Source organism: Panthera tigris, chromosome A2 (assembly GCF_018350195.1).
Source record: "Panthera tigris isolate Pti1 chromosome A2, P.tigris_Pti1_mat1.1, whole genome shotgun sequence".
Classification (NCBI taxonomy): Eukaryota; Metazoa; Chordata; class Mammalia; order Carnivora; family Felidae; genus Panthera; species Panthera tigris.
In genome coordinates this window covers 10,778,234-10,849,891 of record NC_056661.1, presented here as the reverse complement: position 1 = coordinate 10,849,891, position 71,658 = coordinate 10,778,234, and the positions used below count along the sequence as shown (strand labels likewise).

The window sequence follows — 71,658 nt, the reverse complement described above, 5'->3', positions numbered from 1 at the left end:
GACAGGAGACTAGGAGGTATTTTCGGCACCCTGTATCTGCTCGTTAGGTACATGTCTCTCTTCTTACTCCAGCATGGCTCCCAAGTGGACAACCCTTTGGCACACAAAGGACATTTCTCTAATGACTCTCTGATCCCCAGAGACCAGTTTGGAAGTAGTAACTCCAGTTAGGTTTTTTGTTCTTCCTTTTCCATGAATGTGACCCCTTCCTGATGAGTCAACTCACAGCACCACTGTGAGTTACAGTTTCCTCCAGGTCTATGTATATGGGATCAATTCCTTGATTTCTCTTTCTGTTGCTTCATTATTGCTGTATAGAAATGCAACCGATTTCTGTACATTGATTTTCTATCCTGCAAAAATTCTTAACAAGATACTAGCAAATTGAATTCAACAGTATATCCAAAGAATTATTCACCATGATCACATGGGATTCATTCCTGAGCTGCAAGTCTGGTTCAATGTTTGCAAATCGATGTGATACATCACATTAATAGAAGAAAGGACAAGAACCATATGATCCTGTCAGTGGATGCAGAAAAAGCATTCACCAGAATACAGAATCTTTCTTGATAAAAATCCACAAGAAAGTCGGGATAGAAGGAACATACCTTAACACCATAAAAGCTGTACAAAAAAAGGCCCACAGCTACTATCACCCTCCATGGGAAAAGACTGAGAGCTTTCCCCCGAAGATCAAGAGCATGACGGGGATGTCCACTCTCACCGCTGCTGTGTAACATAGTGTTGGGAGTCCTAGCCTCAGCAATCAGACAACAAAATGAAATAAAGGCATCCAAATTGGCAAAGATACTCTACATGGAAAACTCAAAAGACTCCACCAAAAAACTGCTAGAGCTGATACATGAACTCAGCAAAGTCTCAGGATGCTTGAATGTTTAGAAGTTACCTAACATCACGGCACTGAGCCCTGCATCAGGGCTGACACTGTGGAGCCTGCTTCGGATTCTCCCTGTCTCTGCCCCTCCCCATCTCTCTCTCTCTCCTCTCTCTCTCTCAAAATAAATAAATAAACTTAGAAAAGAAACTCTCCAACAAAGCAGCTAAAGCTTATGTGACAGCATTAAAATATACACAAATAGAAACTTGAAACATCTACCGTTCATTTGTGTGCGGCTCCTTTAATTCACCAAAGCGCACACTTTACATATGCAGGTTATAGTGTGTAATTACACTCCGAAGATTTAATTCAGTGGAAAAAAAATCGAATGGGGCATGGCTAAGGTTAGGATCTAGAGAACGGGTAGCTGATTCTCACTTAAGAGAGCTGGGAGATCGCACTTCTAATGGGGAAGGACGCCAAATGTTAATATGGATGTATGAACGATGGAATTACATTTAAGTAATTCACATGATAAAGCAGTTTATTTCCATAAAGAAAAAAGATTAACCTCCATACGGGAACAGTATCTGACCATAAATTGGTTGAAGACAGAAGAGCACTACAGCCAAGCTCAACACCACGCATGAGCCTGAGAAACACAATGTAGAGATTCACACCTGACCCCAGACCCACGAGGAGCCCAGCAGAGACCAGAAACGCTCCCACGCACATGATTCCATTTGATTGTAAAGGTATTATGATACCTCATTTGACAAGGACCGCCTGTTATACAGCAGTAGCTGACTGACACAATAACCCAAGCGAGCGGACCTTAGACACTTAGAAGATGTGCTGATTTTTATTTGTGGCAAATGATCTGACGTTGAGGAGAGCACTCATGATCGTTCTGTGATTCAAGTTTATTTCCCACGACGTTACGGACAAGTGGGCTCCCTTCTGGGTAACTGGGAGAGTTTCAAGGACATGCACGTTTGTGCAGAAGAACTGGGGACCCTGAGCCACATGCCAGCAGGACACCCAGCTCTCGTGTGAAGCATCCTCTGGTTGTGCAGGTGAGAGAGATTTCAGAGAGGGACGGAGGCACGAAATGGGTGGGGCTTATACTGTTCATTTGCCATCATTTGTGACAAATACAGGGAAAAGGAACCTATTTCATGCGACCGTAGGAAGACTCATGTAGTAGGTAGCATTGCAAAGCTTTCAGAAGAAACGGGAAGCGAATTCGGAGATAAAACAGAAGACACTAAGCAACCCCGTACCGCAGTGAACAAACCACCTCAGCTGCGGACAAAAGCCTCCATGCTTCAATAAATAGAGGCAGCGCATGAAAAAGAAATATTTTGCATAGGAACACAATGGGTGCTTTTCCTCCTCGGGTTTATGGTCTCCTCTGACACCAAGAACATATTAGATCAATCTGTTTATTTATTCCAATTTGTCTTTCCATGTTGACTCCACGGGGAGGTACATATTTGCTCATCAGTTTTTGCCAGAGGCTATGATAGGCCCCTGGACGCCGGGCTGAATAACAGAAAAACAACAACAACAACAACAACAGAGTCCAGTTATGAGACACAGAAGCCTGTTTGTACAGTAATTGCCTGACATTAGGCTTTTGATTTCTGAGGCATCCATTTCAAAGACCACCATTCATATTAACACATTGGCAGGCGTATGATTCAGTTACTATACAATCATGCAGGCCCCCCCTCCCACAAATCCCCCCATTAGAAAGCCCTGGTAATCTAGGTAACAACTGTGAGTGACCCCGCTTTTCCCGTTTGGTGCCCACATTCCGTTACTGGGCTTTTTGTCTGGTCTTTGCTGTTGCTATTTTTGAGTACTGGGGGATAATATTCTATTATTCCTTTTCTTTAACTGTTTACATGAGTGTAGTTGACACACGATGTTACCTTAGTTTCAGGTCTGCAATACAGTGATTCAACTTCTCTGTACTTATGCGGGGCTCACACAGGTGTACTGACACCTGTCCTATTATACCCCTAGTACATCATCGATGACTATATTCCACACACTGTGTCTTCCATTCTCATTATTTATCATTCCATACCTCCATTCCCCCTCTCCTTGGCCCATTCGGCCCATCCTCCAACTCCACTCATGTTTTAAATTCATCCATAAAAAATGAGCCCAGAAAAATATAGTCACTCCCCCCATGGACCCCCCAAGAGACAGATCCTTCATAGTGCTCTCTTTCCTTCTGTGTTAAAGTCTCTCCCTCTCTGAGACCTCCTTGAATGGCCTTTGGGAATCCCATGTGCCCTCAGCGTTTGTGAGTAATGATCCTTGTGTTTTTAGAGTTCCCAGATGGGTGTTGTGGAGGTGTGCCTTGCAATCACAGTAGGTACCGCAAGGGCCAGTGCAGTCACAGCATAGGCTCTGGTCAGGGAAATATCTGTGGGAATGTTCATGGGCATAGGTGAGTGCCTGGGCTTTCCTACCTTAGACATCGATGTCAATAGCCTGACATTTAGCCTGTTCATTTTAAGGAACACTGTTAGAGTCCACATTCTCAGGAAGAGTAGTTAAGGTAATGATATAAAAAGATTGACAGACTCAAGGTGAACACTGTGGTTTTGTATTCTCCTGGACAACAGAATTATGTAAAGAGCTTAGTGGCCAAGTGTAGTTTCCTCCCATATGAGGAATGATTATTCTTTAGGGAAATCTTGGGGAAATCTACTTGGCATGATAGAAGTCATTTGAAATGAAAATATTTTTAAGAAATCCAACTTCTGAAAAATAAAATAGAAACGAGAGGGAGGCAAACCATAAGAGACTCTTAATGATAGGGAAGAAAGTGAAGGTTGCTGGAGGGAGGTGAGTGGGGGGATGGGTTAAATGTGTGATGGGCATGAACGAGGGCACTTGTAATGAGTGGTAGGTGTTGCATGTAAATGATGAATCACTAAGTTCTACTCCTGAAACCAATACTACACTATATGTTAACTAACATGAATTTAAATAAAATCTTGAAAAGAAAAAGAAAAAGAAATCCAACTTTCCCATTGTAAGATACAGAAATTTCTAGGCCTTTGTGACCCAAGGATGGGGAAAACATTGGGAACGTATGAAAATGGACAAAGGATAAACTGTACATCAGACAGAGCAGAAGCTTAATAAAATGATTTACTTAAATGTATAGAGAAGTTGAAATCAAACAAATGGAAATTCCAGGAAAGAATTAGAAAGATCAGATTCTACTTCCACAGTCTGATAAAGGGATAGCAGCTCCTGTCTCTGAGGCTCTGAGCCCTGCAATCATGGGCACATCTTCAGCCCCAGGACAATTGGCCCTTACATCCCTGGAACCCCAACGATTCTTTTCAGAGCCCTCTTTATGCCTTTGTTCCTCAGGCTGTAGATGAAGGGGTTCAGCATGGGCGTGACCACCGTGTACATCACCGAGGCTGTGGCACTTGAGTGGGAGCTCTGGGTAGCAGCAGAGCTGAGGTACACTCCTAGGACTGTACAGTAAAATAAGGAGACAACTGACAGGTGAGATGCACAGGTGGAAAATGCTTTATACTTGCCCTGAGCAGATGAGATCCCACGTATGGAGGAAAGTATCTTGGAGTAAGAGTAAAGGATCCCGGCCAGGGAAGCACCACCCAGCAGCACAGCTGCAAGATACATCACCAAGTTATTAATAGAAGTGTCAGAACAGGCAAGTTGGATCATCTGATTGAGTTCACAGAAAAAGTGGGAGATTTCCAAGGTTGTACAGAAGGACAGCCCCAACACCATTAAGGTTTGTAACAAGGAGTTCAGGACACACATGATCCAGGACACCAGAACCAGCAGTCCACAGAGCCGGGGATTCATCATGACCATGTAGTGTAGGGGGTGACAGATGGCCACAAAGCGGTCATAGGCCATCACTGTCAGAAGAAAGATGTCTAATCCTGCAAAGAGCAGGAAAAAATACATCTGTGTGATGCAGTTCTCATAGGTTATGACTTTGCTCTGGGTCTGGATGTTCCAGAGCATCTTTGGGACGGTGGTGGAGGTGACACAGATGTCACCAAAGGACAGGTTGGCCAGGAAGAAGTACATGGGCGTGTGGAGGTGGGAGTCAGAGCTGACGGCCCAGAGGATGAGCAGGTTCCCAAACACAGTGATCAGGTACATGGAGAGGAAAAGCCCAAATATGAGGGGCTGCAGTTCTGGTCGCTCTGAAAATCCCAGAAGAAAAAATTCTGAAATTTGTGTATCATTTCCTGGATTCATGTGCTGGAGGTGACTACCAGGGAACAAAAAAAAAAAAAAAAAAAAATAACATGACTGATTTTCTCAATAATGAACATTGCAAATATCATTGAAATTCTACGATTCTTATTTTGCATTCAAAAGTGAATATCCATCATTTTTGTATGGAACTTGTCCCCGCTCAGCATCTCCATGCCAGCTCTGAATAGGTATTCACTTCCCACACTTAACATTTTCCCCAAGTGCTCATATTTTCTATACTTTTAATGAGGAATTCTGTCACCCGTTTGAGGAATAACCTTGAGCACTGACTAACCTTCACGCAAAGTGTATAAGTGTCTAGAAACAAAAGCCTGGAGGGTTCAGTGATGGAGAAAGGGGATAAGCAAAGGAGACCAGATAAAATATCAGGGGTGACAGGTGCTGTGAAGAAAAACAAAGCCTGTGTAAAGGGAAGCGTGGATGGAGGGATGGCTCTTCATGGTTGTTTGGGCACACAGGCACACATGTAAACAGAGCCCTCGAGGAGACAGGAGACACAAGGTCCTCTGGGGAAGAGCGTGCCCGTCGGAGGGAACTATGAGTGCGACGGCTCTGAGGAAAGACGTGGGTTTTTCTAAATTAATTTTTTAAAGCATGAGGGTGCTCGACACACCAGGTCACGTTAGTTTCGGGGGCGCCACACAGTGATTCAACAAGTGTCAACATCACGCCCTGCTCACCAGGCTTGGAGCTGCCATCTGTCACCACACAGCCTGTGCAGCATCACTGACAGTATTCCCTCCGCTGGGCCTTTTACTCCTGTGAGTCTCCCCTTCCTGAACATGGAAGGAATTCCTCAACCGGAAGCCAGTGTCTCCCACTCCCCTTCACCATCCTGCCTTTTGTTGTTTGCGTATTGTGTTAAAGACCCAGGCTCAAAAGAAAGCCAGTGTGTCCAGGGGAAGGAGCGAGAGGAAGACTGATGAGAGGTGGTGGCAGGGAATGTGGAGGAATGAGGTGGCCTCCCTGACACTGATGAAACTTCCCGGCACAAGGAACACCTCCTTCACATGGTGTTCCTTGCACTTTATTAATTTCGTTTCCAAGGAATCTTTGAATAGAAATAGGTCCCCTTCTTATATTCGTTGTCAGTAGTAATCTGGCACCTGTATTTTAAGGGTCACGTATTGGAGGTATGGGTTCCAGGACCTCTGTCTTGAGAACTGCTCATCACACACACACACACACACACACACACACACACACACACACACACACACGCATGCTCTATAGCCTCCTTGGACCATGTCACAACCAGACTATTCTCACCTCCAGTCGCAATAATTAGGCAAACAATGATACAAGGCAAGCTGTGCAATATCAGACTGTCTTTCGTATAAGTTGCAAAAACATCCAAATTCTAGTAGATAAGTCTCCAGTGAGCATGTAGATATGGGTCTCGATTTTAAGGTGATCATTTTGTGTCCAGTATTTATAGAAACAAAAATCAAATTCAAAAACTGAGAGCAAGAAAAGTGGGGAGAAGGATCTAATGAGCTCAGGTGGCCTCTGGTGATGATGATGAGAAAGTGTCCCTGGTTCTGGTGACACCCCAACCCCAGGCACATCTCCTTGATGCCCAGAATAATAAAGTGGCAAAAAGCAATCTTTCCAAAAGAAAAAGTAGGAATGTCTTCATGTTACCAAGACATCCCACCAGAATAACAAGGGAAGACACCCACAATTCACAAAAGGAAATACACAGGGTACAAGAAAAGTGGGGGGTTTTAGAAAATTATTTGCTAAAGAACAACTTTTCTAAATGATATAAAATGCTAAACTTTTACAATCAGAAACCGGTTTTGAATTGGGGATCTCCACACGTTTGCTATTTGGACTTGGAGAACCAACCAAACTATTCTTTTTCTCCCCCCTGTAAATTCGAGTCAGGTAACATACAGCTTAATATTGGTCTCAGGAGCAGAATTCAATGATTCATCACTTACCACACCCAGTGCTCATGGCAGCAATTGCCCTCCTTAATCCCACCACCCATCTAGCCCATCCCCACCCACCTGCCTCCATCAACCCTCAATTTGTTCTCTATCGTCATGAGTCTCTTCTGGTTTGTTTCCCTCCCTTCTTTTCCCCCACCACCCAACCAAACTATTGTCAATGCTAATATCCTTCCCCAAATGGTAGGGCTAGAGGTATCTATCCCGCTCAGGTGGTTGGCAGATTTAGTGAATATGTCATACAGAGCTTAGCACGGCTCCCTATGTTGACAATGAGTGCTTCTCACTGGCGAGGAGATTTGGCTGATTTTTTTTCTTCTCTCAAAGTCCCCATCGCTTCCCCACCTCTGGGGTCCCAAATCCACCGGCTTATTTCAGTTCCTTGTCCTGTCTCCACCTATCATGGGCTGGCGCCTCTCTAGCCGATAGTCACAATTACCCAAGAGGTCTTTCTAATATTGCAATTACACGACTGTCCACCTTGACCCCTTCCCAGTGACTCCCCCCTGGAGAATGAACCCCCAATTCCATACCTTGCAACACTTGGCTTGCCTCCCCTGACCGACCCACCTGCTTTACACTCACACCGCCTCACCCCTTCGATTTCACACACACCGAGCCTGAGTTGTAGCATCCCCGGAAGGCCCGGCTCAGGTCTCAGAGCCTCTAGACCCCTGCTTCCCTCTGCTTGGAGTCACCCCCTGGTCCGTTTGGAGTTTTTCACCTCTTCTCTATCCTGAAAATCCCATCTCCTCTTTCTGAAGCAAGGAGTCCTCTCCCTCATGAGTCTTCGTGGGTGTAGTTCCTTTTAATATTCTCACAGGCTATTAAATAGTCTATTAAATAGTCTATTAAATAGCTTTCAGCTACCAATCTCTCTGAACCTTTCCTGAAATACCTGCTGAGCTCTGAGCCTCACCTGGATGGGGTCTGTGAGAGGAACGTCTCCAGGTGGAAGTCGGAATTCCTTCCTGTTGGTTGATGATGGAGAGTGAAGCTGTATTCCCAGAACAGGAAGGAGTGAAGCATTCAAGCCAGGCTTAAGAATCCAAATGCAAAAACCACGTCTCCTCCAGCTTCGGGTTAAACATGTCTGGATCTGCAGCAGAGGAAATATTTATGGCTCCTTATGTTTGCTGTATCTGTTCTCTGCACCAACTCCTTAGACACGTTTCCCATTATTACTCCAACCCCTGAGCCCGTCTCCCCATGGGAACATATCTGGGCAGCATGGAATTTTTTCCTGTAGATTCTCTGTTCCCAAGATACAGGTTAGAATTCAGGCATACCCGATTTTTATTACTCCTCCTCAAACTTTCCTGGCTTCCAGAGCTCTAACATTGAAACTTTTCACAGACCTGAGTGAAAGTTTTTTTCCAAATCTATGGCTCAGGAACCTGTGTTGACTATGACCCTTGGTTCTTTAAAACATGGGTTGTGGTGGGAACACAACTCCTGATAGTCTAGAAAATACCTATTCCCTCTCCACCAAGCAAAGATGTGTTCATTTGCTGTAAAACCATGGGTACAATAATCCTTGGATTCATAATTCTTTTGACAAATCAACTAGGAGTTTTGTATTTTTAATACAGGTTAAAAGTTGACCTTTATAAAACATTTGGTAATTCTAGGTGTGTTACAAGGCTGTAGTCATCAAGACAGTATGGTACTGGCACAAAAACAGACACACAGATCAATGAAACACAATAGAGAACCCAGAAATGGACCCACAATGATACGGGCAATCTTCACCAAAGCAGGAAAGAATAGCCAATGGAAAAAAGGCTGTCTCTTCAAAAATGATGCTGGAAAATTGGGTAGCAACATGCAAAGTCTACTGGATCACTTGCTTGCACCATAGACAAAGATGAATTCAAAATGGACAAAGGACCTAAACGTGAGGCAGGAAACCATCAAAATCCCGGAGGAGAACACAGGTAGCCATTTCTTTGGCCTTGGATTTAGCAACTTCTTATTAGACGTGTTGCAGGAGGCAAGGGAAGCAAAAGCAAACATGAACTATTGGACCTTCACCAAAGTAAAAAGCTTCTGCACAGTGAAGAAAACAAGCAAGAGAATTAAAAGGCTGCCCAAAGAATGGGAGAAGATGTTTGTGAATGACACATCAGATAATTATTCGTGTGCGTGCGTGTGTGTGTGTGTTTGTGTGCCACATTTTCCTTATCCGTTCATTTATTGATAGACACTTAGGTCGCTTCTATATCCTGTCTATTGTAAAGAATGCTGCAATAAACATAGGGGTGCGTATATCTTTTCAATTTAGCATTTTTGTTTTCTTTGGAAACAGTAGTGGAATTCTTGGATCGTAAGGTAGTCCTATTTTTAAATTTTGAGGCCCCTCCACACCGTTTTCCACAGCGGCTGCACCAGTTTGCATTCCGACCCAAAGTGTGCAAGGTACCTTTTTCTCCACATTGTCGCCGGCATTTGTTGTTTGTTGTGTTTTTGATTTTAGCCTTTCCGACATGTGTGAGTTGGTATCTCAATTGTGGTTTTGATTTACATTTCCTTGATGATGAGAAGTGCTGAGCATATTTTCATTTGTCTGTTGGCCATCTGGATGTCTCCTTTAGAGAAATGTCTATTCAGATTCTCTGCCCATTGTTTTTTGTGGCTGTTTAGTTGTATGAGTTATTTACATATTTTTTTAACTTTTATTTATTTATTTTTTTATTCAACCAAGTTAGTTAACATATAGGGTGATAATGATTTCAGGAATAGAATTTAATGATTCATCACTTACATATAACACCCAGTGCCTATCACCAGTCGCCTCCTTAATACCCATCACCCATCTAGCCCATTCCTGCATCCACCTCCCCTCCAGTAACCATCAGTTGTTTACTGTCTTTAAGAGTCTTCTATGGTTTGTCTCCATCTCTGTATCTTAATTTGCTTACATTCTCCTATGATCATCTGTTTTGTTTCTTAAATTCCACGTAGGAGTGAAATTATATGATATTTGCCTTTTTCTGACTGACCAGATTTGCTTAGCATAATACACTCTAGTTCCATCCATGTTGCAAATGGCAAGATTTGATTCTTAGGGATCACTGAGTAATATTCCAGTGTGTGTGTATATATATATATATATATATATATATATATATATATATATATATTTACATGTATATATATATTTACATGTATATGTATATATTTACATATATATATTTACATATATATGTATATATATATACCACTTCTTCCTTATCAGTTCATTAGTCAATGGACATTTGGGCTCTTTCCATTCTTTGTGGATTGATGATAGTGCTGCTATAAATATTGGAGTACACGTGACCCTTTGATCACCACTCCTGTGTCCCTTGGATAAATAGCTAGTAGTGCAATTGCTGCCCCGTAGGGTAGCTCCATTTTTATTTTTTGGTGGAACCTCCATACTGTTTTCAGAGTGGCTACACCGGTTTGCATTCCCGAATGGGGTGCAAAAGGATTCCACTTTTCTGCATCCTTGCCAACATCTGTTGTTTCCTGAGTTGTTAAATTTTAGCCCTTCTGACAGGTGTGAGGTGGTAACTCATTGTGGTTTTCATTTATATTTTCCTTATGAGAGATGTAGAGCATCTTTTCATGTGTCTATTAGCCATCTGAATGTTTTTCTTGGAAAAATGTCTACTCATTTCTTTTGCCAATGCTTCGCTGGATTGTTTGGCTTTTTTTTGAGTGTTGAATTTGATAAGTTATTTGTAGATTTTTGATATTAACCTTTTATCTGATATGTTATTTACAAATATCTTCTCCCATTCCTTCAGTTGCCTTGTAGTTTTACTGATTATTTCCTTCACCGTGCAGAAGCTTTTTATCTTGATGAGATCCCAAAAGTTCATTTTTGCTTTTATTTCCCTTGCCTCTGGAGACATGTCAAGTAAGAAGTTGCTGTGGCTGAGGTCAAAGAAGTTGTTGCTTGTTTTCTCCTCCAGGATTTAGATGGAGTTTAGGTCTTTCATCCATTTGAGTTTATTCTTGTGTATGAATAAGTTTATTCATGAGTTTATTCTTGTGTATTCTTGTGTAAGAAAGTGGTCCAGGTTCATTCTTCTGTATGTTGAGGTCCAGTTTTCCCAACACCATTTGCTGAAGAGACTGTCTTTTTTCCATTGGGTATTATTTCTTGTTTTGTCAAAGATTAGTTGGCCATACGTTTGTGGGTCCATTTCGTGTATTTTATTCTGTTCCATTGGTCGATTTGTCTGTTCTTGTGCCAATACCATACCGTCTTGATGATTACAGCTTTGAAATACATCTTGAAGTCCAGAATTGTGATGCATCCAGCTTTGGTTTTCTTTTCAGAATTGTTTTGGCTTTTCTGGGTCCATACAGATTTTAGGATTGTCTGTTCTAGATCTGTGAAGAATCCTGGGGTATTTTGATGGAGATTGCATTAAATATGTAGATTGCTTTGGGTAGGATCAATATTTTAACAATATTTGCTCTTCCAATCCATGAACGTGGAATGTTTTTCCATTTCTTTTGTTCTTCTTCAATTTCTTTCATAAGCTTTCCATAGTTTTCAGTGTATAAATTTTTTACCTCTTTGGTTAGGTTTATCCTAGGTATCTTGGGGTGTTTTGGTGCAACTGTAAATGGGATGAATTCTTTGATATCTCTTTATGCTGCTTCATTATTGGTGTATAGAAATGCAACCTATTTCTGTACATGGATTTTATAACCTGTGACTTGATCGAATTCATGTATCAGCTCTAGCCATTTTTTTGGTGGAGTCACGTTTTCTATGTAGAGTATCATGTGATCTGCAAAGAGTGAAAGTTTGACTTCTTCCTTGCCAAATTGGATGCCTTTTATTTCTTTTTGTTGTCTGTATCCTGAGGCTAGGACTTCAAGTACTATTGAACTATAGTGGTGAGAGTGGCATGCCTGTCATGTTCATGATCTTAGGAGAGCACTCCATTTTTCCTCATTGAGGATGATATTATCTCTGGGACTTTCATATACGGCTTTTATGATGTTAAGGCATGTTCCTTCTATCCCTACATCCTTGAGTGTTTTTATCATAAAGAGACTCTTAACAATAGAGAACAAACTGAGGGTTGCTGGAAGGGAGGTGGGTGAGGGGATGGACTAAATGGGTGAGAGGCATTAAGAAGGGTGCTTGTGATGGGAACTGGGTAAGTGAAGAATCGCTAAACTATACTACTGAAACCAATTCTACACTCTATGCTAACTATGTAAATTTAAATAAAATCTTGGAAAGAAATAAAATAAAATCCAACTTGCCCATTGTAAGATACAGAAATACAGGCATTTGTGATCCAACATTTGGGAAAACATTGGGAACGATTGAGAGTGGGCAAAGGAGAAACCATATATCAGACAGATCAGAAGCTTAATAAAGTGAGTTATTGAAATGTATGGAGAAGTTGAAATCAAACAAATGGGAATTCCAAGAAATAAAGAGAAGGGGCAGATTCTACTTCCACAGTCTGATCAAAGAATAGCAGTTCCTGGCTCTGATGCCTTGAGCCCTGCAATCATGGCATGTCTTCAGCCCCAGGACAATTGGCCTTTACATCACTGGAACCCCAACGATTCTTTTCAGAGCCCTCTTTATGTCTCTGTTCCTCAGGCTGTAAATGAAGGGGTTCAGCATGGGCGTGACCACTGTGTACATCACCGAGGCTGTGGCACTTGAGTGGGAGCTCTGGGTAGCAGCAGAGCTAAGGTACACTCCCAGGCCAGTACAATAAAATAGGGAGACAACCGAGAGGTGAGACGCACAGGTGGAAAATGCCTTATACTTGCCCTGAGCTGATGAGATTCCACATACAAAAGAAACTATCTTAGAATAAGAGTAAAGGATCCCAGCTAGGGAAGCACCGCCCAACAATCCAGCTGCAAAATACATCAGCATGTCATTAAGAAAGGTATCAGAACAGGCAAGCAGGACCACCTGATTGATTTCACAGAAAAAGTGGGAGATTTCCACCTCTGTACAGAAGGACAGCCACAACATCATTAAGGTTTGTAATAAGGAGTTCAGGGTGCTCATCATCCAGGACACCAGAACAAGCAGCCCACAGTAGGTGGGTTTCATGATCAGCATGTAGTGCAAGGGTTGACAGATGGCCACGAACCGGTCATAGGCCATCACAGACAGTAGAAAATTGTCCAATCCAACAAAGAGTAGGAAAAAATACATCTGTGTGATGCAGCCTGCATAAGTTATGACTTTGCTCTGGGTCTGGATGTTCCAGAGCATCTTCGGGACGGTGGTGGAGGTGAAGCAGATGTCTACAAAGGACAGGTTGGCCAGGAAGAAGTACATGGGCGTGTGGAGGTGGGAGTCAGAGCTGACGGCCAGGAGGATGAGCAGGTTGCCAAACACAGTGATCAGGTACATGGAGAGGAAAAGCCCAAAAATCAGGAGCTGCAGCTCTGGTTCCTTTGATAGTCCCAGAAGAAAAAATTCTGAAATTTGTGAATCATTTCCTGGTTCCATGGGCTAGAGGGGACTATCAGGGAACAAGAAATAGCATGACCGAGTTTCTCAACAATGAACATTGCAAATATCATTGACATTCTATAATTTTTATTTTTCTTTCAAAAATTCAGTATCCATAGTTTTTTGGATAGAACTTGCCCCCTCTGGGGACTCCCTCATGCCAGCTCTGAATAGGAATTCACCTCCCACACTTAGCTCTTTCCCCTAATGCTCATGGATTCTATAGTTTTAATGAGAAATTCTGTCACCCGTTTGAGGAATAACCTTGAGCACTGACTAATCTCCAGGCAAAGAGTACAGGTGTCAAAAAAAATAAAAGTCTATAAGGTTCAGTGATGGAGACAGAGGATAAGCAAATGAAAGAGTGGATAAAATATGAGAAGGTGACAGGTGCTATGAAGAAAAACAAAGCCTGTGTAAAGGGAAGAGCGGGTGGAGACGTTACTTTTTACTGGTTATTCGGGCATACCAAAACACATCTAAACAGAGGCCTCAAGGAGACAGAGGGAGACACAAAGTCCTCTGGGGAAAAGGACACCAATCAGAGGGAACGACCAGTGCAGAGGCTCTGAGAAAAGTCATTTTTTTTAAATCAATTTTTAAAACCTGAGGGTGGTTGATGCACCATGTTACAGCAGTTTGGGGTGTACAATCCAACAGTTTTACACATCACACCACGCTCACCACACGTGGAGCCGCCGTTTGTCACCACACAATGCTGTGATAGCATCACTGACTATATTCCCTTTGCCGTGCCTTTAGTCCTGGGCGTCATTCGTTCCTTAACTGGAAGCCAGTATCTCCCACTCCCTGTCACCATCTTTCTTTTTGTTGGTTTGCTTGTTGTTTCAAAAACCAATATTCATTGGTCATTCAATGGTCAACCAAAGCCATTGCGTTGAGGGGAATGAGCAAGAGGAAGCGTGGTGACAGATGGTGGCAGGGAGTGTTGAGGAACAAGGTGGCCTCCCCGGTACTGATGAAACTTCACGGCAAAGGAATCCCTCCTTCACATAGCGTCTCTTGCACTTTACTAATTTTGTTTCCAAAGAATCTTTGGATAGAAATGGGCCCCCTCCTTATCTTCATGTGTTGGGTAATAATCTGGCATCTGTATATTAAGGGTCACATTATGGAGCTATGGGTTCCAGGACCTCGGCTTTGAAAACCGCTCATGGCACACACACACACACACACACACACACACGTGCGTGCCCACTAGTCTCCTAGGACCATGTCACAACCAGACTATTCTCACCTCGAGGCACATTAATTAGGTAAACGCTGATACAAGGCAAGCTGTTGACAAGAGATTTTCTTTCCTCTAAAGATGTGAAAATACATCCAAGTTCCAGTAGTTAAGTCTTCTATGAGCATGTAAACATGGGTCTCTGCATTAATATGAACTTTTCGTAGCCAGTGTTTAAAGAAATTAAAACATCATTTTCAAAAACTGAGAGCAAGAAAAGTGGGGAGAAAGATCTATGAGTTTAGGCGGCCCCTAGCAGCGGGATGAGAATGTGTCTTTTGTTCTGGCAACACCCCAACCCCAGGTACATCTCCTTCAAGCCCACAATAATGAAGCAGCAAAAAGCAATTTATCTAAAAGGAAAAGTTAAGATGTCTAAGTTATCAAGACATCCCGCTAAATAACAAGCAAGGGAAAACCCCCACAATTCTCTAAGGGTAATGTACAGAGTACAACAAAAGTGGCGGATTTTAAAAGATTATTTGCTAACAAAACCCCACCTCTTATAAATGATATAAAATGCAAAACCATCATCATCATCAGAGACTCGTGTTTTGAATTTTGGATCTACATATGTTTGCTTTTTGAATTTGGAGAACCAAGATAACTACTCTTTTTTTCATTTAAATTCTACTCAGGTAACATACAGTGCAACATATTGTTTTCAGGAGTAGAAATCAGTGATTCATCACTTACAACACCCAGAGCTTATCCCAGCAATTACCCTCCTTAATCCCCATGACCCATCTAGCCCATCCCCACCCACCTGCTCCATCAACCCTGAGTTTGCTCTCTACCCCTATGAATCTCCTGTGGTTTGTTTCCCTCTCTTGTCTTCCCCCACCTTCCCAACCAAACTATTGTAAATGCTAATATCCTTCCCCAAATAGTAGGGCTAGAGGTATCTATCCTGCTCAGGTGGTTGGCAGATTTAGTGAACGCGCCATAAAGAACTTAGCATAGTTCCCTCAATGGATAATGAGTGCTTCTTACTGGTGAGGAGATTTGACCGACTTTTTCTTCTCTCAAAGTCCCCATCACTTCCCCACTTCTGGGGCCCCAATTCCACAGCCTTATTTCAGTTTTCTTCCTCTCTCCACCCATCACAGGCTAGCACCCCTCTAGCTAATATACACATTTACCCCCGAGAGATCTGTCTATATTACAATTACATTACTGTCCACCTTCCTGATTTAATGCTTTCATCTGACTCCCCCCTGGAGAATGAACCCCAAGTCCATATTTCCAACACTTGGCTTGCCTCCCCTGACTGACCCAACAGCTTTGCACTCATGCTGCCTCACCCACATCAATTCTACCAACACTGAACTTGAGTTGTAGCTTCATCTCAAGCCCCAGTCTCAAGACTCCGAGCCCCTACACACCTGCTTCCCCTCTGGTTGGAATCATCCACTGGTCTATTTGGAAGTTCTCACCTCTTCTGTCTTGAAACTCCCATCTCCTCTTTCAGACAGCAAGGAGTCATCTCCTTCATGAATCTGTGTGTGTGTGTGTGTGTGTTTGTGTGTGTGTGTGTTTTGACAATCCCACAAGAAAAAAAAAAGACTTTCTTTTGTGATAATTTAGATGTGGTGTTATCACTGTAATTTTTATTTAATTCCATATATGTTTCCCTGCTAGACTGTGGGTGCCCTGGGCATTTTATACTTACTCCCACCCTTTACCCCCAGACATAGTTTGGTTGGGGACAGTGGTAATAAATACATATTGCATGAACGAATGAGAGATCATGCTCACAGGAGTTGTCAATGAAAGGAGAGAGAACACAAAAAGGGAGCTACCAGCACAGGAACAGAGAACCAGGGAGAGGAATGTTTTTCATATTTGGAGACGTTTGTGGGGTCAGGGTGTGGTTTTCAAGAATAAACTAGAATAGAAAAACTAAGGCACAATAGATAATATCAGAGCACGTCGTACGTGGTCAGGGTGCAGACCCTGACCTGCAGACTCGTGGTTCTCCTTGTTGAGTTATATGTGTTTGCACGTGAGTGTGCAAAAACGTGTTTCCTTTCTTCATATGTCTATCCCTGAGAACATTGTGTCATATACACATTTATTTCCCCCACTCTGCTTTCTTCATTTAATGTAAGATCCAAATGAGCAGGACTTCACTTCTTTCATTCATTTTTTTGCTGTTTCATAAAGGCGTGCATTTATATAGTAACACATTTTTAGAAAATGGAATTTATAAAATACAAGGAATAGCAGGGAGAAGAAAATCAGGATACATAGTGAATTCAAAATAAACTTATTAATTAAAATTGAGTTAAAAAGACTCTTCTGTAGGAGAAGATATAAAATATAATTTCATCACATTAACACACGTCTCAAAATCAAAACGGAATAGGCAAAAACCTCAAAAAAGAATAGGAAAACAAGAATTATGATTATAACTGACTTTAAAAATAATGCAGGGAGCAGACTATAAAATTATAATTTCATCCTATACAAACACAGGTGGGATCTCACACACTTGTGAGAAAGATATAAGTTGAATGCAAGAGAAATTCACGTTTCCACAGGACGCAGAAGGACGATTGCTAGTTTAGAAAATAGATCCAATCACAAAACAAAAGGTAGCAGTGAGGAAGCACAGATGGGAGGGAGGTGGCAATACATACAAAAGGCACTTTATTACTACAAGGCACATAGAAAGCAAGGGGTGGGGAGAAAGTATGGCCGACTGGTAGATTTCACCACTCAAAGTTTATACTCTCTCACACCACCCAGAAAATATATCTGTACATACATACAAGAATTAAACAGCAAATAGTAAACTTGGCTTAAAATTTGCAATTTTTTTTTGTTTTTTTAAGTTTTTATTTACATTCTAGTTGGTTAAAATATAGTGTAATATTGGTTTCAGGAGTAGAATTATTTGTGTGAAAAAATGCAATCAAGAGGAAGGAAGAAAACGATTCAGCAGGAGCATCAAACAAAGAAAAGAAAACTCAGACTCAATGTAAAAGGCAAAGAAATTACACTGATAATTTACGACAGGGAAAGTAAATGGCCAATAAACCCCAACATAAATTCGTCCTCCAGGTAATGAAATAAGTGCAAAATAAAACCCTCTAGCATATGCCTGTTCGAGTTTTAAATAAACTTTTTAAGTGACCTAATGGAGAGAAGATTCTGTGAAATGTATGTCTCCAGAACTGCAGTTGCCAGGTCGTGGCTCCCTCCGTTGGTCTGGACCTTTCTAAAAGATACAGAATATGCTCCAAAATACCCCATCTTAAAAATATTGTTTAAATTCCCTCACTGCACCTCCTTCCATGCCTAATAGTGTATTTTCATATTTCCTTTAACTGCAAAACTCTTTGGAAATGTTCAGATTATCCTGGAAGACAGTACCCGGCGTTCCCTCGTTAGTCGCACCCAACTGATCTTTTATTCCCACCACTTAACTTTCAACAATAATCCTTATATTGCTAATTTCAACAGACATTTCCTTTTTTTCACATCTTAAATAAATTGATTATAAATGAGTGGGTTGGGCACCTGGGTGTCTCAGTCGGTTAAGCGTCCGACTTCAGCTCAGGTCATGATCTCGCAGTTGGTTAGTTCCAACCCCACATAAGGCTCTGTGCTGACGGCTCAGAGCCAGGAACCTACCTCAGATCTATGTCTCCCTCTCTTTCTGGTCCTCCCCCACTCACACTCTGCCTCTCTCTCTCTTTCTCTCAAAAGTAAATAAACATAAAAAAATAAATGGGGGAGACTGGGTGGCTCAGTAAGTTAAGCATCTGACTTTGGCTCAGGTCATGATCTCGCAGTTCGTGAATTCGAGTCCCACGTCAGGTCTGTGCTGACAGCTCAGAGCCTGGAGTCTGCTTCAGATTCTGTGTCCCCCTCTCTCTGTGCCCCTCCCGCACTCTTACTCTGTCTCCGTCTCTCTCGCTCAAATATAAGTAAACATTAAAAAAATGAAAGAGTTCACCGTGCCATCAAACACAATGCACTTTTGGCTCCGAGACCAGGATGGTTAGGCTGTCAGGTGACCTCAGAGGAAAGCTTTCAGATTCCATTCTCTCGGAACCTTCCCTGGAATACCTGCTGAGCTCTGAGACTCACCTAGATGGGGTCTCTGAGAGGAAGGTCTCCAGGTGGAAGTCAGAATTCCTCCCTGTTTGTTGATGATGGAAAGCAAGCTCTATTCCCAGAACAGGAAGGAGTGAAGCATTGGTCCCCAAAGCAGACTTAAGAATCCAAATGCAAAAACCATGTCTCCTCCGGCTTCGGATTAAACATGTTCTGGATCTGCAGCCGAGGAGATATTTACAGCTCCTTATGTTGGCTGCATCTGACACAGCAAAATGTGTCTGAAACGTTAGACACATTTCCCATTGTTACTCCAACCCCTGAGCCCATCTCCCCATGGGAACTTATCTGGGCAGAATGGAATTTTTTCCTGTAGATTCCCTGTTCCCAAGAGATCAGATTAGAATTCAGGCATATCCAATTTTTATTACTCCTCCTCGAACTTCCCTGGCTTGTCTAACATTGAAACTTTTCACAGACCTGAGTGAAAGTTTCTTTTTCCAAATCTAGGACTCAGGAACCTGTCTTGACTATGCCCCTTGGCTCTCCGAACATTGAGTTGTGGTGGGAACACAACTCCTGATAGTCTAGAAAATACCTATTCTTTCTTCAACAAGAAAAAGTGTGTTCCTTTGCTGTACAACCATGGGTTTAATAAACCTTGGATTTGATATTCTTTTGACAAATCATCTAGGAGTTTCATATGTTTAATACAGGTTAAAAGTTGACGTTTATAAAACATTTGGTAATTCTAGGTGTATTACAAAGCTGTAGTCATCAAGACAGTATGGTACTGACACAAAAACGGACCCATAGAACAATGGAATAGAATAGAAAACCCAGAAATGGACCCAAAACAATATGGTCCATCTTCGACAAAGAAGGAAAAAGTGTCCAATGGAAAAAAGGCAGTTTCTTAAACAATGGTATTGGCAAAATGGAGAGCAACATGCCAGTGAGACTGGACCACTCTCTTACACCATACACCATTCACAGAAATGAATTCAAAATGGATGAAAGACCTACATGTGAGATAGGAAACCACCCAAATCCTAGAGGAGAACACAGGCAGCTATCTCTTTGACCTCAAATATGGCAACTTCTTGTTACCCATGTTGCCGTAGGCAAGAGAAACAAAAGCAAACATGAACTATTGGGACCTCACCAATGTAAAAAGCTTCTGCACGGTGAAGAAAACAAAAGAATTAAAAGGCTTCCTACAGAATGGGAGAAGATGTTTGTGAATGACACATCAGATAAATATTCGTGTGTGTGTGTGTGTGTGTGTGTGTGCCACATTTTCCTTATGCATTCCTCTATCGATAGACACTTAGTTTGCTTCCATATCTTGTCTGTTGTAGAGAATACTGCAATAAACATAGGGGTGCGTATATCTTTTCAATTTAGCATTTTTGTTTTCTTTGGAAACAGTAATGGACTTATTGGATCATGTTGTCGTTCTATTTCCAAGTTTTGAGGGCCCTCCATACTGCTTTCCACGGTGGCTGCATTCCCACCAGCAGTGTGTGAGGTGCCTTTTTCCCCACTTCATCACCAGCACTTGTTTGTTGTGTTTCTGATTTTAGCCCTTCTGACCTGTGTGAGGTGGTATTTCATCGTGGTTTTGATTTACATTTCCCTCATGATGAGTGATGATGAACATCTTTGCATTTGTCTGTTGGCCATCTGGATGTCTTCTTTAGAGACGTCAATTCAGAACCTCTGCCCAATTTTTAAGTGGATTGTTTGGGTTTTTTTGTTGTTTAGTTGTATGAATTCTTTGTGTATTTTAGATATGAACCCCTTATCAGATATATCATTTGCAAACATCTTCTCCCATTCAATAGATCAGGTTTGTTTTGTTTTGTTTTGTTTTGTTTTCTTGTTTCCTTTGCTGTGTAAAAGCTTTTAATTTTGATGGAATCCCAATAGTATATCTTTACTTTTGTTTCCCTAGCCTTAGGAGACTGGTCGAGAAAAATGTTCCTATAGCTGATGTCAGAGAAATTACTGCCTGTGTTCTTTTCAGGCAGTTTCATGTCTCACATTTAGGTTTTTAATCCATTTTTGGTTTTGTGTATGGTGTAAGAAAGTGGTCCTGTTTCATTGTTTTACATGTATCTGCCCAGTTTTCCCAGCACCATTTATTGAAAAGACTGTCTTCACAGATAGCATATGGTTTCACTCTTATGTGGATCCTGAGAAACTTAACAGAAACCCATGGGGGAAGGGAAGGAAAAAAAAGAGGTTAGAGTGGAAGAGAGCCAAAGCATAAGAGACTCTTAAAAACTGAGAACAAACTGAGGGTTGATGTGGGGTGGGAGCGAGGGGAGGGTGGGTGATGGGTATTGAGGAGGGCACTTTTTGGGATGAGCACTTGGTGTTGTATGGAAACCAATTTGACAATGAACTTCATATATTGAAAAGAAAGAAAGAAAGAAAAGACTGTCTTTTCCCCTTAGTCTCACCTCTTAAATTTTTTTAAAAGATTTACAGCCAAGTAACAGATTAAACCCATTTAGTCATGTTTTATTTCTGGGGTCTTTATTCTGTCCCACTGACCTATGTGTCTATTTCTGTGCCAAAAGCATACTGTCTTGATTACTACAGCTTTGGAGTATATCTTGAAACCTGGTAGGTCTGTTCTTTTTTCTCAGGATTGCTTTGGCTATGCAGGATCCTCTATAGTTCCATACAAGTTTTAGTATTATTTGCTCTAGTTTTGTGAAAACTGCTGTTGGTATTTTGATAGAGATTGCAATGAATCTGTCGATTGCTTTGCTTTGGGTAACATGGACATTTTCACAAGAATATTTCTTCCAATCCATGAGCATGGAATATCTTTCCATTTATTTATGTTACCTTCAGTTTCTTTCACCAGTGTATTATAGTTTTTGGAACATAGGTCTTTCACTTTTTGGCTAAGTTGATTCCTAAATATTTTATTCTTTTTGGTGCAATTGTAAATGGTGTTTTTAAATGTTTTTCTTTCAGCTGCTTCGTTGTTAAGGTACAGAAACGTTGCTGATTACTGGGTATTTATTTTGTGTCTTGTACTTTACTGAATTAATGTAATACATCTAGTAATTTCATATGTACGTATGTATGTAAAATGAAGTTAGTTAACATGCACTGTAGAATTAGTTTCATGAGTAGAACCCAGTGATTCATCACTCCTATAGAACACTCAGTGCTCATTCCAATAAGTGCCCTCCTTAGATAAATGCCCATCACCCATTTAGCTAACCCTGAATCTACCTCCCCTCCAGGAACCCCCAGCCTATTCTCTGTATTCAAGAGTCTCTTATGGTTTTACTCCTTCTGTTATTAACTTATTTTCCTTCACTTCCCCTATGTTCTTCTGTTTTGTTTCTTAAATTCCACATATGAGTGAAATGATATATTTGTCTTTCTCTGACTGACTTATTTCGCTTAGCATAATACACTCTAGTTCCATCCACATTCTTTCAAATGGCAAGATTTCATTCTTTTTGATCACTGAATATTATTCCATTGTATGTATATATACCACATCTTCTTTATCCATACTTCTAGGAATGTTTTGGTAGATTCTTTTGGATTTACCATTTATAGTATCATGTCATCTGCAAATAGTGACAGTTTAACTTCTTTACCAATATGGATATCCCTTATTTCTTTTTCTTGTCTGATTGCTGTGGCTAGGACCTCCAGTACTATGTTGAATAAGTGTGAGTGGACATATTTTCTTCTTCCTGACATTGGGGGAAAAGCTCTCCACTTTTCACCATTGAGTATGATGCTACCTATGGGATTTTCATAGGTGGCCTTTATTATGTGGAGGTATGTTGCCTCTAACCCCACTTTACTGAGGTTTTATCATGAATGAATGTTGAATTTTGTCAAATGATTTTTCTTCATCTATTGAGATGATCATATGATTTTTATCCTTCATTTTGTTGATGTGTATAACATTGATTTTCAAAATATTGAAACACCCTTGTATCCCTGAAATAAATCCTACCTGATCATGGTGAATGATCTTTTTAATATACTGTCATGTGTGGTTTGCTAGGATTTTCCTGAGGATTTTTGCATCTATCTTCATCAAGGATACTGGTCTATAGTTTTCTCTTTTGGGGGTGTCGTTGTCTGGTTCCAGCATCAGGGTAATGTTGGCCTGATTGATGTATTTTGAAGCTTTCCTTCCTATTCAATATTTTGGAGTAGGTTGAAGAGAATAGATACTAACTCTTTGTTAAATGCCTTGGAGATGGGGCATTTGGGTGGCTCAGTTTGTTGGGTGTCCAACTTCAGCTCAGGTCATAATCTCATGGTTCATGAGTTTGAGCCCCACATTGGGGTCTGTGTATTGGGCTCTGTGTTGACATCTTGGAGCCTGGAGCCTGCTTCAGATTCTGTGTCTCTATCTCCAAAGGCAAGGAGATTAAAAGCAAAAATTAACTATCGGGAGCTCATGAAGATAAAAAGCTTCTGTGCTGCAAAGGGAACAATCAACAAAACTAAAAGGCAACTGACAGAATGGGAAAAGATACTTGCAAATGATTTATCGGACAGAGGGCTAGTATCCAAAATCTATAAAGAACTCTCCAAACTCCACACCCGAAAAACAAATAATCCAGTGAGGCCAGATCAGCGACCTTTTACCTGCAATGTATAGAAATGGTTCCCAGAAATGCCAGTTCTTAAGCCTCCCATGGACAAATGAATTTGAGGCTCCATATTGGAATGGCAAGTTTCTGCTGTGATTTACACAAACATAAAAACGTCTGTTCAACAGACAGCGAGGCAGAGAGTGGGGTGGTGGTGAATGAAACGGATGAGGCAGAGCAATTATCTAAGAAACTTGAGAAGATCCTGATACACCAGGTGGTAAAATAAACTGCCATTGCCTTAATAGTAGTTAAAGGAATAGAATATGGAAGATCAACAAAAGTGTGAGCATCCACTCTGTGAAACTGACACAGCCACTGAATAAATACATCACTTAATCAAACAAATGAACACGGTGATCACCCCTCCTGCACTAAGTTGAATTGGATCTCAGGCGAAGACAGGTTAATGAACTTGGCTTCCATTCTTCTGACCCTCTCATCCACGGCGCACCGGGCCATTGGGCTCACCTGGCTAGGGTGTCTGACAAGGTCTCCTTGTGACAAGTCTGAATGCCTCCCTGGACTGCAGATGGTAGGGACTAAAGCTCTGTTCTCAGCTGAGACAGCAGGATGGAGTAAAGCATGGGCCCCCAGCCATAATTAGGGCCTGGAAGAACAAGGGAGACCTTGTCCCTTCCCATCGAAGTTCGCACAGGCTGACAGGCGACGAGAGAGTATTTACAGCTCCCTGTATCTGCTCATTTCCCTCTTGGTACCCCAGCCTCTGATCTCATATTCCCAAGTGGAAAACTGCTCTGGACACAAGTACTTTTTCCTAATGAATCTCGGTTCCCAAAAGACTAGGTCAGAGACCAAGTGAATGCAGTTCTTTTTTTCCTCCCCTTTTCCCTGAACTTGTCCCCTTCCTGATGTGTAAATCTTGTGGCACCTTATCTCAGCCGAGACACACTTTCCAAGTCTAAGACCAAGGAACCCTCCGGGATTAGTCCTCTTTGCCTTCCAAGCATTGCCTGTCCTAGGGACCCAGCTGTAGCATTTCTAGTGCTGTGTGTCTGTCTGTCTCTTTGTTTGTTTTTGAGAGAGAGGGAAAGAGAGAGCATGAGTGGGGGAGAGGAAGGGACGGAGAGAGGGACATAGAGAAGCTTTTTAAATATTTATTTATTTAGTTTAAGAGAGAGAAAATCAGAGAAAGAGGGAGAGAGAGAATCCCAAGCAGTCTCTATGCTCACTGCAGAAGCAATCTGGGGGCTCAGTTCCAGACCATGGGGTCATGTCTTGAGCCACAATCAAGACACGGAAGATGAACCCACTGAGCCCAGGAGGCGACCCAGTGTCTACCGTTGTTCTCAACAGCGCCGCTAGGAATCTACCCAAGGACACGGGAGTGCTGACGCACAGGGGCACGTGCATCCCAATGTTTAGAGCAGCGCTTTCAGCAACAGCCAAATTATGTAAAGAGCCTAAATGTCCAACTGACAAATGGATACAGAAGTTGTGGTTTATATACACAATGGAATCGTACTTGGCAATGAGAAGGAATGAAATCCTGCCATTTGCAGTAACGTGGATGGAACTAGAGAGTGTTATGCTAAGTGAAAGAAGTCCAGCAGAGAAAGACAGATACCGTATTTTTTCACTCATAGGTGGATCTTGAGAAACTTAAGAGAAGAGCATGGGGGAGGGGAAGGGGAAAAGAGAGTTACAGGGATGGAGGCAAACCATAAGAGACTCTTGAGGAATGAGAACAAACCAAGGGTAGGTGGGGGGTGGGGAGAGGGGAGAGAGGGGGATTTGCATTGAAAAAGGCACTTGTTGGGATGAGCACTGGGTGTTGTATGGAAACCATTTTGACAATAAATTTCATATATTAAAAAAAAGAAAAATAATAAAGCAGAGAAATGACTTCTTCTGATAATAAAACTTGGGTGCCACAGAGATTGGCTTCAAGACGCTTTTTCTGTCACTTGTTTTATAAGACGTTAAAAGCTGTCATTTGGTCCCTTGTTATAAAATGGTCCTTAAATATAACAGATGTATTAAGATCTAGTTATGTACTATAAAGTGAGCTTAACATCTCACAGGGAGTTTGGATTTAATCTTTATAAAATCTTATCCCTGAGGAGGTATAGTTATGAACTACATTTTACGATGTATAAATGGTGCTTGGTGATGTCTAGTCATCTGTCCAAATTTAATATCTGAGTATGTGATGTCCCTTGAGTTTGTCTCTGTCAGGATGCTTCTGGTTCTCAAACTCTGTGGCCGTGGTTCTCAGCCAGAAGTGAATTTTCCCCTGGGACGTCTGTCAAAGTCTGAAGGGAAGCTGCCAAACACCTACAGTCCCCAGGAAAGCACCCCCAAATTCCTGTTATCCTGCCGCCAATGTCCACCATAAACGGTGAGAAACCCAGCTAGACCAGCATGTCTCCAACTTCACTGTGCCCGTGAATCCACACGGATCCCACTACCAGTGCAAAATCTTAGAGATTCTGCATTTCTCCAAGCTCCTGGGTGAGCTGAAGTGCAGGTCTGAGTCTGCGGACCACTGTTTGATTAGCAAGAAGATGATCCTGTGTTAGAGATAAGAGTAGGTAGCGTGGAGGCTTCTGCACCAAATCTTGTCCTTGCGTGCCTGTAATTGTGAAAGGATCGTGTATTCGCTCATTCTTCAGCCTGTGTGAAATCTGTGTTTCTTGCTTTTATAAGTGAACCAAAATAATACCCTGATGAACAAGCCTTTATGCTAAGGAGAATAAGGCACCATCAGATATGCCCACATCCTAATCTCCAGTTCCTTTAACATGTTATTATTTTTTTTAGAACAAAGAGGGATTTATGCAGCAGAATGAACAGGGCTGCTCGTCAGCTTGGGCGATTTGAAGGACGTGCCCATTTGTGCGGAAGAACTGGGGACCCTGAACCACACCCCAGCAGGACATGCAGTTCTTGGGTGAAGCGTCCTCTGGTCAAGCAGGTGGAAGAGATTTCAGAGCAGAAAGGATGTATTATATAGATGGTGCTGATACTGTGCATTCGCCATCCCGTGGGATTTGTGACATATATCAGGAAAAGGAAGCTATTTCGTGTAACAATGCAAAAATCACATGAGCGGATGGCATTTGAAGTTTTCAAGCAACAACAGGAAGATAATTCAGTGATAAAACGTAGAAGACACTAAGCAATCCTGCGCCTCGATGAACAAACTCCCTCAGTGGTGAACACCATCTTCCATGCTTTAATAAATAGGTGCATAGCACGAACTGTGATTTTTTTTAAAAATTAGAGAAATATTTTGTGTGTCACAAAATGAGTGTTTCAAATGTTTGCCTCCTCATATTTATGGTCAGGCCGATATGAAGAACATATCAGGTCGAACTGTTTATTCAAATTTGCCTAAGTACACTCCACTAGGAGATCTAGATTAGCTAATGGTTTTCCCAGTGACTATGGTAGGAATTCTGGACCCAGAGCTGAGTAACAGAATAAAACCAAGACACCGCTTACAAGGCATAAGGGCATGTTTAACGCAAGTGACTGAAATGACGTATTTTTCCCGGGTCCGTTTCGAACACAACCATGTTGAATAAACATATCATCAGATGTGTTCCACAATCACCAGATAAGCCCTCGGCTACCCCCAGTCACGAAGCACCGCTTCAGGAAGCCCTTTATGAACTAGAGACTGACACATGAGTGAATCAGCTTTTCCTCTTCAGCACACACATTCTACTCAATACAATTCTCCAAGAACGTGTGAGCCCAACACCAGCTACCCACCCTGGCCGTGGTCTTTGAGAAAGCCAGATCCCTCAGCAGCTTCCTCTCTCTCTCTTTTCCTCTTGACTCTCTCTCCCCTTCTGACACCTCCCAGAATGGCTTTTGACCATCCCATGTGCCCTCCAGCATACATGAGTAATAAACCTGGGGTTATTAGAGTTCTCTGATAGATGTTGCTGACGTGTGTCCTGCAATCACAATGAGAACCAAGGGCTGGTGCGGCCAAGGCATAGGCTGTGGTCAGGGAAAGGACTGTGGGAGTGTGGACAAGCACATGGGTGCCGGTGAGTGCTTAGGCTTTCCTAGCCAGAGCAGGGTGTGAATTGCCTGAGGCTTGAATGGAACAATATTAGAGTCCACATCATCAGGTGGAGTCCTAAGGAAGCGAAGGAAAAGACTGAGACTCAAGGTGGAAACTGTGCTTTTGTATTCTCCTTGACAGTAAAATGATGGAAATGGCTTACTGATCAAGTGTAGCTTTCTTCCGTACGAAGCGTATAACTCATGATAATGATCTCAGGAAATCTAGGGGAAATTTACCTGGCATGGTATAAGTCATTTGAGATGTAATTAATTTTAAGAAATCAAACTAGTCCCATGTGAGATAAAGAAATTTCAGGCATTCATGACCCAAGGTTGGGGTAAACTTTGGGGACACCTGCAAATAGACAAAGGAGAAACCGTCTGTATTTCAGTCACAGCAGAAGCTTAATGAAGTGAGTTCCTTAAATGTATAGAGAAGTTGATCAAACAAATGGAAATGCCAAGAAATAAATAGGAGGAGTAGATCCTACTTCCACACTCTGATCAAAGATTGGTAGTTCCTGGCTCTGAGGATTTGAGCCCTTCAATCATGGTCATGTCTTCAGCCTTTGGATGATTGTTTCTTATGTCACTGGATCCCAATGATTCTTTTCAGAGCCCTCTTTATGTCTCTGTTCCTCAGGCTGTAGATGAAGGGGTTCAGCATGGGTGTGACCACCGTGTACATCACCGAGGCTGTGGCACTTGAATGGGAGATCTGGGTAGCAGCAGAGCTGAGGTACACTCCTAGGCTCGTACAATAAAATAAGGAGACAACCGAGAGGTGAGACGCACAGGTGGAAAATGCTTTATACTTGCCCTGAGCTGATGAGATCCCACGTATGGAAGAAACTATCTTAGAATAAGAGTAAAGGATCCCAGCAAGGGGACCTCCAACCAGCAGCATAGCTGCAAGATACATCACCACATTACTAAGAAAGGTGTCAGAACAGGCAAGTTGGATCATCTGATTGAGTTCACAGAAAAAGTGGGGGATCACTACTTCTGTACAGAAGGACAGCCGCAACACCATTAAGGTGTGTTCCAAGGAATACAGGACACTCGTGATCCAGGACACCAGAACCAGCAGTCCACAGAGCCGGGGGTTCATGATGACCGTGTAGTGCAGGGGGTGACAGATGGCCACGAACCTGTCATAGGCCATCACACTCAGGAGAAAGTCGTCCATCCCTGCAAAGGTTATGAAAAAGTTCATTTGTGTGATACAGTCCTCATAGGTTATGACTTTGGTCTGGGTCTGGATGTTCCAGAGCATCTTCGGGACGGTGGTGGAGGTGAAGCAGATGTCTACAAAGGACAGGTTGGCCAGGAAGAAGTACATGGGGGTGTGGAGGTGGGAGTCAGAGCTAATGGCCAGGAGGATGAGCAGGTTTCCAAACACAGTGATCAGGTACATGGAGAGGAAAAGCCCAAACAGGAGGGGCTGCAGTTCTGGTCTCTCTGAAAATCCCAGGAGAAGAAATTTTGATATCCGTGTAATATTTCCTGGTTCCATGAGGTTGCACTGACCCCCGGAAAGAGGCAAAGGACACCATTAATTTTCACATCAACAGTTTACTCACATAGTTGAAACGCTACCATTTATATTGTGCAGTCAAGAAGTTCATTTCAGTATCTTGTCCCTTTTGTCCCCAAAGGATTGTTCATTTGAAGAGATTCCCTCCTGTTTCATTTCACTTAGGTGTTTTGGTCTCATTCTCCACACTCCCCAGAAGAGGTCATGTATTTTACTGTCTTGCTAAGAATCTCTTTCCTGCATTGGAGGAATATGTACTGAGGGTCAAACATGTCCCAGGCATTGTCTAAGCCATGAGCACAGATACTGAAAACCAAAAGCCACTATAATCTAGTGATGGAGAATGAGTAGAATCAAATACAAATATTAATAAGACATCACAGGGTGTCAAGTGCTATGAAGAGACAGAAGTAGATATAAAGGAGAGCGTAGATTTGAGTGCTATTTTATAATCAGTGTTTGGTCAAGACCAGTAAACTAGGTGACATTTGATCAGAGACCTGCAGGGAAGGAAGGCAGGAGCCCAGAGCCTGTGTGGGGAAGTGTGTGATGGTAGAGGGAATGGCCTCAGCTAAGGCCCTGAGGATGAAACTACTTTGAGCTATTTGAATCCAAAACAGGAAGCATGTATGGGAAGGGGAATGAGCAGGAAAATGATCAGAGATCGTGTCAGGCAATTTCAAAGAAATAGGTGGCCTCGTTGCTGGTTCCCCTTCAAGAGAAAGGAGTCACTCACCCACAATATGTCCTGCTTGTATTTTAGAATCTACCTGCAAAGTCTGCTGTAAGTTGACATAGAGCTCTCTAGAATATGGTGTGTTGATTGAGTTCTGGCTTCTATATTATAAGAATCACCTTGGAATATATTGGACCATGTCCCCTGACCATCTGATGACGGATGTCATTTCACAAGGCACACACACACACACACACACCCCAAATTAGTGATCCCTGGGCTGTGTTTTTACCATGACTTCTCACTCCAACCCCAACAATTACGTTCGGAGTGGGTATAACTCAAAATGCGCAGATCCATTATCATTCCTGCAAATGATGTAAGTTTCCCATGAACAAATAAAATTGACAAGTCAGACTGGCATGCTCATTTTCTTTCCTGTATTTAAAGAAACACAAACAATCTTCTCAAAATCAGAGAGAGAGAGAGAAACAAGAGAGTGAAATAAAATGGAAGTGGCAGAAAAGATCTAATGGCTCAGGTGGTCGCTGAAATCTGAGGGGCCGTGAAGAAAGAGCATCCCTGGTTCTGACAACATTCCAACCCTTGTTACCACCCTGATGCCCAGCAAAAATAGTAAGGAGCAAAATTAAATTCAGTCACAAGACGACGTTAGTGGGATCTTCAGGGTGTGCATCGTCTTACAGAGTGAATGCTCCAAGAGAAAATGTGCTAAGGGAATAAATCAACCCTTCGGCACAGGAAATATGCAAAGCACAGCAAAAGTTGGGCAGGTCATAATGGAAGGTAAGAGACTTGCTTTTTCTTTGAAAAAGCACCTTGAGACTTTGCTATTTCTTTGACCAATTGGATGTCCTGTGATCTTAGAGAAGGTGGGACAAGTCCCTTTCACTTTTTAGACGTGGCGTCTTTTCTCTGTTTTTCCTGGGCTTTGTGTTGTGATCTTTTTGGCCGAGTGTTGGGCACACTCTGGTCCTGTTTCTGGTTTGCACAACATGCAAAGTTCTGTTCAGACCTTGCGCTACAAAATTCTGCACATACCATGACAACCATTGTGGCTCTGAGTCACCATCTCCGTAAGATTTCTGCCTGAGGCTCTTACACCACACAAAATTTTTTCATAGTCCTGTGACTCTACCATTGTAAGGCAAGTACCAAAGGAGCGGGGCCCTCTCTGACCTTGTTCACGATAGTTTTTCAGAAGGGCATGATCAGGCAAGTACATGGCCATAGAGATCTCCACGTTCTGGGCGAGGCTGGTGGCTGTCAGGTGACCTCAGGTAAATGCGCCTGGCTTTGATTCTCTCTGACCCTTTCCTCCAGGTCTTGCCAAGCTCTCAGACTCACCTGGCTGGGAGCTCTGAGGGAGAGGTGTCCATGCGGCCGTCTGGATCCCTCCTGGATGGTTATTGGTGGTGACTAAACTCTGTCCCCACACAAGACGGCAGAACGGAGGCTAGCATGGGTCTCCCAGTCAAGCTTTCGACTCCACAGCAACAACCTGGTCCCATCAGCCCACGGTGGCACAGGCAGTGGGTGTGCACAGGAGGTATTATAGTTTCCTCTGTCTGTTCATGAGGCACGTTCCCTCCTCCTCTTTGGAGCAGCACATGATTTCCCTGGGGGACACTGGTCTGGACACAAAGGAAATTTTTCTGGAGGTTCTGTGTTCCCAATAGACCAGGTTATAACTGCGTGACCCCAGTGTTGAGTATTCCTTCCTCATGAACTCCGCTGCTCTCAGAGTTCAGACCTCCCGGCAGTGACTCCCAACGCTTATGTCAATGTTTCGCCCAAGTCTGGGACTGAGCAATCTGTGTGGATTAGTTCCCTTGGATCTCCGAGCTGTTGGCTTGTGTTGGAGACACAGTCCTGCCATCTACACAACATTCCGGTTTTCCTTTTCAACAAGGAGGAGAAAAAAGCTCCTCCATACGGACCCTGAGCACTACGTAGCTTCATGACACATTTGCACACTTTTAGGACTTTCATTCCACATCACAATTAAGAGCTGCTGTTCAGCCCCTCTTTGTAAAGACTTTTTTAATTATATGAAATATGGTGAGGTTTTTTTTCTTGCAGTATAATATGAGCTTGGAATAGAAAAGTAAACAGGTTCTTCCCGGTAGCTTTGAGAAGAAATCAGGCCTTGCAATCATTTTCATTTTAGACCAAGGTGAGCCACTTCAGGCTTCTGATGCATCGAATGTAAGAACATAAATGAATTTTAAAACACCAATGTATTCTCCACAAGAAGGTGGAAAAATAAAAATAAAAAAAAAAAATAAAACACCAATGTAGTTATTTTACATCAGCGTTAGGACTTCAAATGACAAATGTTGTTCCAATGAAATTTTGTTAAGAATCTGAGATTAGGGGGGCACCTGGGTGGCTCAGTTGGTTAAGCGTCCGACTTCGGCTCAGGTCATGATCTCACAGTTCGTGAGTTCGAGGCCCGCGTCGGGCTCTGTGCTGACAGCTCAGAGCCTGGAGCCTGCTTCACATTCTGTGTCTCCCTCTTTCTCTGCCGCTTCCCTGCTCGTGCTCTGTCTCTCTCTGTCTCAAAAATAAATAAACATTAAAAAAAATTAAAAATAAATAAATAAATAAGTAAAAGAATCTGAGATTAGGGTTCTCCCTTCAATCACGGAGTTTCCCCTGGGTAAAGGCATTTTGCATTGTAATCTCATCTCTAAGTAGAAAAGGAGATTTACAATCAATTTACAGATATTCATCCTCTTTAGCTGGTAGAGAATTTCTTAGTACATAACTGCAAGCATGCTTCAGATTTTGACGTCTGGGAGGCATTATGACAATAAAAGTAATTCATCCTTTAAATGTATGTCTATCATTTATGTCTATCTTGAAATCTTTGTGTCTACACATCTTCATTCTTTTAAATGCATATTAATTCAAACATTTACTCTTTTAATACCTACACCTTCAACTTTCTCTTAAGTTTCCTTTCAACATAAAATAAGAGATTATGTATGAGTTTGCTATTAAAATGAATAAAGATGGGGCTCTTGGATGGCTCAGTTGGTTAAGCACCTGCCTCTTGATATTGGCTCAGGTCACAATCTCAAATTCTGTGAGTTCAACCCCCATGTCAGGGTCTGCGTTGACATGAGGCTGCTTGGTATTCTCTGTCTTTCCCTCTCTCAGCCTCTCCCCACACCTCTGTCTCAAAATTAAATGCATAAACATTAAAAAAATTTTAAGTGAATAAACAAACACACAAAAAAGCAGAATGAGACCTACAAAGACAGAGAAAAAAACCTCATGGTTTGCCTGAGGGGACGTGGGCGGATGGGCAGAATGGGTGAAGGGCAGTGGGAGATACAAGCTTCCAGTTATGGAATTAATGAGTCTTGGGGTAAAAAAGGCACGGGGTATGGAATACAGTCAATGATATTGGATGGGTTTGTATGATAACAGACAGCAGCTACCTTTGTGGCGAGCACCGCGTAATGGGCAGAGAAGTTGAATCACTACGTTGTGCACCTGAAACTAATGCAACATTCTTGCCAACTGTACTCAGATAAGATTTCTTTTAAGTGAGTTTGTGTTTATGTGCATATGCGTATATGTGTTTATTTGAAAAAACAATGTAATATATACGTACAACTTTGCATCTGAACATTTTCTTTGGACTCAACGAAGCTAACTATAATTTAAATTTAAAAAAGTAATAAAATAAAATAAAATTTTGCTTCAGGATATGAAAGGACACCTAGAGTCTGAGATCATATTCTAAAGTCAATCTATTTATTCAAGTTTGTTGCTCCATGAAAACTTTTCTTGGAGATGCATATTTGGTGAACACTTGAGTAAGGAAGTGACTGTTGTACACATTGTGGAACAAGGTACTAAGAGACCAGGATCCTAATGAGGAGAATAAAACCGATCTAGAAGACACATTAATATATTAAGTGTCCACTATTAAGAAGAGCAGTTAAGATACTGATATAGAAAGGAATTTCAGACATAAAAGTGAAAAAAACATAATCTCACAGAGCCTGATGCGGTGCTTGAAATTGTCAAACACAAGATCATGACCTGAGCCAAAGTTGGATGCTCAACCCACTGAGCCACCCAGGCATGCCAAAAATAGAGTTCTTTTAGAGACACATAATAAAATATTACAGATAAAAAACCAAATAATTTGTATTTTGAAATATTTTTATTTATTTTTAAGAGGGGGAGAGAGAGAGAGAGAGATGGCCTGAGCTGGGGAGGGGCAGAGAGAGGCAGAGACATAGAATTTAAGCTGTCAGCACAGAGCCCGACATGGGGCTTGAACTCAAGAGCTGTGAGATCATGACCTGAGCCGAAGTCGGATGCTTAACTGACTGAGCCACCCAAGCACACCTTACATTTATTTATTTCAATTCAAGTTAGTTAACATACAGTGGAGTGTTGGTTTCACGAGTAGAACCCAGTGATACATCACTTACATATAACTCCCAGTGCTCGTCCCAACAAGTGCCCTCCTTAATGCCCATCACCCATTTAGCCCCTCCCCCACCCACTTCCTCTCCAGCAACCCTGAATTTCTTCTCTGTATTTTTGAGTCTCTTATAAATTGCCTCCCTCTCTGTTTTCATCTTAGTTTTCCTTCCCTTCCCCTATGTTCATCGGTTTTGTTTCTTAAGTTTCACATATGAGTGAAATCATATGATATTTATCTTTCTCTGATTGACATATTTTGCTTAGCATAATACACTCTAGTTCCAACCACATTATTGCAAATGGAAGATTTCATTCTTTTTGATCACTGAGTAATATTCCATTATACACACACACACACACACACACACACACACACACACACACATATATATATCTATGCCACATCCTCTTGATCCATTAGGGGGCATATGTACCCCAATGTCTATAGCAGTGTTATTAACAATAGCCAGTTATGGAAAGAGCCCAAATGTCCGTGGATTGATGAATGGATAAAGAAGATGTGAGTGACCTAAATTTTGATCATGAATTGCTTGCCTATGTCACTACCTCAAAAGCATCAGAGTCAGACCACACTCACATTTATGCCCCAGGAATTCACTCTACCAGGTGCTAGGCAGAATATCTCCAAATTGATTTAATTTCTTCTCCATAATGTGGGTTCTTTAAATGTCAATTGACCTTAACCAAGGGAAGCTGATGAATGGAGAAGCTTAAACTCGGTTCCCTCAAATAATTTTACTGACTATGTCCCTGTGAGATTCCTACTGCTGTTATGAAACATTCCCACACTAGCTGCTGAAGACAAACACATACAGGTTCTTACAGTTCTGGAGTCAGAAGCTTCGAAGGAGTCTCGTCGGGCTAATAGCAAGGTGTCTGCAGGGTTGTGGTCCTTCTGGAGGCTCAGGGGAGAATGTGTTTCCTTTCCAGTTGCAGTCTCTGTTGCTGGCCACCTGCATTTCTTGGCTCACAGCTCTTCTGCCACCTTCATAGCCAGCAGGAGAGCATTCTCAAAATCTCTGACATCAACTCTTTTGTCTCCATCCTCAACATTTGGAGGACCCTCCTGACTACCCTAGTCCCACCTAGAGAATCACAGCTGATCCTTTTATCTCCATGGCAGCTAATTTACAGCCCTGTTCAGTCTGCTACCTTAATCCTACGTTGCTATCAAAAATAACATGTTAAAGGTCCTGGGAATTAGGATGTGGACATATTTGGAAGCGCCTTATTCTGCCCACTACAAAGTCTTTTTCATAAATGTATTATTTTTGTCACTTATAAAAGCAATAAGCACAGAATTGACACAGACTGAAGAAAGAGTGAATACATTATTCCTTCAAAATTACATGCGTGCAAGGACACCATTTGGTGCAGAAGACTTAAAAATACCTACACCTGTCTTTAACACAAGATCCCAACCTTGCTAATCAAAGAGTGGCCCACAGACCCAGACCTACAGTTTAGCATCACCCAGGAGCTGGTAGAAATGCAGAATCTCTGGGCCACCCAGGACGTGAGATCAGATTCTGCATTTGTAGTGGGATCTGTGTGAATTTACATGGTCATTGAAGTTGGAGAACTGCTGGTGTAGCTGGGTTTCTCACCTTTTATGATCGACATTTGTGGCAGGATAGTATTTTCGGGGGTGCTTTCCTTTGAATTGTAGGTGTTTGGCAGCTTTCCTTCAGACTTTGACAGACATCCTCAGGGGAAAATTCATTTCTGGCTGAGAAGCACTGCCCCAGAGTTTGAGAACTAGAAGCATCCTGACAGAATCAAAGTCAAGGGTCACCACATACTCAGGTATTAAATTTAGACAGATGACTAGACATGACCAAGCGCCATTTCTACAATGTAGAATGGAGCTCATAAATGTACTTCCTCAGGGATAAGATGTTTATAAAAATTGAATCCAACTATCCCTATGAGATGTCAAGGTCACATTGTAGTACTTAAAATATTTAAATACATCTGTTATAATTAAACTCTTAATAACAAAGGACCAACTGACAGGTTTTACCTTGTGATAATGTAAGAAATTCCTAATTGTGATGGCAAAAGTGTCTTGAAGCCAGTGTGTGTAGAACCCAAGGTTTATTATCAGAAGAACCCATTTCTATCTGTTTCTCTGTGCTGATAGCTCAGAGCCCAGAGCCTGCCTCGGATTCTGTGTCTCCCTCTCTCTCTGCCCCTCCCCTGATCATGTTCTATTTCTGTCTCTCAAAAATAAATAAACATTAAAAAATGTTTTTTGAAAGAATAGACACTAGGGTTGCTGGGTGACTCAGTAGGTTGAGCACCTGGCTCTTGATTTCGGCTCATGTCTCAATCTCAGGAACCTGGAGACTGAGCCCCCATCAGTTCTGCATTGAGAGTGAGGAGTCTGCTAATGATTATCTCTCTCCCTGTCTCTCTCTGCCCCTCCTTGGTACTTTTTCTCCCATAGAAGACAAAGAAGATGAAGAAGAATAAGATGAAGAAGAAGAAGAAGAAGAAGAAGAAGAAGAAGAAGAAGAACAAGAACAAGAACAAGAAGAAGAATGAGGAGGAAGAGGAGGAGGGGGAGGAGGAGAAGGAGGAGGAGGAGAAGAAGAAGAAGAGGAGGAGGAGAAGGAGAAGAGGAAGAGGAGGAGAAGGAGGAGAAAGGAGAAGAAGAAGGAGGAGGAGGAGGAGAAGAAGGAGAAGGAGAAAAAAAGGAGAAGAAGAACAAGGAGGAGGAAGAAGAAGAAGAAGAAGAAGAAGAAGAAGAAGAAGAAGAAGGAGGAGGAGGAGGAGGAGGAGAAGGAGAAGAGGAAGAAGAGGAGGAGGAGGAGGAAGGAGAAGAAGAAGAAGAAGAAGAAGAAGAAGAAGAAGAAGAAGAAGGGGAAGGAGAAGGAGAAGAAAAGGAGGAGGAGGAGGGGGAGGAGGAGGAAGAAGAAGAAGAAGAAGAAGAAGAAGAAGAAGAAGAAGAAGAAGAAAGAGAAAGAGGAGGAGGGGTAGAAGAAGAAGGAGGAGGAGGAAGAGGAAGAGGAGGAGGGGGAGTGGGAGAAGGAGAATGATGAGAAGAAGGAGAAGGAGAAGAAGAAGTAGAAGAAGAAGAAGAGGAAGAAGAAGAAGGAGGATGCGGAAGAGGAGGAAGGGAGGGGGAGAAGGAGGTGGAGAAGAAGAAGAAAGAGAAGGAGGAAAAGGAGGCGGGGGAGGGGGAGGAGAGGAAGAGAAGAAAGAAGAAGAAGAAGAAGAAGAAGAAGAAGAAGAAGAAGAAGAAGAAGAAGAAGGAGGGGAAGGAGAAGGAGAAGAAAAGGAGGAGGAGGAGGAGGAGGAAGGAGAAGAAGAAGAAGAAGAAGAAGAAGAAGAAGAAGAAGAAGAAGAAGAAGAAGAAGGAGGAGGAGAAGAAGAAGAAAAAGAAGAAGAAGAGGAAGAAGAAGAAGAAGAAGAAGAAGAAGAAGAAGAAGAAGAAGAAGAAAAAGAAGAAGAAGAAAGAAAGAAAGAAAGAGGAAGAGGGGTAGAAGAAGAAGGAGGAGGAGGAGGAGGAAGAGGAGGAGGGGGAGTGGGAGAAGGAGAATGATGAGAAGGAGGAGAAGGAGAAGAAGAAGTAGAAGAAGAAGAAGAGGAAGAAGAAGGAGGATGAGGAAGAGGAGGAGGGGAGGGGGAGAAGGAGGCAGAGAAGAAGAAGAAGGAGAAGGAGGGGAAGGGGGAGGGGGAGGAGAGGAAGAAGAAGAAGAAGAAGAAGAAGAAGAAGAAGAAGAAGAAGAAGAAGAAGAAGAAGAAGAAGAAGAAGAAGAAGGAGGAGGAGGAGGAGGAGGAGGAGGAGGAGGAGGAGGGGAGGAGGAAGAGGAAGAGGGGGAGGGGAAGGAGAAGAGGAGACACTGGAGATGGCAGGGCTGGGTCCCCAAGACCAGTCAAGGTTTTGAAGTTAGAGAGACCTAATCCCCGTGTGTTCTTCCTTCTTAGAGCTGGAGGAAAGTGTAACTCCGAGCTGAGATAACGTGCTAGGAGATTTACATAACAGGAAGAGGGCAAGTTCAGGGAAAAGGAGAAAAAAGAAAAGAACTGCATTCACTTGACCTCTAACCTAGTCTTTTGGGAACTGAGATTCATCAGGAAGAAATCCTTTATGTCCAGAGCAGCTTTCCATTGGGAATCATACGCTTAGAGGTTGGAGTAACCTCTAAGGAGGGAAATGCGCCTAATGAGCAGATACAGGGAGGTGTAATACCGTCTGGTCTCCTGTCAGCCTGTGCGACCTTGGACAGGAAGGCGAGTGGTTTTGGTCTGTTCGTTCTGAGTCCTAATTCTGGCTGGGGACTGATGCTTCAGTCCCCCCTGCCGTCTCCGCTGAGGACAGAGCCTTCGTCCCTGTTACCTGCTGTCCTGGGAGGAATTCAGTTTCACGCGGAGACCTTCCCATCAGACACCCAGCCAGGTGAGTCCAACAGCCCCGTGCACCGTGGATGACAGGGTTGTCCGAGAACATTAATCCATCATCACCTGGGGGCCAATTCAACTTAGTCCAGAGCAAGTGATCACTGTGTTTATTTGCTTGCGTAAGTAATGAATGTGTTTAGTCAGCGACTGTGCCAGTTTCGCAGAATGGCTGCTACTAACACTTTTGAGAGTCCTTCATATTCTTTATCATGAAAGGGATGCTCTAAACATCCTAAAATACTCAGACCTCAGCAGTGGGCAGGCTCTGGTCAGGATGTCCATAGGCAGAGACGTAGAAACCTTGCATTAAAAATAAGAATATTTGTAATATAGCTGCTTTCAGGTCCTGCCTTCAACCTGTAACACCCACTTTTCCACCAGCAAATTCAGTGTAACCCCAAGACTACCCGCTTAAGAGTCCAACCACAGGGGCGCCTGGGAGGCTCAGTCAGTTAAGCGTCTGACTTTGGCTCAGGTCATGATGTCACAGTCCATGAGTTCGAGCCCCGCGCCAGGCTCTATGCTGACAGCTCAGAGCCTGGAACCTGCTTCTGATTCTGTGTCTCCCTCTCTCTCTGCCCCTCCCCACTTGCACTCTGTCTCTCTCTCTCTCTCTCTCTCAAAAATAAATAAACATTAAAAAAAAGTTCCAACCACACACAATGTAACACTGCTCTAGGTTTTTTCCCCAGGTTCCTGGGTGAAGAAGACATTTCCTGTTGTTTCTTAATCTATCCCTCAGTTTCAGCAAATGTCATATATTTGATGACCTTTCTGATTATTATATGGCCATATGCTATTCCCCCTCCCCTGCTTTTTTTTAGCATTTCAAAAGATTTCCTCAGATCATTGTTTCTCAGTCGATTTTGGAAACATTCTTTGACCATCAAAATGTTTAACTTGATTTAAATATTCCTATCTTCTTACTGCTGAGTTTCTTGCTTTATTTTAGTGGTTTTTCCCACCTGCAAATGTTATATGCAGTTTTCTTGATGTTCGATATGTTGTATGGTTACATTTACGCTGAAGTCATTATCCCTCTGGTGTCGGTAATGTGTCTGAGGGAGGGGACCTATTTAATGTTTTTCCAGATAGATATCCATTTATTCTAGCTGTTACTTAGCAATTCATCTTTTTCCAACGAAACTGAAATACGACCTTGCCATATAGGAAATGTCCTTATACACTGAGACCTAATTCCTGATTCATTCGACAAATAATAACTGAGCATCTGCCATGGGCCAGAACATTCTAGAGACATTATATGTCATATTCTTTCATGGTCTTTCACAATTTTGTTATTAATCCGTGTCGGTATTACTAATGATTGCTATTTTTTACCTGTTCCAGTTGGCTTTTATTTTTCATACAACTTTGCTTATGACAGTTGTTTTCAAGCTACTATTTTAACCTGGTTTCCAGATCCTTTCATTCTTTCCATTCTATAACTTCTCATAGTCTTATATATTTTTATAGTAAACATATATTCAACTAAGTTGGTGAAAAACAGAAATGAACAAAGAGGATAAAGTCCCTGCTCTTCTGGATGTTACAGTGTAGCATTGAGACTGTCATGATGTGGGCAGGATTTACAGAGCATGGTCTGGGGAGTCCTTTGCATGTTGGATGAGATCCAGAATGAGGATTAGAGGGTGTCCATTGGGTTTGAGAAAGAGAGATCTTTACTCAAAGCCCAGGAATATCAATGAAAAGTGCCACATAAGAAGAGGGAGAAAGGAGCTAACCTCATCCCCTATCAATCACGTAGAAATGAATTAGTCATATAATGATGCAGGAAGTACAGGAAAATGTCTTCTAGGCTTGATATAAAAATGCCTGACTTTGATTGTATTGGTTTATCCCTTTGCTCGTTTTTCTTGATGTATAATATAAACGGATATGTTAACATTTATATCTATTTATATTTTTATCTATATAGTTTTGTACAAGTACACCATGAATATATCACTATCTGTCTTTTAAACAAGTTTGTTTCATTCTCGTATTATTTTTGCTGGGCATCAGGGGATGTAACCAGGGGAGAAGCAAGGGAGACATTTCTTCCTCACAGTCTCTCAGGGACCACCCCAGCTTATGAGATCATTGCTCTCCCTCATCGATTTCATTCCCTCTGTATCTCACCCTCTGTCTCTTTCATTTATTGAGCAGACTTTGTTACTCTGGTGTAAATCACAGTGGAAAATTAACATTCCAGTATGGAGCTCCATGGTGATTGGTCCAGGGGAGGCTTAAGAATTAGCATTTCTGGGAACCATTTCTACACTTTGCAGGGGAAAGATGGCTGATCGGGTCTCCTTGGGTTGTACCCATTCCCAGCATAACCAGGAATGTGGGGGCTGTGAAGACAGGGAAATTCACAACCCAGAAGACCACGGTGTCTTGTGCATGTGTGACTCATAGAGGGTGAGCAGTCCTCACAACAGGGGCCAGGACTCCTCAATCCCAAGGTGACACTATACACGGGCCAGAACTCAGTCAAGAGCAGGCACCAAGACGGAGGTCTGTGTCGATTCATGGGATGGCTTTGCAGCACGATGAATACCGAGGGAGGGGCAGTGTGGACAAGGACGGCCCTGTGCCTTGAGGTCACAGCTGTCGCAGAGGCCACATCCCTCCTCACATGTGTGTCAGAGTCTGTCATCAGTGCCCCTCAAGATCATTCCCCTTGCAGCGCTGGCTTTGCTTTTTCGCTTGAACATTTGAAACAAGTACCTTCCTCAGGGCCTTTGCTCTGGCCATTCCCTCTGCCAGCCACACCCTTCCCCCAGAATCCTGTGTCTATGTCTCCGTCTTACATGACATCTGTGTTCCAATGCCACCTGTGTACAGAATTTGCCTAAATGCCATTAAAATAAAATGCCCTATTTGCTCTCTGCTTTATCCGTTTTCCATTTCTTCACAGCACACCTCACCATCAAAAAGGTGAGATAATCAAAAGATAATTGTATCAAAAGATAGTTGTATAATTATCTTCTTTGCTTACATATTTTTTCTCCATCGCTGTAGGGATTTTTGTTCTTCAGCGCTCTATACTCATTGCCTAGATAGTGCCTGAAACCTGGTCAGCACTCAATTTATATTCTTGAACACTTGAAGCATTTCTCAGAAAAAGTATAAAATACATGATTTCTTAGGAAAGAAGCTGATGACAATAAAAATATATCAGATGTGGCAGCGATGATTCCCTAAAGGGGACCATATCCGTGCACAACATATTAAAAGGAATTTCTGGACTGCAAAATAAAAAAACAGTAGCATTTCAATTTTGTGAGTAATACAAATTTGTGTTATTTTATTTCCCTCTTTCCCAGAAGTCACCTCCACCACATGGAACCAAGCAATGAAACACAAATTTCAAAGTTTCTTCTTCTGGGATTTTCAGAGGAACCAGGACTGCAGCTCCTCATATTTGGGCTTTTCCTCTCCATGTACCTGATCACAGTGATTGGGAACCTGCTCATCATCTTGGCCATCAGCACAGACCCCAACCTCCACACGCCCATGTACTTCTTCCTGGCCAACCTGTCCTTTGTAGACATCTGCTTCACGTCCACCACCATCCCGAAGATGCTGGTGAACATCCGGACGCAGAGCAAAGTCATAACCTATGCAGGCTGTATCACACAGATTTATTTTCTCATACTCTTTGCTGTGTTGGACATCTTTCTCCTGAGTATGATGGCCTATGACCGGTTTGTGGCCATCTGTCACCCCCTGCACTACACGATCATCATGAACGCCCAGCTCTGTGGGCTGCTGGTTCTGGTGTCCTGGATCACATGTGTCCTGCATTCCCTGTTACAAAGTTTAATGATGTTGAGGCTGTCCTTCTGTACACACTTGCATATCCCCCACTTTTTCTGTGAACTTAATCAGATGCTCCAACTGGCCTGTTCTGATACCTTTCTTAATAACGTGGTGATGTATTTTGCAGCTGTCCTATTAGCTGCTGGTCCTTTTGCTGGGATCCTTTACTCTTATTCCAAGATAGTTTCCTCCATACATGGGATCTCATCAGCTGAGGGAAAGTGTAAAGCATTTTCCACCTGTGCATCTCACCTATCGGTTGTCTCCTTATTTTATTGTACGATGCTCGGCGTGTACCTGAGCTCTGCTGCTACCCACAGCTCACGGTCAAGTGCCACAGCCTCGGTGATGTACACGGTGGTCACGCCCATGCTGAACCCCTTCATCTACAGCCTGAGGAACAAAGACATGAAAAGGGCTCTGAAAGCATTCTTTGGGAAGGAGACCCTTCCATGGCCAATCGTCATAAGATTGAAGAAGTGCCTCTGATTGCAGGGGTCAAAGCCTCTGGGTCAGAGACTGTGGTCTTTTTCAGACTGTAGATGTAGTATTCCTCTTTCCGTTTATTTCCTTGTCCTCAACTTCCATATGCCATGTATGTAAGTCACTCTATGAAGCTCTGCTCTCTCTGATATCCTACAGATTTTTCCCTTGTATTTCCCACTTTCTGAATTTTATTTGCAACCATGGATCTGAAATATTTGGAAATGTTCATTTACCTTGAGGCAACATAGACGTTTTTAAAAAATAATCTTTCTCAAACGACTGCGTCACACCAAATCATTTTTCTTTCATACGTGTTTTTTTAATGCCACGATTAGCACCGGTTAGCTCTCTGTATGTCTTAGGATTGGCGGGCGGAATTGGGTGGGTGATGGGCTAAATGGGCAATGGGCATTAGGGAGGGCACGTGTTGGCGTGAGCACTGGGTGTTGTATGTAAGTGATGAATCACTAAATTCTACTCCTGACACCAACACTACACTACATGTTCACGAACTAGAATTTGAATAAAAACTTGAAACAGACAAACAAAAAGAACTGTCATGATTGATACGCCACCTACGGAAACCACCACACTTTATGACAAATATATATGATTTTAAAGTAGAACAATATCTGAGGCTACGTTTTTTCGCTTATATGTCTGAAGCTCCTTTGTATATCAGTATCTTAACTGCTCTTCTTAATAGTGGACGCTTAATATATTAATGTGTCTTCTAGATCGGTTTTATTCTCCTCATTAGGATCCTGGTCTCTTAGTACCTTGTTGTCCACAATGTGCATGATAGTCACTACCTTACTCAAGCGTTCACCAAATACGCGTCTCCAAAAGAAGTCTTCATGGAACAACAAACTTAGATAGATTGACTTTAGAATATGATCTGAGACTCTAGATGCCCTTTAATATGATGAAGCAAAATTTTATTTTATTTTTTTTCAATTTAAATTTTAGTTAGTTAATATACCCTGCAATATTGGTTTCAGGAGTGAATTCCGTGATTCATCACTTACATACAACATCGAGTGCCCATCCCAATGAAGCGGAGTTTTAAATCGCACATTGTGCTCTTTAAAATATTTATTCTTCATGCTGTACGTCTATGCATTGGAGTATGGAGGATTGGTGGCCATGTGTAAGGGGGCTTATCCAAACGGGGAAGGACTGATTGACATTTTTCTATTTTTATTGAATTATCTCCTTGTTTCTTCCTGAAATCTTTACGCTGCCTTTGGTATGACTGCTTTCATTGTTGTAAAAGAAATATATCACCCTTCCTTCTAAATTTTGTCATAACCATGAAAGGGGTGTCGAATGGTCATTATCATCCATTATACATGTTTCTCAGGCTCAGGATTCTATTCATCTTCTATGCTCAAGGGATGACATAAGAGAGAGCTTGCATTCCTGTCTGGTCATGTGAATCAGGGACACCAGTTTTCCAACACAATAATGCATACATTTTCAATCTTTCCTGGCTATGGGAAAATGACCCTCAATGAGAGGTAGTTGTTTTGTTGTTGTTTTTGTTGTTGTTTGTTTGTTTTTTAGAGAGAGAGGGAGAGGGAGAGGGGGAGTGAGCAGGAGAGAGGGGAAGAGGCAGAGAGGGAAACAGAGATAGAATCTTAAGCAGGCTCCAAGTTGAACGGGGCTTGATCTCATGACTGTGAGATCACAACCTGAGCCAAAATCAAGAGTTGGAGACTCGACCGACTGAGCCACTAAGGTGCTTCTCAGTGAGAGGTTTTCTATGCAGTTGTCTGAACTAAACTGAAATAACAGAGATACCATGAATGCAGGCTTCAAATATAAGAATCAATACCAAGAACAGTCAGCAGCAGAGTATGATAATTGTCCTTACTTCTGTTCACCGTGATCATTGAATCAGTTAGCCATTGTTGCATAACAAGCCATTTAAAAGAAAATGATTTAATGTAATGCTTATATTACCAAATGATATTGTATGTTGGGGATTGTTCTGAGCTGTGCTTATCTCCTCATGAGTCTATAGTGAGCTGTGAGACTCTACACAGTTTCTTTTCTTTTTTTTTAAATTTTTTCTTAAAGTTTATTTATTTTTGAGAGAGGCAGAGACAGGATGCGAGTGGGTTATGGGCAGAAAGAGAGAACGAGACACAGAATCCGAAGCAGGCTCCAGGCTCCGAGCTGGCAGCACCGAGCCTGACGCAGGGCTTGAACCCACAAGCTGTGAGGTCATGACCAGAGCAGAAGTTGGACATTCAACCGACTGAGCCACTCAGGCGCCCCGACTCTACATTGTTCCTAAGGCTCATCCATGATGTCATGTGTGACCACGGGGCACTTCTCTTCTGAACAAGTATATGATCAGTTAACTCGATTTCTGAGTGCATTTTTATCTTCTGTTTCACAGGGAAAAAAAATATCAAAAGTGAATGATTTTAATTTACATTTACTGTTCCTATATTCATATATGACACTTGCTTTCTTCCTACTGAGAAGAAAAAGCTCCTGTCACGACTCAGTATGAATCAGCTACCTCTGCTCTATATTTCACACCGATCTGTACGCTGCTAGATTTTTTTCCCTTCTAACTAATTTAGTGGGGTATAATCATGTGCTATAAACTGCATCTATTCGGAGCGTATGATTTGATGAATTAAGGGAGCCACACAAAAACTAAAGTACCTACTGCCCGTTCCTATTTGATGTTCTTCAAGAAAATGCACAACCTTGATGACTTCTTAATCCAATTGTTAAAATGTAATCTCCCTGGGCCTCAGCTTCTTTATTTCCGAAAGTAACTTGGGACCGTAAGCGTAACTTCAAATGGATGTTGCAAGAAATAAATGAGGTGTGTGGACATATTTCGTTGAGTTCGAAGAAAATGCTCAGCTGTAAAGTTGTATGTATGCATATATGTGTGTTTCTCTGTATACATTTTTATTTCAAATAAACACACCTACACATGGGTACCCCAACACAGAATCATTTTTAAAAATATTATTATCTGAGAGTACTTGGCACACAACGTTACACGAGTTTCATGTGTACGACGTAGAGATTCAACTTCTCCGTACATCATGAGGTGCTCAGCACAAATGTAGCTGCTGGCTGTCAGCTTACCAGGCCATTGCAATATCATTGACTATATTCTGTCCGCTGTGCCTTTGATTTCCGTGACTCATTTATTCCACAACTGGAAGCCTGTACCTCCCACTGCCCTTCACCCATCCTCCCCACCCCCCTCTGACAACCACGAGTTTATTCTCTATATTTATGGATCAGATTCTGCTGTTCTGTGTGCTTGTTTATTCATTTTAAGCGGACTCAATGGGGCACCTGAGTGGCTCAGTTGGCTGAATGTCTGACTCTTGATTTCCCCCGGGGTCGTGGAATTGGGTTCCCTGCCACACTGAGCATGGAACTTGCTTAGGATTCTCTCTCTCTCTCTCTCTCTCTCTCTCTCTCTCAATCTCTCAATCTCTCCCTCTGCCCCTCCTCCACTCACACATGCTCTTACTCTCAAACAAAAATTTTAAAAATGAACACAGACTCATTTATGACCTCTTATTTTATGTTGAAAGGAAATGAGTGAAATTTGAAGAGTGTTGATATAAAAAGAATAAATGTTTGAGTTAATATGCAATTGAAGACTGTAGACATGTAGACACAACAATTTAGTATAAAAAATAGACATACATTCAAATGATGAATTACTTTTCTTCTGCTAATGTGTCAAAGACAATAAAATCTGGAGCACGTTTGTATTTATGCACTGAGAAATTCCCTACCAGCTAAAGAGGACGAATATCTCCAAATTGATTTTAAAATTCTTCTACTTAAAGATGGGATTACAACACAAAATGCCTTTACCCAGGGGGAGCTATAGTGAATGAACGGAGAAGCTTAGTCTCAGGTTCTTAACAAAATTTTATTGGACAAATGTTTGTGTTCAAGTCCTAATGTTAATGTAAAATACTACATTAGTGTTTGAAAACACATGTATGCTCTTACAATTCTGGGGCTCAAAAGCCTGAAGTCATTCTCATGGGTCTGAAAGGAAGATGTTTGCAAGGCTTGGTTCCTTCTGGAAGCTACAGGGAAGAATCTGTTTACTTTTCTATCCCAAGCTCATATCATAGTGCAAAATATGATCTAAATATATTTTATATATTTTATATAACTGACAAATGCTTCACACAGAGGGGCTACATGGCAGCTGTTAACTTGTGACATATTATGGAATTCCCAAATGTTTGGAAAATGTGTCATGAAGCTGAGGTACGTAGTGCTTGGGGTTCATATCAAAGGAACTCGTTGAAAAGGAAATAGGAATGTTCCATAGATAGCGGAGCTGTGTCTCCACCACAAGCCAAGTGTCTGGACACCCAAGGCATCTAATCCACAAAGATTGTTCAGTTCTAGACTTGGGGGAAAAGCTGAAATCAGGGTTGGGATGAGATGTGGGGATGTCTGCCCTCTGGGAGGAGCAGAGTTCAAGAGGAAGGAGTGATTAACACTGGGGTCACAGTCTATTGGGAATATGGAATCTCCAAACATCTTTCCTTTGTCTCCAGACCAGTGTCCTCCAGGGAAATCATGTGCTGTAGGTTGGAGAGGCAGGAGGGGAACGTGCCTCATGAACACACAGAGGAAACTATAAATATCTCCTGTGTGCCGTCCCTCTGCCTGTGCAACCTTGGGCTGATGGGACCTGGTTGTTGCTTCTGGAGTCTGAAGCTTGGCTGGGAGACTCATGCTAGCCTCCGTCCTGTCGTCTTGTGTGGGGACAGAGTTTAGTTGCCACCTATAACCATCTGGAGGGAATTCAGACAGCCACAAGGAGACCTCTCCCTCAGAGCTCCCATCCAGGTGAGGCTGAGACCCAGCAGGATCTTCAGGAAAAGATTAGGGAGAATCAAAGCCAGGTGCATTTACCTAAGGTCACCACACAGCCACCAGCCTAGCCCAGAACCTGGAGATCTCTATGGTCATTTGCTTGCCTGATTACTTAATGACCTCGTGGATGATGTTACAGAAAGGATTGCACATTGAACTCAGCCACACATGGGTGATTGTTGCCAGTGAAGTGATGGGAGGGGAGGCAGGAAATACTTCCAGTAAAAGTAGAACGCGTCCAATGAGTTTTGCAGTTGAAGGGAGTAGGAAAATTAGGGATGGAGGGATGCGCAGTGAAGTCAGGACATTTCTTTTTTGTCTGTAAATGAGGCATCCTGGGGGGTGCCTCGGTGGCTCAGGGGGTTAAGCTGCAAACTCTTGATTTCGGGTAAGGTCATGATCTTATGGTTTGTGAGATGGAGCCCTGCATCGGGCTCTGGCTGACAGCTCAGAGACTGGAACCTGCTTTGGATTCTGTGTCTCTCTCCCTCTCTGCCTCTCCCCCGTTCACACACCCCGTCTCAAAATAAATAACAAAACATTAAACAAATGGGGCATACTGGGCTACGTTTCCATATTGATGAGACATATCTAGACCAATTACTGCTTGCATATACGACCTTGCAACATTAATTCATGAGACATATATTTTCACAGTATGCTCTTGCTCTGGGTATTCGTATGACCGCCATGATGTGATAAGTAAAAACTAAGGTTACCTAGCTTTGCTTTGCAGTGATTTCATTATCTACGAAGTTGACTATGTTTGTGGGTTAGTTATTCCTTGCTTGCCTCATTTACACATTGTCTCTAACGGGTCTTTGCATGTGTACAGTGGAGTCGGGGAGGTGCTACTTCTATTTCTGATTACATTCTTTCTAAAAAGGAAGTGGATGGGGTGTTCGGTGTTATTTTCCCCACTTTGCCGTTTACCATTGAGTTCTACTGTGTACATCTAGACATATACGCACTGTGACATAGACAGATAGGACTGTGTTCATTAGTAATATAGGGTCAAATCTGTCACTCGGTTATACTGTGTCTCTCTTGTTATTTATTTATTTATTTATTTATTTGCCTGACTTCATTATCCTATACTGAGCTGTCACTAATACTCTTCACTTGCAAACTCTTGCTATAAACAAAAAGGAGTATACGTGACATTTTGTACATTGCGCACAAATCACTGTCTATACACATTTCCACGTGCCTTCCCATCTCTGTTATTCCCTGCAGTTCCTTTTGGCCCTTTGTGAAAAGGTCTATTTCTGGAAGTTGCTTTATCTCTGACTACCACGGCTTCTTTACATTTGACTGAAGATCACCTTTACCCTCCATAAGGATATTTGAATCCATGTATCCTTATAAGAAAATATTTATTATTTAGATACGGCCCCTTCCCCGGTGATAAAGGTGATTCTATCGCATTCTTTTCTTTCCACGTGTTTGGAAGTGTGATCTGAAATCAGTGGCCCACCTCGATACCACTAAATCATTTTATGCCTTTTGAGAGTTGCTTTTAGATTCTCACATAATTTCGTTTCACACAGTTGTTTTGAAACTTGCCCTAATTTCACTCCTCCTGGAAGTCTTTATTCGTGAGGTTCTCATAAAGTTCTCTTCCTATCTTAGACGCACGTACACATTCAAAACCAGACGGATGAATGAATGGCGGGCTGTGGGCAACATAAACGCTCTTTAGGTTTTAGGGTAGTCTTTTCTTCTACCTGCGTCCACTCTTCCTTCTCCTCAAAACTACCTCATGGACTTGTCTCCAACCGACTAGGGAAAGGCTGATTCTTTATCTCAATGTCTGCATAATGTTTCATGATACGGCTGTGCTACTCACACTTCAAAAGCTTTTCCTAGCTTTTCTCGATGCATTGCTATTATGACAATTCTACAAAAATATTTTGAGATTGTTATGTGAAAAATCTGGTTCTCCACTGGAGGAAACACTGTCCCTCAGGGGGACATGACTTATTTGGATGTCACATGGTGGGGGGGGAGGCTCAGGAAGGGCCAGGGATGCTCTAAACATGTTCAAAGCCCAGGACACACAGCACAGAGACCAGTCTGGATCAGAAGGTCAAGGGTGCCGAGACTGAGAATCTCTGAGTTAAAGAATATCTGTGTTTTCACATTTGTAGCGTCTTCAGGTCGTTTTCTCAACATCGCAGTGGTTCCCATTCCTCCCAGAAAAATTAGAGAATCTCTTGTTTCTACCTGTTTAAAAATTTCAACCCAGTCAGCTCGAGAGATCTTGTTTTCTTCAACCGTTACTGAATTTGAGCCAATATGTACATATTTGATCACCAGGTTCATTGTTAAATGTCTATTGTTATTATATGTCCATAAAGTCTATGTCTATTCCGCAGCTAGCAGCATTTCAAATGAAGTTCACAGATTATCGTTTATTGCCTTGGGTTGGATATTATGTCCACAAAATGATTTAAATTTTATATAGCTAAATATATCTATCTTCTTACTTCTGATTTTCCTGTCTTAATTACAATGATTTTGCTCACCTGTGGCTTGTATCTGCGTTTTTATGCACGTTCACTGAAAATGTACTGTTTCCATTTACTTCAAGATCTCTAATCCCTCTGAATTAAGATGTGCATACTAGGGAACCTTTATTTTCTTTCAGATGGATAGCCACCTGTGCCAGCCTATAGGAAACAACCTTCACCAACTAAATTGGAATACAGTGGTGCCTGGGTGGCTCAGTCCGTTGAGCATCTGACTCTTGCTTTCGACTCAGGTCATGATCTCATGGTTCGTGAGATCAAACCATGCATCAGTCTCCATGCCGAGCGTGGAGCCTGCATGGGATTTTCTGTATTATCAAAGGCTGATGGGTGTGCGTCTGACTTCGGCTCAGGTCACGATCTCGCGGTCTGTGAGTTCGAGCCCCGCGTCGGGCTCTGTGCTGACATCTCGGAGCCTGGAGCCTGCTGCGGATTCTGTGTCTCCCTCTCTCTCCTCCCCTCCTACACTCACGCTCTGTCTCTCTCTCTCTCTCTCTCTCTCTCTCAATAATAAATAAACATTAAAAACTTCAAATACAGGAAAGAAAATGAACATGCCAGTCTGACTTGTCAATGTTATTCACGGGATGCTTGTTCATTGGAATTCAGGTAACATTTTACATTGTTTAGGGGAATGATTATGGATCTGGCCAGCTTGAGTTATACTCCCTCCAAACTTAAACACGGGGGCTGGGGGTGAGAAGTCATGGTAAGAACACAGCCAGAGAAACAATGATTTGGGGTGTGTGTATGTGTGTGTGTGTGTGCATGCTTCTTGGAGTGGGATTCATCCTCAGAACAGGGGTACACGGTCTAATATGTTCTAAGGTGAATACAGAAGCCAGAACTCAATCAACACACAGTACTCAGGAGGGCTCGATGTCAATTTACAGGAGACTTCGCAAGTAGAGTCTAAAATACAAGCAGCACATAGTGTGGGTGAGTGACTCTGTTTTCTTGCGGGTTAACCAGCAGCGCCCATTTCCTTGAAATTGCCTCACACCATCTCTGATTTCCCTCCTGTTCACTCCCCTTCCTACACATGCTTCCTGTTTGGGACCCAAATAGCTCAAAGTAGGATCATCCTCGGGCCTTAGCAGAGGCCATTCCCTCAGCCAGCACACACTTCCCCAGACATGCTCGTGGCTCCCGCCTTCCTTTCCCTGAGGTCTCCGTTCAGATGTCGCCTTGTTCACTGTTCTTGACTGAACACCAATTACAAAATAACACTTGTATCCACACTCTCTTTTATACCTCCTCTTGTTCTATTCACAGCACTTGACACCCTCTGATGTCCTATTGATATTTTTATTTCCTTCTGTTCATTCTCCATCACTGGAGTATACTGGCTTTTGATTTCCCGGACTCATTGCCTAGACAATGCCTGGAATATGTTTGACCCTCACTACAACTTCTTGACAGCAAAATATAAATCGTAGCATTGCAACAATGTGAGTGATGCTGTTCAGGTGAAAATTAATGATGTCTCCCATCGTCTTTCCTCGTGGTCAGTGCAACCTCATGGAACCAGGAAATGATACACGGATATCAGAATTTCTGCTTCTGGGATTTTCAGACGGTCCAGAACTGCAGCCCCTCGTAAGTGGGCTTTTCCTCTCCATGTACCTGATCACTGTGTTTGGCAACCTGCTCATCCTCCTGGCCTTCAGCTCTGACTCCCGCCTCCACACGCCCATGTACTTCTTCCTGGCCAACCTGTCCTTTGTAGACATCTGCTTCACCTCCACCACCGTCCCGAAGATGCTCTGGAACATCCAGACCCAGAGCAAAGTCATAACCTATGAGGACTGCATCACACAAGTGAACTTTTTCATAATCTTTTCAGGATTGGACATCTGCCTCCTGGCCATTATGGCCTATGACAGGTGTGTGGCCATCTGTCACCCCCTGCAATACACGGTCATCATGAGCCCCCGGCTCTGTGCACTGCTGGTCCTGGTGTCCTGGATCACGAGTGTCCTGCATTCCTTGTTGCAAACTTCAATGGTGTTGCGGCTGTCCTTCTGGACAGGCTTGGAAATCCCCCACTTTTTCTGTGAACTCAATCAGATGATCCAACTTGCCTGTTCTGACACCTTTCTTAACAACTTGGTAATGTATTTTGCAGCTATCCTAGTGGGTGGTGGTCCTTTCATTGGGATCCTTTACTCTTACTCCAAGATACTTTCCTCCATACGTGGGATCTCCTCAGCTCAGGGCAAGTATAAAGCATTTTCCACCTGTGCATCTCACCTCTCGGTTGTCTCCTTATTTTATTGTACGGGCCTCGGAGTGTACCTCAGCTCTGCTGCTACCCAGGGCTCCCACTCAAGTGCCACAGCCTCGGTGATGTACACGGTGGTCACGCCCATGCTGAACCCCTTCATCTACAGCCTGAGGAACAAAGACATAAAGAGGGCTCTGAGGAGATTATCTGCTATGGCAGTTAGAAAAGGTCCAATTGTCCTGCGGTTGAAGAATTTCCCAGGATTGCAAGCCTCAAAGTCTTAGCATCAGAAATTGTGTTTTTTTAAGTAGATTGTAGACATAGAGTTTGTTTCTCTCGTTTATTTCCCGGAATTTTTATTTTTTCAACCACTCAGTACAATTTAGTTCCTCATTTTAGTAAGTTTTTCCCTCTCTGTGATCCAACCTTTTTCCCTTCATCTTCTTCTTTTATTTCTAAATTGATTCACAAGCTGTGATATGAGAAAATTAGGAGTTCTCATTTGTCTCATGGAACTGCCTGGATTTCTTAAGAATAATTTCTTCACAGGGGCACCTGGGTGGCTCAGTTGGTTAAGCATCTCACTTCGGCTCAGGTTCCTGGTGCCCGAGTTCAAGCCCCACATTGGCCTCTGTGCTGATAGCTCAGAGCCTGGAGCCTGTTTCAATTTGTGTCTCTCCCTTTGTCTCCCCCCCCCCCACTCATGTTTCGTCTCTGTCTCTCTCCCTCAAAAAATAAAAGAAATATATTAAAAAATTTTTAAAGAAAAAAGAATAATTTCTTCACCAATGACAGAATCACTCCACATAATAATGTTTTTAGTTTTACTAAAAGAATAGTGATTTGTTACCTCTCTGTTGGAATAAATTCAATTTGGCAAATAGGCCATTTCTATTCTATTTTATTCTAACTCTGAGACCACAATTTTTCATTTTGAGTCCGTCATTCCTTTATCACTGCCTTAACTGTTTTTCCTGATTAACATACCAGTGTGTTTCATAATGGGCCATTAGCTTTTTTCTCCGAATTAGGATCCGGTTCTCTTCTCAGGCTCTATGTCCCCAGTGCTTACATTAGTCACTGGCAAAACTGATTATCAAAAACTTGTCTACCAGTGGAGTCTACACGGAAACAGAAATTCAAAAAAGTAGAATGACTTAATACGGCCTTGGAGTCAAAGATGACTTCGACTATGATAAAGCAAATTTTAAATTCTCCTTTTTATTACTATGCTCTACATTTCTTCTCAAGCTGTACATCTCTCAATCAAGTATGGAATAGCAGTGGCAGTGTTTAAGGGGATTTATTCGCTGTGGTGAATGATTGGTTACTTATTGCCGTCAAAAGACTTATAAATAAAAACAATAAAATGTTTTTATTAAAATTAAAGAATACATAAATAAATGGGTTGGCCTCCTGTGCTCATGCTTGGAGGATTTTTTATTTAATTTTAGGATGGTTTTAAAAATGTTTTCCAAGCATACCCCATTTTTGTTATTTTCAAATTATCATTGAATCTGTAGATCTTTGGGGTAGTATTGCCATCTTAACAACTTTAATTCTAACTTAAATTTCTCCTAACGAAGGACCACAGCTTTGCTCTCAGCCTGGGCTCCACATCCAGGACCCGCGACATCAACACCACCAGGGAGCTTGTTAGAGAAGCAGGGTCCTCAGGGCCCCTGGAGACCTGAGGAATCAGAATTTGCATTTCAACTACAGTCCCTGGTGAATTGTGTGCACAGTGGAGAAACCTTAGTGTGGAACAGGTTTCCTCACCTTCTCGCCATTGACCCTTGGAGCTGCATAACTATTTTTGTCGAGTGCTGTCCTGTGGCTGATGGTATTCAGAAGCACCTCTTCAGACATGGACAGAAATCCCAAGAGCAACTCTGGTTGGGAACCACTTCCCAGAGTTTCAGAACCAGAAACATCCCGACATCATTGCAATGAAGATTACATGCTGATTGGTTTGGCCTTTGAGCAGAACATTGAATTCCTCTGAGCCCATTTCTACAATAGCGAATACAGCTCATGAAAGTACTACATCATAGATTGTACTTTTGTCAAAATTAAATCATAGAATCCCTTTAGTGTGCTAAGCTAGTCTATGCTGCAGAAAATCGAAATGTATCTCTTATAGTAAATAAATACTTCATCATGAGGGAGTAAATGATGACTCTTAAGTTGTGATCTAATAATGAAATTCCTAATTGTTTCTGCTAAACTATTACACAGCCAAAGAGGTTAGTACCCCAACTTTTTAAATTTTATTTATTGAAATTCAAGGATCCAAGAAGCTCAGAGGGTCCCCGAGGGACTGTAACAAACAGTAGTAACCTCCTCGCTTCTGGCAGCTTTGCACCCGACCACCTCCCCTGATGCCCAGCAAAAACCATGTGAGAACACACTTACCTCCCCCCAAAGACGAAAGTGCCGATATCTTCCTAATGTCAAACACCTTACATATGGCGAGCCCAAGGGAAAAAATGAGCAAGGGGATAAGCCAACACTTCACAAAAGGAAGCGCACGTGATTGGCTGCCAGGTGCGCAGTTACAAGGTCAACCACGGAAGACTTCGCTTTCACGTGCCTCTCGCATCATTACTTGGGCAATTCGTCTTCATGGGGGCTGACAGCAGGTGAGGGCAGCCCTGTTATCCCTTTCGCTTTTTAAGGTTTATTTCTTTGAGAGAGAGGGAGCACAAGCAGGGGAGGGAGGGTGAGAGAGAGAGAGCACAAAGCAGGGGAGGGACAGAGAGAGTCCCAAGCAGGCTCCATGCTGTGGGCACAGAGCCCAACATGGGGCTGGATCTCACGAACGGTGAGATCTGAGCTGAGCCGAACGCAAGAAGAGGTCTCTTAACCCACTGAGCCACCCAGGCGCTCGTCTCCCTTCCCTATGTGAGGTCCTCTCATTGATACTCTTGGACTCTGGGTATTGGTCTCTTTTTCACAAACCCAAGGGGCACCTCGAATCCTCATTCTGTATGTCAGCCAGTGGACAGAGGCTTCCCCAGACCATGCTCTGTAAATGCTCCCGACATCAGGACAGTCCAGATTTGTACCAAATAACTTGCTTCATATGATTATGCTTGACCGCATGATGCCATCCGTATATTTATATTTTTGTTCTCTGTCCTTGGTGCTACACAGAAACATACGCTGGTGAAGGGATTTCACCTTCTTTGTTCACTTTTGTTTTTGTCACAAATGTGTGTGAATATATGGTTAGTATGAAAACCCCAAGGGTATGAAAAATTATAGAATTTAAAAAATAAGGGATAATGAAACCAGGTTAAAATGACTAGTTTCCAAACAACTGTCCACAGAAAATTATGAGAAAACTAAAAACTAACTGAAATTGGCTCTAAAAACGAAATTGTTAACGATATCAACATGGATTCATAACTAAATTGTCAATGTCAATTGTCAATTGAAACTGGTCCTCTCCCGCAGACACATTACCAACATCAGAGGGATTATGACCTCAGTGTAAGTGTAACCATACAATATAGCAGAACATCAAGGAAACTACATACAACATTCACAGGTGAGCAAAACCACTAAATAAAGCCATAATCTCAAAAGTAAGAAGATAGATTCATTTAAATAAAACTTAAAATTTTTATGATCAAAATATGTTGCAAAAATCAATTGAGAAACAATGATCTCAGGAAATTGTTTGAAATGTTGATAATGTTTTAAAAATAAAAGAGAGAGAGAGAGAGAAAATAACCTATGGGCATATAACAATAATAAAACCAATCAGAATGGTCATCAAACATATGACCTTGGCTGAAACTGAGGGATGGTTTAGGAAAATAACAAGAACTGTCTCTTTCACCCAGCAGCCTGGAAAAAAACTTACAGGACTGTTACACTGTGCTTGAAACTTTCAAATAGGAGCCAAAGGGTTATTCTGAATTTGTTGGCATAAGAGTAAGTGTTACAAGGTTGAAGGCAGAACCTGAAAGTGACTGTATTACAGATACTGACATTCTTTCACCAGGAGTTTCCCAGTCTCTGCACCCATCCCGCCCAGAGCCTGCCCTGTGGTGGGGAGTGTCCTGTGCCCTGTAAGATGTTCACAGCATCCCTGACCTCTGTGCACCCCTCTCCAGCGTGACAGACAAAGTGTCTCCAGACATTGATCAATGTCCCCTGGGGGACAAAATTATACTCCAAAAGAAACACGCAGTGAATTTAACAATCTCAACATATTTTTTCTAGCATGGCCATAATAGCAATTGAATGATATAGAATAAGAAAGATCTTCAAAAGTGTGAATGGAGGTCATTTGGCGAAATTGACATTAGCACTGAATAAATACATTATAACTTAATTAAGCGAGCAAACACACAGACACAGCGATATGCTCTGGGCTAAATTGGATTGGCCCTCAGGAGATGACATTTAGTGTTCTCGACTTCCACTCTCTCTGACCCTCTCATCCATGGACTACGAGGCTGAGTTGTCTGACAGGAAGGTCTCCTTGTGGAAGTCTGAATCCCTCTCTGGATGCTGAATTCCTCCCTGGATGCTAGATTATAGATCATTTTCTCCTCAATGGAGAAAGCAGGAAGGTCAGAGAAGCATCAGCCCCCAGCCATTATTAGTACTCAGAACAAACAGACGAAAACCACACCCACTCCTGTCTAAGGTTGCACACACTGACAGACAGGAGACTAGGAGGTATTTTCCGCACCCTGTATCTGCTCGTTAGGTACATGTCTCTCTTCTTACTCCAGCATGGCTCCCAAGTGGACAACCCTTTGGCACACAAAGGACATTTCTCTAATGACTCTCTGATCCCAAGAGACCAGTTTGGAAGTAGTAACTCCAGTTAGGTTTTTTGTTCTTCCTTTTCCATGAATGTGACCCCTTCTTGATGAGTCAACTCACAGCACCACTGTGAGTTACAGTTTCCTCCAGGTCTATGTATATGGGATCAATTCCTTGATTTCTCTTTCTGTTGCTTCATTATTGCTGTATAGAAATGCAACCGATTTCTGTACATTGATTTTCTATCCTGCAAAAATTCTTAACAAGATACGAGCAAATTGAATTCAACAGTGTATCCAAAGAATTATTCACCATGATCACATGGGATTCATTCCTGAGCTGCAAGTCTGGTTCAATGTTTGCAAATCGATGTGATACATCACATTAATAGAAGAAAGGACAAGAACCATATGATCCTGTCAGTGGATGCAGAAAAAGCATTCACCAGAATACAGAATCTTTCTTGATAAAAATCCTCAAGAAAGTCGGGATAGAAGGAACATACCTTAACACCATAAAAGCCGTACAAAAAAAGGCCCACAGCTACTATCACCCTCCATGGGAAAAGACTGAGAGCTTTCCCCGAAGATCAGCAGCATGACGGGGATGTCCACTCTCACCGCTGCTGTGTAACATAGTGTTGGGAGTCCTAGCCTCAGCAATCAGACAACAAAATGAAATAAAGGCATCCAAATTGGCTAAGAAGTCAAACTTTCACATTTTGCAGATGACATGATACTCTACGTGGAAAACTCGAAAGACTCCACCAAAAAACTGCTAGAGCTGATACATGAACGCAGCAAAGTCTCAGGATGCTTGAATGTTTAGAAGTTACCTAACATCACGGCACTGAGCCCTGCATCAGGGCTGACACTGTGGAGCCTGCTTGGGATTCTCCCCATTTCTGCCCCTCCCCCATCTCTCTCTCTCTCTTTCCTTCTCTCTCTCTCTCTCAAAATAAATAAACTTAGAAAAGAAACTCTCCAGCAAAGCAGTTAAAGCTTATGTGACAGTATTACAATATACACAAATAGAAACTCGAAATATCTCCTGTTCATTTGCGTGTGGCTCCTTTAATTCACCAAAGCGCACACTTTACATAATGCAGGTTATAGTGTGTAATTACACTCCGATGATTTAATTCAGTGGAAAAAAATCGAATGGGGCATGGCTAAGGTTAGGATCTAGAGAACAGGTAGCTGATTCTCACTTAAGAGAGCTGGGAGATGGCACTTCTAATGGGGAAGGACGCCGAATGTTAATATGGATTTATGAACGATGGAATTACATTTAAGTAATTCACATAATAAAGCAGTTTGTTTCCATAAAGAAAAGATTAACCTCCATACGGGAACAGTATCTGACCATAAATTGGTTGAAGACAGAAGAGCACTACAGTCAAGCCCAACACCACGCATGAGCCTGAGAAACACAATGTAGAGATTCACACCTGACCCCAGACCCACAAGGAGCCCAGCAGAGATCAGAAACGCTCCCCTGCACATGATTCCATTTGATTGTAAAGGTATTATGATACCTCATTTGACAAGGACCGCCTGTTATACAGCAGTAGCTGACTGACACAATAACCCAAGCGAGCGGACCTTAGACACTTAGAAGATGTGCTGATTTTTATTTGTGGCAAATGATCTGACGTTGAGGAGAGCACTCATGATCGTTCTGTGATTCAAGTTTATTTCCCACGACGTTACGGACAAGTGGGCTCCCTTCTGGGTAACTGGGAGAGTTTCAAGGACATGCACGTTTGTGCAGAAGAACTGGGGACCCTGAGCCACATGCCAGCAGGACACCCAGCTCTCGTGGGAAGCATCCTCTGGTTGTGCAGGTGAGAGAGATTTCAGAGAGGGACGGAGGCACGAAATGGGTGGGGCTGATACTGTTCATTTGCCATCATTTGTGACAAATACTGGGAAAAGGAACCTATTTCATGCGACGGTAGGAAGACTCATATAGTAGGTAGCATTGCAAAGCTTTCAGAAGAAACGGGAAGCGAATTTGGAGATAAAACAGAAGACACTAAGCAACCCCGTACCGCAGTGAACAAACCACCTCAGCTGCGGACAAAAGCCTCCATGCTTCAATAAATAGAGGCAGCACATGAAAAAGAAATATTTTGCATAGGAACACAATGGGTGCTTTGCCTCCTCAGGTTTATGGTCTCCTCTGACACCAAGAACATATTAGATCAATCTGTTTATTCCAATTTGTCTTTCCATGTTGACTCCACGGGGAGGTACATATTTGCTCATCAGTTTTTGCCAGAGGCTATGATAGGCCCCTGGACGCCGGGCTGAATAACAGAAAAACAACAACAACAACAACAACAGAGTCCAGTTATGAGACACAGAAGCCTGTTTGTACAGTAATTGCCTGACATTAGGCTTTTGATTTCTGAGGCATCCATTTCAAAGACCACCATTCATATTAACACATTGGCAGGCGTATGATTCAGTTACTATACAATCATGCAGGCCCCCCCTCCCACAAATCCCCCCATTAGAAAGCCCTGGTAATCTAGCTAACAACTGTGAGTGACCCCGCTTTTCCCGTTCGGTGCCCACATTCCGTTACTGGGCTTTTTGTCTGGTCTTTGCTGTTGCTATTTTTGAGTACTGGGGGATAATATTCTATTATTCCTTTTCTTTAACTGTTTACATGAGTGTAGTTGACACACGATGTTACCTTAGTTTCAGGTCTGCAATACAGTGATTCACCTTCTCTGTACTTATGCGGGGCTCACACAGGTGTACTGACACCTGTCCTATTATACCCCTAGTACATCATCGATGACTATATTCCACACACTGTGTCTTCCATTCTCATTATTTATCATTCCATACCTCCATTCCCCCTCTCCTTGGCCCATTCGGCCCATCCTCCAACTCCACTCATGTTTTAAATTCATCCATAAAAAATGAGCCCAGAAAAATATAGTCACTCCCCCCATGGACCCCCCAAGAGACAGATCCTTCATAGTGCTCTCTTTCCTTCTGTGTTAAAGTCTCTCCCTCTCTGAGACCTCCTTGAATGGCCTTTGGGAATCCCATGTGCCCTCAGCGTTTGTGAGTAATGATCCTTGTGTTTTTAGAGTTCCCAGATGGGTGTTGTGGAGGTGTGCCTTGCAATCACAGTAGGTACCGCAAGGGCCAGTGCAGTCACAGCATAGGCTCTGGTCAGGGAAATGTCCGTGGGAATGTTCATGGGCATAGGTGAGTGCCTGGGCTTTCCTACCTTAGACATCGATGTCAATAGGCTGACATTTAGCCTGTTCATTTTAAGGAACACTGTTAGAGTCCACATTCTCAGGAAGAGTAGTTAAGGTAATGATATAAAAAGATTGACAGACTCAAGGTGAACACTGTGGTTTTATATTCTCCTGGACAACAGAATTATGTAAAAAGCTTAGTGGCCAAGTGTAGTTTCCTCCCATATGAGGAATGATTATTCTTTAGGGAAATCTTGGGGAAATCTACTTGGCATGATAGAAGTCATTTGAAATGAAAATATTTTTAAGAAATCCAACTTCTGAAAAATAAAATAGAAACGAGAGGGAGGCAAACCATAAGAGACTCTTAATGATAGGGAAGAAAGTGAAGGTTGCTGGAGGGAGGTGAGTGGGGGGATGGGTTAAATGTGTGATGGGCATGAATGAGGGCACTTGTAATGAGTGGTAGGTGTTGCATGTAAATGATGAATCACTAAGTTCTACTCCTGAAACCAATACTACACTATATGTTAACTAACATGAATTTAAATAAAATCTTGAAAAGAAAAAGAAAAAGAAATCCAACTTTCCCATTGTAAGATACAGAAATTTCTAGGCCTTTGTGACCCAAGGATGGGGAAAACATTGGGAACGTATGAAAATGGACAAAGGATAAACTGTACATCAGGCAGAGCAGAAGCTTAATAAAATGATTTACTTAAATGTATAGAGAAGTTGAAATCAAACAAATGGAAATTCCAGGAAAGAATTAGAAAGATCAGATTCTACTTCCACAGTCTGATAAAGGGATAGCAGCTCCTGTCTCTGAGGCTCTGAGCCCTGCAATCATGGGCACATCTTCAGCCCCAGGACAATTGGCCCTTACATCCCTGGAACCCCAACGATTCTTTTCAGAGCCCTCTTTATGCCTTTGTTCCTCAGGCTGTAGATGAAGGGGTTCAGCATGGGCGTGACCACCGTGTACATCACCGAGGCTGTGGCACTTGAGTGGGAGCTCTGGGTAGCAGCAGAGCTGAGGTACACTCCTAGGACTGTACAGTAAAATAAGGAGACAACTGACAGGTGAGATGCACAGGTGGAAAATGCTTTATACTTGCCCTGAGCAGATGAGATCCCACGTATGGAGGAAAGTATCTTGGAGTAAGAGTAAAGGATCCCGGCCAGGGAAGCACCACCCAGCAGCACAGCTGCAAGATACATCACCAAGTTATTAATAGAAGTGTCAGAACAGGCAAGTTGGATCATCTGATTGAGTTCACAGAAAAAGTGGGAGATTTCCAAGGTTGTACAGAAGGACAGCCCCAACACCATTAAGGTTTGTAACAAGGAGTTCAGGACACACATGATCCAGGACACCAGAACCAGCAGTCCACAGAGCCGGGGATTCATCATGACCATGTAGTGTAGGGGGTGACAGATGGCCACAAAGCGGTCATAGGCCATCACTGTCAGAAGAAAGATGTCTAATCCTGCAAAGAGCAGGAAAAAATACATCTGTGTGATGCAGTTCTCATAGGTTATGACTTTGCTCTGGGTCTGGATGTTCCAGAGCATCTTTGGGACGGTGGTGGAGGTGACACAGATGTCACCAAAGGACAGGTTGGCCAGGAAGAAGTACATGGGCGTGTGGAGGTGGGAGTCAGAGCTGACGGCCCAGAGGATGAGCAGGTTCCCAAACACAGTGATCAGGTACATGGAGAGGAAAAGCCCAAATATGAGGGGCTGCAGTTCTGGTCGCTCTGAAAATCCCAGAAGAAAAAATTCTGAAATTTGTGTATCATTTCCTGGATTCATGTGCTGGAGGTGACTACCAGGGAACAAAAAAAAAAAAAAAAAAAAAATAACATGACTGATTTTCTCAATAATGAACATTGCAAATATCATTGAAATTCTACGATTCTTATTTTGCATTCAAAAGTGAATATCCATCATTTTTGTATGGAACTTGTCCCCGCTCAGCATCTCCATGCCAGCTCTGAATAGGTATTCACTTCCCACACTTAACATTTTCCCCAAGTGCTCATATTTTCTATACTTTTAATGAGGAATTCTGTCACCCGTTTGAGGAATAACCTTGAGCACTGACTAACCTTCACGCAAAGTGTATAAGTGTCTAGAAACAAAAGCCTGGAGGGTTCAGTGATGGAGAAAGGGGATAAGCAAAGGAGACCAGATAAAATATCAGGGGTGACAGGTGCTGTGAAGAAAAACAAAGCCTGTGTAAAGGGAAGCGTGGATGGAGGGATGGCTCTTCGTGGTTGTTTGGGCACACAGGCACACATGTAAACAGAGCCCTCGAGGAGACAGGAGACACAAGGTCCTCTGGGGAAGAGCGTGCCCGTCGGAGGGAACCATGAGTGCGACGGCTCTGAGGAAAGACGTGGGTTTTTTAACTTAATTTTTTAAAGCATGAGGGTGCTCGACACACCAGGTCACGTTAGTTTGGGGGGTGCCACACAGTGATTCGACAAGTGTCAACATCACGCCCTGCTCACCAGGCTTGGAGCTGCCATCTGTCACCACACAGCCTGTGCAGCATCACTGACAGTATTCCCTCCGCTGGGCCTTTCACTCCTGTGAGTCTCCCCTTCCTGAACATGGAAGGAATTCCTCAACCGGAAGCCAGTGTCTCCCACTCCCCTTCACCATCCTGCCTTTTGTTGTTTGCGTATTGTGTTAAAGACCCAGGCTCAAAAGAAAGCCAGTGTGTCCAGGGGAAGGAGCGAGAGGAAGACTGATGAGAGGTGGTGGCAGGGAATGTGGAGGAATGAGGTGGCCTCCCTGACACTGATGAAACTTCCCGGCACAAGGAACACCTCCTTCACATGGTGTTCCTTGCACTTTATTAATTTCGTTTCCAAGGAATCTTTGAATAGAAATAGGTCCCCTTCTTATATTCGTTGTCAGTAGTAATCTGGCACCTGTATTTTAAGGGTCACGTATTGGAGGTATGGGTTCCAGGACCTCTGTCTTGAGAACTGCTCATCACACACACACACACACACACACACACACACACACACACACACACACACGCATGCTCTATAGCCTCCTTGGACCATGTCACAACCAGACTATTCTCACCTCCAGTCGCAATAATTAGGCAAACAATGATACAAGGCAAGCTGTGCAATATCAGACTGTCTTTCGTATAAGTTGCAAAAACATCCAAATTCTAGTAGATAAGTCTCCAGTGAGCATGTAGATATGGGTCTCGATTTTAAGGTGATCATTTTGTGTCCAGTATTTATAGAAACAAAAATCAAATTCAAAAACTGAGAGCAAGAAAAGTGGGGAGAAGGATCTAATGAGCTCAGGTGGCCTCTGGTGATGATGACGAGAAAGTGTCCCTGGTTCTGGTGACACCCCAACCCCAGGCACATCTCCTTGATGCCCAGAATAATAAAGCGGCAAAAAGCAATCTTTCCAAAAGAAAAAGTAGGAATGTCTTCATGTTAGCAAGACATCCCACCAGAATAACAAGGGAAGACACCCACAATTCACAAAAGGAAATACACAGGGTACAAGAAAAGTGGGGGGTTTTAGAAAATTATTTGCTAAAGAACAACTTTTCTAAATGATATAAAATGCTAAACTTTTACAATCAGAAACCGGTTTTGAATTGGGGATCTCCACACGTTTGCTATTTGGACTTGGAGAACCAACCAAACTATTCTTCTTCTCCCCCCTGTAAATTCGAGTCAGGTAACATACAGCGTAATATTGGTCTCAGGAGCAGAATTCAGTGATTCATCACTTACCACACCCAGTGCTCATGGCGGCAATTGCCCTCCTTAATCCCACCACCCATCTAGCCCATCCCCACCCACCTGCCTCCATCAACCCTCAATTTGTTCTCTATCGTCATGAGTCTCTTCTGGTTTGTTTCCCTCCCTTCTTTTCCCCCACCACCCAACCAAACTATTGTCAATGCTAATATCCTTCCCCAAATGGTAGGGCTAGAGGTATCTATCCTGCTCAGGTGGTTGGCAGATTTAGTGAATACGTCATACAGAGCTTAGCACGGCTCCCTATGTTGACAATGAGTGCTTCTCACTGGCGAGGAGATTTGGCTGATTTTTTTTCTTCTCTCAAAGTCCCCATCGCTTCCCCACCTCTGGGGTCCCAAATCCACCGGCTTATTTCAGTTCCTTGTCCTGTCTCCACCTATCATGGGCTGGCGCCTCTCTAGCCGATAGTCACAATTACCCAAGAGGTCTTTCTAATATTGCAATTACACGACTGTCCACCTTGACCCCTTCCCAGTGACTCCCCCCTGGAGAATGAACCCCCAATTCCATACCTTCCAACACTTGGCTTGCCTCCCCTGACCGACCCACCTGCTTTACACTCACACCGCCTCACCCCTTAGATCTCACACACACCGAGCCTGAGTTGTAGCTTCCCCGGAAGGCCCGGCTCAGGTCTCAGAGCCTCTAGACCCCTGCTTCCCTCTGCTTGGAGTCACCCCCTGGTCCGTTTGGAGTTTTTCACCTCTTCTCTATCCTGAAAATCCCATCTCCTCTTTCTGAAGCAAGGAGTCCTCTCCCTCATGAGTCTTCGTGGGTCTAGTTCCTTTTAATATTCTCACAGGCTATTAAATAGTCTATTAAATAGTCTATTAAATAGCTTTCAGCTACCAATCTCTCTGAACCTTTCCTGAAATACCTGCTGAGCTCTGAGCCTCACCTGGATGGGGTCTGTGAGAGGAACGTCTCCAGGTGGAAGTCGGAATTCCTTCCTGTTGGTTGATGATGGAGAGTGAAGCTGTATTCCCAGAACAGGAAGGAGTGAAGCATTCAAGCCAGGCTTAAGAATCCAAATGCAAAAACCACGTCTCCTCCAGCTTCGGGTTAAACATGTCTGGATCTGCAGCAGAGGAAATATTTATGGCTCCTTATGTTTGCTGTATCTGTTCTCTGCACCAACTCCTTAGACACGTTTCCCATTATTACTCCAACCCCTGAGCCCGTCTCCCCATGGGAACATATCTGGGCAGCATGGAATTTTTTCCTGTAGATTCTCTGTTCCCAAGATACAGGTTAGAATTCAGGCATACCCGATTTTTATTACTCCTCCTCAAACTTTCCTGGCTTCCAGAGCTCTAACATTGAAACTTTTCACAGACCTGAGTGAAAGTTTTTTTCCAAATCTATGGCTCAGGAACCTGTGTTGACTATGACCCTTGGTTCTTTAAAACATGGGTTGTGGTGGGAACACAACTCCTGATAGTCTAGAAAATACCTATTCCCTCTCCACCAAGCAAAGATGTGTTCATTTGCTGTAAAACCATGGGTACAATAATCCTTGGATTCATAATTCTTTTGACAAATCAACTAGGAGTTTTGTATTTTTAATACAGGTTAAAAGTTGACCTTTATAAAACATTTGGTAATTCTAGGTGTGTTACAAGGCTGTAGTCATCAAGACAGTATGGTACTGGCACAAAAACAGACACACAGATCAATGAAACACAATAGAGAACCCAGAAATGGACCCACAATGATACGGGCAATCTTCACCAAAGCAGGAAAGAATAGCCAATGGAAAAAAGGCGGTCTCTTCAAAAATGATGCTGGAAAATTGGGTAGCAACATGCAAAGTCTACTGGATCACTTGCTTGCACCATAGACAAAGATGAATTCAAAATGGACAAAGGACCTAAACGTGAGGCAGGAAACCATCAAAATCCCGGAGGAGAACACAGGTAGCCATTTCTTTGGCCTCGGATTTAGCAACTTCTTATTAGACGTGTTGCAGGAGGCAAGGGAAGCAAAAGCAAACATGAACTATTGGACCTTCACCAAAGTAAAAAGCTTCTGCACAGTGAAGAAAACAAGCAAGAGAATTAAAAGGCTGCCCAAAGAATGGGAGAAGATGTTTGTGAATGACACATCAGATAATTATTCGTGTGCGTGCGTGTGTGTGTGTGTTTGTGTGCCACATTTTCCTTATCCGTTCATTTATTGATAGACACTTAGGTCGCTTCTATATCCTGTCTATTGTAAAGAATGCTGCAATAAACATAGGGGTGCGTATATCTTTTCAATTTAGCATTTTTGTTTTCTTTGGAAACAGTAGTGGAATTCTTGGATCGTAAGATAGTCCTATTTTTAAATTTTGAGGCCCCTCCACACCGTTTTCCACAGCGGCTGCACCAGTTTGCATTCCGACCCAAAGTGTGCAAGGTACCTTTTTCGCCACATTGTCGCCGGCATTTGTTGTTTGTTGTGTTTTTGATTTTAGCCTTTCCGACATGTGTGAGTTGGTATCTCAATTGTGGTTTTGATTTACATTTCCTTGATGATGAGAAGTGCTGAGCATATTTTCATTTGTCTGTTGGCCATCTGGATGTCTCCTTTAGAGAAATGTCTATTCAGATTCTCTGCCCATTGTTTTTTGTGGCTGTTTAGTTGTATGAGTTATTTACATATTTTTTTAACTTTTATTTATTTATTTTTTTATTCAACCAAGTTAGTTAACATATAGGGTGATAATGATTTCAGGAATAGAATTTAATGATTCATCACTTACATATAACACCCAGTGCCTATCACCAGTCGCCTCCTTAATACCCATCACCCATCTAGCCCATTCCTGCATCCACCTCCCCTCCAGTAACCATCAGTTGTTTTCTGTCTTTAAGAGTCTTCTATGGTTTGTCTCCATCTCTGTATCTTAATTTGCTTACATTCTCCTATGATCATCTGTTTTGTTTCTTAAATTCCACGTAGGAGTGAAATTATATGATATTTGCCTTTTTCTGACTGACCAGATTTGCTTAGCATAATACACTCTAGTTCCATCCATGTTGCAAATGGCAAGATTTGATTCTTAGGGATCACTGAGTAATATTCCAGTGTGTGTATATATATATATATATATATATATATATATATATATATATATTTACATGTATATGTATATATTTACATATATATATTTACATATATATGTATATATATATATATATATATACCACTTCTTCCTTATCAGTTCATTAGTCAATGGACATTTGGGCTCTTTCCATTCTTTGTGGATTGATGATAGTGCTGCTATAAATATTGGAGTACACGTGACCCTTCGATCACCACTCCTGTGTCCCTTGGATAAATAGCTAGTAGTGCAATTGCTGCCCCGTAGGGTAGCTCCATTTTTATTTTTTGGTGGAACCTCCATACTGTTTTCAGAGTGGCTACACCGGTTTGCATTCCCGAATGGGGTGCAAAAGGATTCCACTTTTCTGCATCCTTGCCAACATCTGTTGTTTCCTGAGTTGTTAAATTTTAGCCCTTCTGACAGGTGTGAGGTGGTAACTCATTGTGGTTTTCATTTATATTTTCCTTATGAGAGATGTAGAGCATCTTTTCATGTGTCTATTAGCCATCTGAATGTTTTTCTTGGAAAAATGTCTACTCATTTCTTTTGCCAATGCTTCGCTGGATTGTTTGGCTTTTTTTGAGTGTTGAATTTGATAAGTTATTTGTAGATTTTTGATATTAACCTTTTATCTGATATGTTATTTACAAATATCTTCTCCCATTCCTTCAGTTGCCTTGTAGTTTTACTGATTATTTCCTTCACCGTGCAGAAGCTTTTTATCTTGATGAGATCCCAAAAGTTCATTTTCGCTTTTATTTCCCTTGCCTCTGGAGACATGTCAAGTAAGAAGTTGCTGTGGCTGAGGTCAAAGAAGTTGTTGCTTGTTTTCTCCTCCAGGATTTAGATGGAGTTTAGGTCTTTCATCCATTTGAGTTTATTCTTGTGTATGAATAAGTTTATTCATGAGTTTATTCTTGTGTATTCTTGTGTAAGAAAGTGGTCCAGGTTCATTCTTCTGTATGTTGAGGTCCAGTTTTCCCAACACCATTTGCTGAAGAGACTGTCTTTTTTCCATTGGGTATTATTTCTTGTTTTGTCAAAGATTAGTTGGCCATACGTTTGTGGGTCCATTTCGTGTATTTTATTCTGTTCCATTGGTCGATTTGTCTGTTCTTGTGCCAATACCATACCGTCTTGATGATTACAGCTTTGAAATACATCTTGAAGTCCAGAATTGTGATGCATCCAGCTTTGGTTTTCTTTTCAGAATTGTTTTGGCTTTTCTGGGTCCATACAGATTTTAGGATTGTCTGTTCTAGATCTGTGAAGAATCCTGGGGTATTTTGATGGAGATTGCATTAAATATGTAGATTGCTTTGGGTAGGATCAATATTTTAACAATATTTGCTCTTCCAATCCATGAACGTGGAATGTTTTTCCATTTCTTTTGTTCTTCTTCAATTTCTTTCATAAGCTTTCCATAGTTTTCAGTGTATAAATTTTTTACCTCTTTGGTTAGGTTTATCCTAGGTATCTTGGGGTGTTTTGGTGCAACTGTAAATGGGATGAATTCTTTGATATCTCTTTATGCTGCTTCATTATTGGTGTATAGAAATGCAACCTATTTCTGTACATGGATTTTATAACCTGTGACTTGATCGAATTCATGTATCAGCTCTAGCCATTTTTTTGGTGGAGTCACGTTTTCCATGTAGAGTATCATGTGATCTGCAAAGAGTGAAAGTTTGACTTCTTCCTTGCGAAATTGGATGCCTTTTATTTCTTTTTGTTGTCTGAATCCTGAGGCTAGGACTTCAAGTACTATTGAACTATAGTGGTGAGAGTGGCATGCCTGTCATGTTCATGATCTTAGGAGAGCACTCCATTTTTCCTCATTGAGGATGATATTATCTCTGGGACTTTCATATATGGCTTTTATGATGTTAAGGCATGTTCCTTCTATCCCTACATCCTTGAGTGTTTTTATCATAAAGAGACTCTTAACAATAGAGAACAAACTGAGGGTTGCTGGAAGGGAGGTGGGTGAGGGGATGGACTAAATGGGTGAGAGGCATTAAGAAGGGTGCTTGTGATGGGGACTGGGTAAGTGAAGAATCGCTAAACTATACTACTGAAACCAATTCTACACTATATGCTAACTATGTAAATTTAAATAAAATCTTGGAAAGAAATAAAATAAAATCCAACTTGCCCATTGTAAGGTACAGAAATTTACAGGCATTTGTGATCCAACATTTGGGAAAACATTGGGAACGTATGAGAGTGGGCAAAGGAGAAACCGTATATCAGACAGATCAGAAGCTTAATAAAGTGAGTTATTGAAATGTATGGAGAAGTTGAAATCAAACAAATGGGAATTCCAAGAAATAAATAGAAGGGGCAGATTCTACTCCCACAGTCTGATCAAAGAATAGCAGTTCCTGGCTCTGATGCTTTGAGCCCTGCAATCATGGCATGTCTGCAGCCCCAGGACAATTGGCCTTTACATCACTGGAACGCCAACGATTCTTTTCAGAGCCCTCTTTATGTCTCTGTTCCTCAGGCTGTAGATGAAGGGGTTCAGCATGGGTGTGACCACCGTGTACATCACCGAGGCTGTGGCACTCGAGTGGGAGCTCTGGGTAGCAGCAGAGCTAAGGTACACCCCCAGACAAGTACAATAAAATAGGGAGACAACCGAGAGGTGAGACGGACAGGTGGAAAATGCCTTATACTTGCCCTGAGCTGATGAGATTCCACATACAAAAGAAACTATCTTAGAATAAGAGTAAAGGATCCCAGCCAGGGGAGCACCACCCAACAATCCAGCTGCAAAATACATCAGCATGTCATTAAGAAAGGTATCAGAACAGGCAAGTTGGACCACTTGATTGATTTCACAAAAAAAGTGGGAGATTTCCACCTCTGTACAGAAGGACAGCCACAACATCATTAAGGTTTGTAATAAGGAGTTCAGGGTGCTCATCATCCAGGACACCAGAACAAGCAGCCCACAGTAGGTGGGTTTCATGATCAGCATGTAGTGCAAGGGTTGACAGATGGCCACGAACCGGTCATAGGCCATCACAGACAGTAGAAAATTGTCCAATCCAGCAAAGAGTAGGAAAAAATACATCTGTGTGATGCAGCCTGCATAAGTTATGACTTTGCTCTGGGTCTGGATGTTCCAGAGCATCTTCGGGACGGTGGTGGAGGTGAAGCAGATGTCTACAAAGGACAGGTTGGCCAGGAAGAAGTACATGGGCGTGTGGAGGTGGGAGTCAGAGCTGACGGCCAGGAGGATGAGCAGGTTCCCAAACACAGTGATCAGGTACATGGAGAGGAAAAGCCCAAAAATCAGGAGCTGCAGCTCTGGTTCCTTTGATAGTCCCAGAAGAAAAAATTCTGAAATTTGTGAATCATTTCCTGGTTCCATGGGCTAGAGGGGACTATCAGGGAACAAGAAATAGCATGACCGAGTTTCTCAACAATGAACATTGCAAATATCATTGAAATTCTATAATTTTTATTTTTCTTTCAAAAATTCAGTACCCATAGTTTTTTGGATAGAACTTGCCCCCTCTGGGGACTCCCTCATGCCAGCTCTGAATAGGAATTCACATCCCACACTTAGCTTTTTCCCCTAATGCTCATGGATTCTATAGTTTTAATGAGAAATTCTGTCACCCGTTTGAGGAATAACCTTGAGCACTGACTAATCTCCAGGCAAAGAGTACAGGGGTCAAAAAAATAAAAGTCTATAAGGTTCAGTGATGGAGACAGAGGATAAGCAAATGAAAGAGTGGATAAAATATGAGAAGGTGACAGGTGCTATGAAGAAAAACAAAGCCTGTGTAAAGGAAAGAGTGGGTGGAGACGTTACTTTTTACTGGTTATTCGGGCATACCAAAACACATCTAAACAGAGGCCTCAAGGAGACAGAGGGAGACACAAAGTCCTCTGGGGAAAAGGACACCAATCAGAGGGAACGACCAGTGCAGAGGCTCTGAGAAAAGTCATTTTTTTTAAATCAATTTTTAAAACCTGAGGGTGGTTGATGCACCATGTTACAGCAGTTTGGGGTGTACAATCCAACAGTTTTACACATCACACCACAC

At 42.3% G+C, this 71,658-nt stretch overlaps 7 protein-coding genes across 7 annotated transcripts; 2 read left to right on the top strand and 5 right to left on the bottom strand.

Annotated features, from left to right (window-relative positions):
• Positions 1–4,183: 4,183 nt before the first annotated feature.
• On the bottom strand, positions 4,184–5,134 carry LOC122236381 (olfactory receptor 7A5-like). The gene has a single exon (XM_042977309.1). It carries the CDS (start codon positions 5,114–5,116, stop codon positions 4,184–4,186), a length of 933 nt encoding a protein of 310 aa, XP_042833243.1. The 5' UTR covers positions 5,117–5,134.
• Positions 5,135–12,658: 7,524 nt separating this feature from the next.
• Positions 12,659–13,591, bottom strand: LOC122236380 (olfactory receptor 7A17-like). Its single transcript, XM_042977308.1, has one exon. It carries the CDS (start codon positions 13,589–13,591, stop codon positions 12,659–12,661), a length of 933 nt encoding a protein of 310 aa, XP_042833242.1.
• Positions 13,592–28,193: 14,602 nt separating this feature from the next.
• Positions 28,194–29,241, bottom strand: LOC122236607 (olfactory receptor-like protein OLF4). The gene has a single exon (XM_042978420.1). It carries the CDS (start codon positions 29,118–29,120, stop codon positions 28,194–28,196), a length of 927 nt encoding a protein of 308 aa, XP_042834354.1. The 5' UTR covers positions 29,121–29,241.
• Positions 29,242–42,063: 12,822 nt separating this feature from the next.
• On the top strand, positions 42,064–43,035 carry LOC102962371 (olfactory receptor-like protein OLF4). The gene has a single exon (XM_007088984.2). It carries the CDS (start codon positions 42,067–42,069, stop codon positions 43,033–43,035), a length of 969 nt encoding a protein of 322 aa, XP_007089046.2. The 5' UTR covers positions 42,064–42,066.
• Positions 43,036–51,980: 8,945 nt separating this feature from the next.
• LOC122236005 (olfactory receptor-like protein OLF4) lies at positions 51,981–52,970 on the top strand. Its single transcript, XM_042976863.1, has one exon. It carries the CDS (start codon positions 51,981–51,983, stop codon positions 52,968–52,970), a length of 990 nt encoding a protein of 329 aa, XP_042832797.1.
• Positions 52,971–61,579: 8,609 nt separating this feature from the next.
• On the bottom strand, positions 61,580–62,530 carry LOC102962078 (olfactory receptor 7A5-like). The gene has a single exon (XM_007088983.2). It carries the CDS (start codon positions 62,510–62,512, stop codon positions 61,580–61,582), a length of 933 nt encoding a protein of 310 aa, XP_007089045.2. The 5' UTR covers positions 62,513–62,530.
• Positions 62,531–70,043: 7,513 nt separating this feature from the next.
• Positions 70,044–70,976, bottom strand: LOC102963713 (olfactory receptor 7A17-like). Its single transcript, XM_007094194.1, has one exon. The coding sequence runs from the start codon at positions 70,974–70,976 to the stop codon at positions 70,044–70,046; it is 933 nt and encodes a 310-aa protein (XP_007094256.1).
• Positions 70,977–71,658: the final 682 nt, after the last annotated feature.

Coding starts and splice junctions, on each gene's coding strand:
- LOC122236381 (XM_042977309.1), bottom strand. CDS start 5,116: ATGAATCCAGGAAATGATACACAAATTTCAGAATTTTTTCTTCTGGGA.
- LOC122236380 (XM_042977308.1), bottom strand. CDS start 13,591: ATGGAACCAGGAAATGATTCACAAATTTCAGAATTTTTTCTTCTGGGA.
- LOC122236607 (XM_042978420.1), bottom strand. CDS start 29,120: ATGGAACCAGGAAATATTACACGGATATCAAAATTTCTTCTCCTGGGA.
- LOC102962371 (XM_007088984.2), top strand. CDS start 42,067: ATGGAACCAAGCAATGAAACACAAATTTCAAAGTTTCTTCTTCTGGGA.
- LOC122236005 (XM_042976863.1), top strand. CDS start 51,981: ATGGAACCAGGAAATGATACACGGATATCAGAATTTCTGCTTCTGGGA.
- LOC102962078 (XM_007088983.2), bottom strand. CDS start 62,512: ATGAATCCAGGAAATGATACACAAATTTCAGAATTTTTTCTTCTGGGA.
- LOC102963713 (XM_007094194.1), bottom strand. CDS start 70,976: ATGGAACCAGGAAATGATTCACAAATTTCAGAATTTTTTCTTCTGGGA.